General features: G+C 44.7%; 1 protein-coding gene across 1 annotated transcript; it reads left to right on the top strand.

Moving 5' to 3' along the window:
• Nucleotides 1-39,980: 39,980 nt before the first annotated feature.
• On the top strand, nucleotides 39,981-44,935 carry LOC733482 (novel protein similar to fucolectin). Its single transcript, NM_001044426.1, is given in 6 exon segments — nucleotides 39,981-40,012; nucleotides 41,077-41,150; nucleotides 41,472-41,748; nucleotides 43,377-43,510; nucleotides 44,028-44,301; nucleotides 44,650-44,935. Coding segments are annotated over 5 exon segments (900 nt in total). The 5' UTR covers nucleotides 39,981-40,012; nucleotide 41,077; the 3' UTR covers nucleotides 44,792-44,935.
• Nucleotides 44,936-72,089: the final 27,154 nt, after the last annotated feature.

Below are 72,089 nucleotides of genomic sequence, written 5' to 3'. Positions count from 1 at the left end.
ATGGCCACCCCCTTATAGAGAAACATGGGGGAACAGATAGGGACTGGAAAAGCTTTGGGCAAATACTTTTATGGCAAAATTATAAACAGCATGCAAAGATATTCTTATAAAAGATGTAAAAATGGTTTTATGTTTGGTGTCAGAATCTCTTTAAGATAACATATACAGATATCCATTATCCAGAAAGTTCCGAATTACAGAAAGGCCATCTCCCATAGACTCCATTTTAATGAAATAATTCACATTTTTAAAAATAATTTCTTTTTTCTCTGTAATAATAAAACAGTACCTGTACTTGATCCCAACTAAGATATAATTACCCCTTATTGGGGCAGAACAGCCCTATTGGGTTTATTTAATGGTTAAATGATTCCCTTTTCTCTGTAATAATAAAACAGTACCTGTACTTGATCCCAACTAAGATATAATTACCCCTTATTGGGGCAGAACAGCCCTATTGGGTTTATTTAATGGTTAAATGATTCCCTTTTCTCTGTAATAATAAAACAGTACCTGTACTTGATCCCAACTAAGATATAATTACCCCTTATTGGGGCAGAACAGCCCTATTGGGTTTATTTAATGGTTAAATGATTCCCTTTTCTCTGTAATAATAAAACAGTACCTGTACTTGATCCCAACTAAGATATAATTACCCCTTATTGGGGGCAGAACAGCCCTATTGGGTTTATTTCATGGTTAAATGATTCCCTTTTCTCTGTAATAATAAAACAGTACCTGTACTTGATCCCAACTAAGATATAATTACCCCTTATTGGGGCAGAACAGCCCTATTGGGTTTATTCAATATTTGAATGATTTTTAGTAGACTTAGAAGTATGGAGATCCAAATTACAGAAAGATTCCTTATCTGGAAAACCCCAGGTCCCGAGCATTCTGGATAACAGGTCCCATACCTGCACTCTCCCTCTTGGCCTTGTGTTTAGCCTAAGACAATTTCCTGGCCATACTGTTTACCTAAACATAAAACCTTTCACTGATTGGGCCCCCCCGCCTGCCCCTGGAATATTGTGCACTTATTACCCACCCCCCTTTGTTTCGGTTTGTTCCTGATAGTTAGGTTTATATTATAGATTAACCCTAGCAGTACCACTGGGCACGTCCCTGGGTACAGAGTATAATCACAGATATATAACCATATACCATAAACATGATGAGAGTTCTAACAACTAAAATCTCTTTAATCCCGGCTCGTTCTCTCTGCTCAGCTCTCAGGCCTAAAGCAGCGATGGATTTAATATACATGGGGGGCTGTCATGTCACCCCAAGGCCCCTATTGTCCCAGCACCCACCCTAAATAGCAGAAACAAGACAACCCAGTGCCTGCTCTTTTTCATTTTATTCATTTTATTAATGCTTTTTGTGATTTTATTGTTGAAATTTCATCAAAAACGTTGAATTTAGCAAAGCTTTGCAGATTGGAGTGGAAAGATATTTTGACAGGACATGTAAAGCCTATATTTGCCTAAATGTATATCAGTTGGGCACGTCTCCCCCTCCCAAATGGCATTATTTGTACTGTATATATCCCCGTCCGCTTGCCAGCACCATCACATTTTCCCAAAGCAAATAACATCTTTCATCCTGTGGCCATTTTCCCTCTGATACATTTAAATCTGCAAACAGCATACACACACACACACACACACACACAGACCCTTATTCAGCATACATTTAATCAAGAATGCAGGCTTACACAGGCAGAACTGTCTGATAAAAGTTCTGCTTTGTTTGAGCTGAGCTCAGGAGAGTTGGTTGGGAGAAAAAAATTGAAGCAGACACCTAGAGCTGAGCAATGCCATCTATTCACTGGCTGCTAGACTGGGGGGCGTGTTAAGTAATCTGAGCTTAGGACAACTGAGCATGCCCACAAGCCAACAGCCAAAGCAAATTCCTGAGGGAGGGGGCTGAGTGGGTTACAGGAGGAGAAGGAAATCTAAGTGATTAAGGGGATACTGCAGCCTTACTATTAAAAGAGAAGGAAAGGTAAAAACTAAGCAAGCTTTAGCAGAAAGGTCTATATAAATACAGCCATAAGCACTCACAGAAACACTGAGTCCTCTATCAAAAGATTTCTTGTGTCTGTAATTCATGTGCCAGAGACACACAGCTCTCTGCTTTCTCCTCTCTCCTGCTCCCCCCTCCCTCAAGAATGCTAAGAACTCACTCCCCCCCTTAGGATCTCCCCCCTCTGAGCCAATCAGCAGGAAGCTGACTCATATTCTTACTAACTGAGCATGTACAGGGGTCTTGGTCTTGGTGCAGGAGTGAGGCATTATGGGAACTTTCATTACCCAGCTCAGCATTTTTTCTTCCTGTTTGGCTTCTGATTATCTGAACGGGAGAAATATGGGGAGACTATTGAGAGAACTGAAGGTATGCCTGCAGCTTGAGATTAACTCTTTATTAGCCTTTCCTTCTCCTTTAAAGGACATGTCAACTCCAAAAATATTTTTTTTGCCAAATAAAAGAAAAACACAATTCTAGGCAACTTTCCAATATGAATTTATTAAATGTCAGTACTTTAAAAGTTATGTGTTAATGTAATTGCTATTAAAAGCAGCATTTGCTGAACTCCTGGTTGTTACTTTTTAAACAATGTTGCAAAGGTCGGTCTCCCCCAGCGAGTCAGGTCTGTCAGGCTGCTGCCTTGTGTTACAGTGTTTCATATGCCAGAGCCCCCAGGGCAGGGAATAGAAAGGTATGTATGTTTACAGAACAAGCTCATGTAAAAAATAGGGATGCACCAAACCAACTTTTTTGGGTTCGGACGAATCCCAAACCGTATCCTAATTAACATATGTTAAACATGAAATAAACCCAATAGGGCTGTTCTGCCCCAATAAGGGGTAATTATATCTTAGTTGGGATCAATTACAGGTACTGTTTTATTATTACAGAGAAAAGGGAATCATTTAACCATTAAATAAACCCAATAGGGCTGTTCTGCCCCAATAAGGGGTAATTATATCTTAGTTGGGATCAAGTACAGGTACTGTTTTATTATTACAGAGAAAAGGGAATCATTTAACCATGAAATAAACCCAATAGGGCTGTTCTGCCCCAATAAGGGGTAATTATATCTTAGTTGGGATCAAGTACAGGTACTGTTTTAATATTACAGAGAAAAGGGAATCATTTAACCATTAAATAAACCCAATAGGGCTGTTCTGCCCCAATAAGGGGTAATTATATCTTAGTTGGGATCAAGTACAGGTACTGTTTTATTATTACAGAGAAAAGGGAATCATTTAACCATTAAATAAACCCAATAGGGCTGTTCTGCCCCAATAAGGGGTAATTATATCTTAGTTGGGATCAAGTACAGGTACTTTTTTATTATTACAGAGAAAAGGGAATCATTTAACCATGAAATAAACCCAATAGGACTGTTCTGCCCCAATAAGGGGTAATTATATCTTAGTTGGGATCAAGTACAGGTACTTTTTTATTATTACAGAGAAAAGGGAATCATTTTTAAAAATGTGAATTGTTTGATTTAAATGGACTCTATGGGAGATGCCTTTCTGTAATTCAGGACTTCCCAAACCTGACTGTTTTGCCAACCTGATTGTCCCTTCTCAGCCTGTCAGTTACAGCTTTTGATGCTATTTTTTTTTGACAATTAAAAAAAATAGAGTTTTTGGCCGACTATTTCCAACAAAAAGGGAAAAAAATTAGAATAAGTAGTTTTAGTAAATCTACCCCAGTGTATGACATGCTGAACTCACATTTTGATCAATCTGCCCCTAAAAATGCCCCCCCCCCAAGAAATGCCCCTGAAATGAAAGGGCACAAAATGTCCAAAAGCTGTCTGTCCGTACAGGTAGCAGAAGTGCCATATCTTCTGGCAGCGAAAGGGTTAAATCCCCCCCAGAGCCAAATCCTTACTATAAAAACGTAACAGTTGGGGCAGTTTTCCCATTAACATATATTATTACATGTTATTAAAACTTCTACATTTTTTTCTCCGAAGTTACTGTTATTTTCATGACAAGGAATATATGTGCATATGTGGGTATGGGCTGGAAATGAGATACCGGGGGTAGAAGGGTAGGGGGGCTAGAGGGGGGCCTGGGTGGGAGAACCCAGTGAAGAGCAAGTCCTGGAGTAGGGGGGCCATTAAAACTGTGAGTATTGGTTTATATTAGCAATGAATCCATTACCAAAGAGCTTGCACTTATGATCCCGCGCAGGCATTTAATATGTTGCTAAAGAGTTAGTGGGGCTTATTTACTAAAATAGAGCAGTAACCCATAGCAACCAATCAACACTTAGCTTAATGTACAACAATGGCACTTTTTTTTTTTTTTAAAAGGTTTTTATTTTCATTTTCTTTACAAACATAACATAAAAGCACATTCACATATACAGTGTATAATGCCATGACCGTATACAAGTATGCAATAACAAGGACGATTGGATACAGTGGACATTGCCTGATCTAGTTGCAGAGTCAAAGTTAGGGAGGAACTTTATTGCCAGACACCTTGGTGTTATATCCTGAGATTCTCGCTAGAGTGTGCGTCTAACCAGGGAGACCATACATTCTCGAACTTATTTGGGCAGCCCCTAGCCAGATATGTCAGCCTAATAAGTGGGAGTCTAGAGTGGACCAGTTGTACCCATTGGTGGAGGTCGGGGGGGTGGGGGCTCATCCACTTCATTGCAATTACCTTTTTTGCGTAGAAGTATAGTGATCTGAGTAGCGTTCTGGTTTTATTCAGAGGGACTAAGTCTTCTATAAGTCCCAGGAGACATACCTCTGGGGACAAGATACCTGGCAAGGGGATTTGTTCATTTAAGTAGTTAGTTACATCTGTACAATATTTAAATATTGTGGGGCAGGTCCAAATTAGATGGAAGAACCCAGTTTCTGTCATTTGGCATTTCGGGCAAGAGCAAGAGCCATAACCTTTAAGAGCATTGGGTTGATATATGTTCTGTGTATTATTTTAAATTGGACCATCTTGTCCTTGGTGGATATCAGAAAGCTGTATAGATCATCTGTTACTTCTGCCCACTTGTCGGGGGGATATCACCGTCCCATTTACGCTTAGCTGTGTCAAATGGGATCCCAAGACTTGGTAGGAACATTTCGTATATTTCAGACACCAATTTTTTGGGGTTTGGGTCCCAAAGTCTTGTCTCAAAGGGGAGTTCTGCAACCTTAATAACTTGAGAGCCAAATTGCGATATCATTGCATGGCGTAGCTGGAGGTACCTATATATTTCCAAGTTTGCCTGATCTAGTTTCCCTTTTAGTTGGTCAAAGGATGGGAATATTCCTTCTATTAGGAGATCTTGCAGGTGGCGGACTCCCAGTTTAGGCCAATATTGAAAATCGGGGAGAAGTAGTAGGTGTTTGAAGTTGGAGTTCCTCCACAGTGGGGAACGGGGTGATGGCAGATGCATAAGTTTGGGGAATAGGGTCTTAGTGATTGCCCAAATTTTTTGTGGGACTTTAATAACTGGGGGAAGTCCTAGGGTATCTTTAGCCTTTCTATAGGGGGCATTTCTCAGGGCTTCCATAGACTCCGTGCACGAAGCCAGTAGTACTGTGAGGGGATTGTCCATCTCTTGGCTAAACCAACTGTGCAAGAACCATAGTTGTGAGGCATAGTAGTAGTATTGTAGGTGAGGAAGGGCCAACCCCCCATTGTCTTGTGGGGCCATTAATGTACGTCTATTAATCCTGGGAGCTTTGTGCGCCCAGATGAAAGGGAAAAGGATTGAGTCAATGCACTTGAATAGTTGTGGGGGAAGCCATACAGGAGCATGTTGTAGGGCATATAGGAATTTGGGTAAGTATATCATTTTAAATAGATTTACTCTACCCCATATGGACAGAGGGAGACCTTCCCAAAGCCCGCTAATTTCTTTAAATTTGTGTATAATTGGGTCAATGTTTTTTGCAATAAACACAGTGGGGTCTTGTGATATTATGATACCTAGGTATCTGAATTCCGTGACCCATTTCAGTCCCTGTATATCATCTCGCACTTGGGGGCCCTCAAGAGAGAAGAGGGTTGATTTAGTTTTGTTTATTTTCAGACCACTAAATGCTCCAAGACAGTCTGCTAAGTTGATGGCATTGGTAAGGGAGTCCCCGTGGTCCGCAAGGAACAAGAGGACATCATCCGCGTAGAGGGCTATTTTTTCCTCTAGCCTGCCATATTTGAGCCCTTGTATGCTGGAAGTTTGACGGATCAGAAGGGCGTATGGTTCTATTGCGAGGGCAAATAAAAGAGGGGAAAGAGGGCATCCCTGCCTGGTACCGCGTGAAAGGGGGAAGGGTTTGGAGGAGACATTATTAATGCAAATTTGTGCCACTGGGGAGAGGTAGAGGAGCTTTATCCAGGAAATGAAAGTGGGGCCTATACCGAATTTACTTAGTATTTTCCATAAGTATGGCCATTCTACAGAGTCAAAGGCCTTTGTTGCGTCTAGTGATACTACAGTTCTGGAGCCTGTGTTGGAGTGATCAATTTGAAGGTGGGTATAGAGGCACCTTAAATTTATTGCCGTGCTTTTATTAGGCATAAACCCTGTTTGGTCTGGGTGGACGATGGAGGCTATGACTTTATTAAGGCGCTGAGCTAGGATTTTCGCCAGTATTTTTACATCAGTATTTATAAGGGAAATGGGTCTGTATGAGTCACATAGTTCAGGATCTTTTCCTTCTTTAAGGATGAGCACAAGTATTGCGGCATAAAAGGAGGGGGGGAGAGTGCCTATTACTTTGGCTTCTAAGAGGGTGGAGTGGAGTCTAGGGATTAGTTCTTCGCTCATCACGCGGTACCAGGAGGCTGGGAGACCATCTAGGCCCGGGGTTTTCCCAGGGGGGAGGTCACCTATCGCGTCCGCTACCTCACTTAGGGTTATTGGGCTGTCTAGATAGGCAGATTCTGTATTACTGAGCGTGGGGAAGGAAATATCTTGCAAAAGTTGTTCCATATCTGGCTCTGTGCATGCGGTGCGTGAGGTATATAGGTCTTGATAGTATTCCACGAATACCTTAGCTATGTCTAATGGGTCAGTGGCATAGGTACCTTGATTGTTTTTGATTCTTGCAATCATAGTGGTGGGGTTGCTGACTTTGGCCAAGTATGCGAGGGTCTTCCCATTCTTGTCCCCTTGGTCAAAGGCTCGCTGGCTAGCATATAGTATTTTTTTGCGAGTGCAAGCAGTTTGTTTTAGTTCTAGCTCCCTTTGGGCAGATATTAGTAGCTGGTGGTTGTAGTCAGTAGTGTCCTCACTGTATGTTTTCTCGGCTAGGGTGACTGCCGCCTCTGCCTCATTCATTTCAGTTTTGTTTGCCTTTCTGACTGTTGCTATTGTGCTTATGAGAGACCCCCTAGCTACTGCTTTGGATGCTTCCCAGGTTGTGTTGCTCTGACTGGTGCCTGCATTAGTTTCCCAGAATAGTTTATAGTCTGTCTTGCAGGTTTCTGCTACTATACTATTACTAAGCCATAGGGGAGAGAGTCGCCATAGTTGGTGAGTGGGGTGTATTCTAGTGCGTATTTTTAGGTGCAGTGGTGCATGGTCTGATAGGGCTCTGGGAAGGTATGAGGCTTCTGTCACCCACTGAGCCTAGAGCCATGTCTATGAGTGAGAGGGAGCTTTTGCCTATTGAGTGACAGGAATATTGTTTATCAGTTGGGTGCTTGTGTCTCCATATGTCGTGTAGGCCATGGGCCTCCAGCCAGTGTTTGAGGTGACCACTTTGATGCGTTGCTGTAGAGAGTCTATCTACAGCAGGGTCTACTACTGTATTGAAATCGCCCATTAAGACCAAAGGGCATGGTAGGTATGGGGAAGTTTTCTCAAAAACAGTGTCTAGGGTCCCCCTGTCAAAGGGGGGGGGGTATGTAGAGAGAGACTATTACCATTGTTTGGCTATTGAGTTTACAGTGGAGGATTATGTATCTGCCATAGCGATCTGTAGCTAGATTCAGTAGCTCAAAGGGTGTATGTTTGCGGACAAGGATTGATATGCCCCAAGAATAGGTGGAGTATGGTGCGTGGTAGGCAAAATTAACCCACCTTTTTTTAAGCGCCAGGAGTTTCTGTCCTACCAAATGAGTCTCCTGTAAGAGGAGAAGATCAGGTTTATATTTATTGACATAGTCAAACATGAGGGCTCTTTTAAATTTAGAGTTTAGGCCTCGGATGTTCCATGATATAAAACTAGTTTCCCCCATTGTAGTGGTGTTGAGATTCCAGGCCTAGACTGAGACTTCGTAGGTTAGCGAGGCCTAGGGGACTTCCTTGCATAGTGGGGTCGGCAGTAAGGGTCATAGCATGTTGTGCGATAGAATAGTGCTTCGAACATAAACAATAACAGTAACAAATAAACCCATCCCATCCCTCCCTAACCCTCCCTGCCCATCTATCCAACATAGACGGCCTATACCCGAAACAATTAAACTGGGTTGGTGCCAGTAGGTGCTTGTGTCTGGTACTTACTGCACCTCTCGCTCTCTTGCTCTGTGCGTTTGCAGGCACCGTTTGGTCACATATAGGAAAAAGAGAAAGCAGCAGCGGGTTTAAGGTAAAGTCAACAATGTATTGTCTCGCATGGGAAAGGGCTTCCAAGCATTGAGGGGGGTGGGGGCCACCAAAGTTGCTCAGTTAGCTGGTGAGAGAAGGCTAAGGGGCCCGCATCGGATTAGGTAGCACATTGAGCGGTTCATCAGTATGTGGCCCAGGCTTACTTTGTCGAGCAGTCTTTAGTTACATATCAGCAGCGTTTAAGCTGAGGTTGCCTGTACTGGCATGTTGTGGGGGCTATCGAGTTTAACTCAGTTGCTTAGGCAAGGTTATGAGGTTTTGGGTCCCCCTTAATTCCCAGATGAGAAGTCAGGCCGGATTTAAGCAGTGGGTTAGCAATGTCCCTGGAGTATTGCAGTAGGTCAGTGATAGGGAAAGTGTCTTGTGTAGGGGGGTATCAACGTTACCTGAGCGTTGCCTCTAAGAAGCTGAGGTAGAGTTGTAGGCTGGGTGGTGGTTTGCCTGGAGCGTGTATCGAGCCTCTTTGCGATTGGAAGTTGTGCGGAGGAGATAGTACATTGATATAAGTTGTAGGCTTGTTCCCGAAGGCCGAGCTAGTATCCCTTGTCAGCGCCGGTTGGGACTGTTGCGTGGGCTTCCCTGGCGTCTTTGGGTGTCAAGCCACTGGTCTGCGTCGTTAGGAGATAAGAAGAAGCGAGTAGCTCCTTCTGCCACAATGCGTAGTTTAGCTGGATAAAGCATAGAGTATACAATCCCTGCATCGTGGAGCCTTTTTTTGATCCCTTGGAAGGAGGCGCGCTGTTTCTGAACCGCCGGAGAGTAATCCGGGGTATAAGGAGATTGCATTACCATTCCATGTGAGAGGGCCCTTCTGACGAGCTGCGAGTAGTGCTGCATCCCTGTCACGAAAGTTTAGGAAGCGCATGATGAAAGGCCTAGGGTTGGCGCCTGGTGGTAGTGGTCGTGTGGGGATGCGGTGAGCGCGTTCTATGGTCAGTAGCTGTGAAAAAGTATCGGGTCCTAGGTTGTCCCGAAGCCATGTCTCGGCAAATGCCTCTGGGCGGTTGCCTTCAGATTTTTCAGGGAGGCCCAGGATGCGTACATTGTTGCGTCGATTGCGGTTTTCTAGGTCCTCCGCCCTGTTGGTCAGTGTTAGGACCTGCTCTCTTAACCTTACCAAGTCGTTTGGTAGGGGTTGGAGCGTGTCCTTGACCGCAGATATCCTGCGCTCTGCTTCGATTGTGCGCTCCCGTAGGTTCTGGAAGTCGTGACGCAGCAGGGATATGTCCACTTTAATAGTCTCCAACTGCGTGGTCATTGCGGTGTGGTTACCTTTTATGGCTGCCAGCAGCTCAGAGTTAGAGGGTTCCAGCGACTGGGTTGTGCTCAGGCTCGCCTCAGGTACCGGCGAGGGTGGATCTGCATCTGCGGCCTTGTCTGTCTCTTGCGAGGTCTGGAGGTAGCGTTCAAGCCTGTTTTCAGACTTGGATTTGGTCGTGTGCTTCCCCATTGTAGGTTAGGTTCACAGGTGTTAGTGATCCGCCGCCAAACACTGGTGTTGCTGCTATTTAGTCAGGATGTTTGTCTAAGAGCACGGAGCGAAGGCAAAACACGTCTGCTCACTGCGCCATCTTGGCCACGCCCCCAACAATGGCACTTTAATGCTTTACAGCTGTTTGTATGTATAGGAATAAAGCCTACAACCCCAGACCAGTAGAGAATGCTGAGCAACAGGTTTCACCTTTCATTGACACCCACCCCAAGCTAGGATGCCCCGGGGGGCAGTATTACAGTCCTGTTCTGCCTCCTGACATTGGGATTATGATCAGTCAAACAAGTCCGGTCACCTGGTTTGGCCACTTGGCCACTCCCCCCCCAGGAATGGTACATAAGGAGGAGCCAGGTGGGAGGGGAGGCAGGTACTGCAGGGAGAGAAGAAAGAAGCCGGACATTAACCCGACCCACTGACAGGTAGAGATGATCCTATTCCCCTTACAATTCTGTGCTCATATAGTGTATATAGCTGTTTGTATATAGGTACTGGGGTATTTACTGTAATATATATACTGACTGATACTGACCTGCCATGCTCTGGGCACCATACAATTATTCACTGAATAACTTGTATCCTCATCCCCCCAGTGAGTGACATTACACAGGTCGGTGTTGCAGCAGGAAACGGTACCAGTGACTCCGCCAAAACTGCTGCTTCCTGGGGTGCAGCTGGGGGCGCAGTATTTAGTGATGGCTGTTACACCCGCTGTACAATGACAGAGATATCAGGGTTAGTTTCTGCGTCATCAGCAAATCCCCCCGACACCTTCTTGCCTTACCCTACACTCACTCCCGCAGTCACTTGCGATCCCACCCAGACCCCCACCCCCCGGGGGCCTGCACACAGGTGCAAATTTGGCACAAAAAATGTGTCCAGAGGGGGCTGGGGGGCCCGGCTGCCCTGTACCCGGGGGAGGGGGACTGTTTACATTACAGCTCAAAGTCAAGTTACTGGGCCCCTACAGCAAAATGTTCTAATGGCTTCCTGGGTGCTGATTTATAGTTGGCTCTGCAATTCTTGGGGGGCCCATTGGGTCATATAAACTTCTGAAAAGCAGTTGCAGCATTTCTTGGCCCTTTCATACACTCCTGATACCAGCGCTGCCCAACTGCCCCCCCCCCGGGCACTTACAAGCAGAACTAACAGTCTGACAGTAGGCGTCGTATGAACGGCAGGTGGTTGGGGTCAGGCAGTTGGCATTGCTGGTGGCACCCAGACACATGTAGCACTGCAGGGGCACAGCTGTAACATAAAGCAGAATATTCCCACATTAATATACACAGAACAGCTTAAAGCCACAAACCTTTTGGTAAATCTGCACATAACTGCCCCCTAGTTTAGCAAAGATGTCCAGGGGCTCCAATGCTGTTAGTTGGAACCCTAACATAGGTCTCTTATAATTAGATTGTCCGCTCCATTGCTGCAGGGACCGAATAATAAATTAATAAATGTGCGGTTGTATCAGAAAATGGCTTCGGCTTCGGAAGTAGGGAGCCCTTGGGGCCAGTGATGATTATTGTGCATAGAAAGAGCCACAGATTTGGGAGATTACAACAAAGTCATATTTAGAATAACAAATGCCAATCACGGCTTTGTCCAGAACTGAAGTATGAAAACCTCAATACTATAGGGCAGAAATCCAAAAAGTAGGAGAAAAAAGATTCAGCAGATTTACTGCAAACCATTTATTGTGGGTAGTGGTAACACGACATGTTTCAGGTCAATACCCTTTATCAAGTGTACAAAGACCATAACCGTGTGTTCTCATTTAAAGCCAAATTGACCTATGACCCACCAGACACACAGCATCTCAGGAAACTCCTTAAAGTGATAGTACAATAATTGAACATAAGTGAGGGGTCATTGTAGAATATACCTTATGAAAAAAGTGCTACAGTTAAGCAAAGTAATGTTTCATTATACATTAACATTAAAGTGATAGTGCAGCAATTAAGCATATTATAGCTTAAGATAGCATAGCATTAGATAATGCCACAATGTGCATAGGTTTGTTAAAACAATAATATATAAGATGATCAAAACAAATGCAGTGAATAAAGCATACAATCCAAATAATAAGTCCATAAGTGTTGATCCAATGTCCTTAGAAATCCATTAAAAACAGTTCCATAAAAAAGAAGGGAGGTCCAGTTGAACCGAATCCACAAGATTGGGGCCACTGCACATTTACACGTGTCTAACCACACCAGCGATAGGAAACTGCCCGTACAGGGCCTACCCAGGGTAATGTAATCCTTTATATAATGAAATTGCCTAAACATGTTTAAATGCAATATTTTCAAGTCATTTACATATAAATTACTGTTACAAAATGGATAAAATAAACTGCAAGATATGCAACAGTTACTAATGAAATATTCCCTTTAAAGGCCGGCCTTATTATATATCTCTATCTCCTGTAATAGGGGACTCACCCATACCAATTTTTTATAACAGGAGATCCGTGTTTCCCAACGACTAGCTGGTTAACTTTATTCACCTGAAAAAGAGAGTGGGACAATATATAATTGAACCTATAGGAAACAGAGTAAACTGTATTGTTCATTCATACCCCTGGGCCTGACACAGTCTGGGCGCCTTACCCACCAGCCTCTCTCTGTAATAACAGCTTCTTCCAATCCCGCCTCTTACAGGTTTTTGTACCACCTCTAGCACTTTCCATTTTAACTGACAGGCACTGTGCTTATTATCAATAAAGTGCCGTGACACAGATGTATCCGTGTAAGAATCCTTCTTAAAATTCCGAATGTAGTTCTTATGTTCTTTTATACGTGTATTAACCGGCCCATATTGCAATCAGATACAAAACATGGTAGTTTATTCAGCAAGCTCCCTAGGTTTGTGTATAAAAGAGGTTCTTCCCTTAAAGACATTTTATGTCCAACACAATCATTTGGTATAAAGACATTGTTTAAAGGCAAACCTAAGATAGGCAATATGTCTATGAAGATTTTCATTCATCCAGGTCATGGTATATCTAGTATAAATAAATTTAAAGCAACTGGACTTGTTTGGTAATCTTTGAAGACGTTTCACTACTCATCCGAGCAGCTTCTTCAGTTCTTAAGATAGGCACTTTTCCATGTATGGAATGCAATTGCTGCAGTTCCATTATTAAGGGACCTAACATACACCATCCACTAAGTGGGGTGGAAATCTCTTTAAAAGCATATGCCACTTGTAGGGGCAAGTTTGTGATATATGTATTAAAGTGCCCATGCGGAATGCTATATGTGGGAAAAACCTTCCGTCCGGTTAATACACGTATAAAAGAACATAAGAACTACATTCGGAATTTTAAGAAGGATTCTTACACGGATACATCTGTGTCACGGCACTTTATTGATAATAAGCACAGTGCCTGTCAGTTAAAATGGAAAGTGCTAGAGGTGGTACAAAAACCTGTAAGAGGCGGGATTGGAAGAAGCTGTTATTACAGAGAGAGGCTGGTGGGTAAGGCGCCCAGACTGTGTCAGGCCCAGGGGTATGAATGAACAATACAGTTTACTCTGTTTCCTATAGGTTCAATTATATATTGTCCCACTCTCTTTTTCAGGTGAATAAAGTTAACCAGCTAGTCGTTGGGAAACATGGATCTCCTGTTATAAAAAATTGGTATGGGTGAGTCCCCTATTACAGGAGATAGAGATATATAATAAGGCCGGCCTTTAAAGGGAATATTTCATTAGTAACTGTTGCACATCTTGCCGTTTATTTTATCCATTTTGTAACAGTAATTTATATGTAAATGACTTGAAAATATTGCATTTAAACATGTTTAGGCAATTTCATTATATAAAGGATTACATTACCCTGGGTAGGCCCTGTACGGGCAGTTTCCTATTGCTGGTGTGGTTAGACACGTGTAAACGTGCAGTGGCCCCAATCTTGTGGTTTCATTTCAACTGGACCTCCCTTCTTTTTTATGGAACTGTTTTTAATGGATTTCTAAGGACATTGGATCAACACTTATGGACTTATTATTTGGATTGTATGCTTTATTCACTGCATTTGTTTTGATCATTTTATATATTATTGTTTTAACAAATCTATGCACATTGTGGCATTATCTAATGCTATGTATGCTGTGTATGTATGTGTGCGACAGAGGAAAGAGTTCTCTGATCCCCTACAGTCTGTGACATCATCCAGCCCGGCTACAGACTGGAGAGGAACCCGATTGGCTGGATGCCCCAGTGCCCTGTTGGGAGAGAGGAGGCGTGCGTAGGTTTGGAGCCAAAAATCAGGGGCGGGCCCAGCAGGTTATAAAGGGGCCCCTGTTGTTTTGCCTGAGTTGAGACAGAGAGATCCAGTAAGCAGTGACTGTAAGACTGTGCAGCTGTAAAGAGAGATCTGCTACACTGCTGTTAGATGCCTTTACCCCCTGCAGATCCCAGTGAGGGATCCATCTGAGGGAAGGTATAGAGTCTCCTGTGTGTGTCCCTGTGTGAGTCCCCAGTGAGGGATCCATCTGAGGGAAGGTATAGAGTCTCCTGTGTGTGTCCCTGTGTGAGTCCCCAGTGAGGGATCCATCTGAGGGAAGGTATCGAGTCTCCTGTGTGTGTCCCCTGTGTGAGTCCCCAGTGAGGGATCCATCTGAGGGAAGGTATCGAGTCTCCTGTGTGTGCCCCTGTGTGAGTCCCCAGTGAGGGATCCATCTGAGGGAATGTATAGAGTCTCCTGTGTGTGTCCCTGTGTGAGTCCCCAGTGAGGGATCCATCTGAGGGAAGGTATAGAGTCTCCTGTGTGTCCCTGTGTGAGTCCCCAGTGAGGGATCCATCTGAGGGAAGGTATAGAGTCTCCTGTGTGTGTCCCTGTGTGAGTCCCCAGTGAGGGATCCATCTGAGGGAAGGTATAGAGTCTCCTGTGTGTGTCCCTGTGTGAGTCCCCAGTGAGGGATCCATCTGAGGGAAGGTATAGAGTCTCCTGTGTGTGTCCCTGTGTGAGTCCCCAGTGAGGGATCCATCTGAGGGAAGGTATAGAGTCTCCTGTGTGTGTCCCTGTGTGAGTCCCCAGTGAGGGATCCATCTGAGGGAAGGTATAGAGTCTCCTGTGTGTGTCCCTGTGTGAGTCCCCAGTGAGGGATCCATCTGAGGGAAGGTATAGAGTCTCCTGTGTGTGTCCCTGTGTGAGTCCCCAGTGAGGGATCCATCTGAGGGAAGGTATAGAGTCTCCTGTGTGTGTCCCTGTGTGAGGACAGGTGTTTCTCAGGGCCTGCTATGTGGGAGCCACTGCCTATTCCAAAGGGAGAGGTACTTTGGGGCAGGTAGCGCTACCTGGGGAAAGAGCTCTGGGGAAGGGACTGAACTGGGAAAGGGTATTTCCCCCAGGAGGGGAGTGTGGGACTGTTTCCCCAGAGAGACTGAGCCAGTAGTGGTTAAACCCACACAGGTTTCCAAAGCAGGGTTATTACTGTTTGCATGTTAATACTATTTTATTTTCACTCTGTTATATAAAGTTGGTATTTGCTGCAAACTGTGTGTGATTATTTTACACACAGTTGAGAAAAGGCTTGAGAAAGGCTCTTTGCTGAAACGTTGGGGTAATACTCATCTGTGGCAAGTATAGCAAATGTGCAAGTGGTTGAACCCCTGGGTAATAGTGACCATAATGTTATTTCATTTAATGTTTGGTGCAGGAAACAAATTTACACGGGGGCAACAAAGACAATGAATTTTAGGAAGGCAAATTTTAGCTCCTTAAGGGCAGCGCTTCAGGGCATAGATTGGGGCATTATGTTTTCTGATAAAAACACAGAGCAGAAATGGTTGTCATTTAAAATGATATTAAATCATTACTGTTCTCAATTTATTCCATTAATAAGAAAAAGTAGAAGTGTAAGAATCCCCCTATGTGGCTTAACTCTGAGGTAAAGAAGTTAATAGGGAAAAAAAGGAAAGCTTTTAAGAAATATTAGTCAGAGGGGACAGTAGCTGCGTTTAATGAATATAAACACTATAACAAGTGTGTAAAACAGCAATCCGGAAGGCAAAGATAGAAAATGAGGAGCGCATCGCGGCCGAGGCCAAGACTAACCCCAAAAAGTTTTTTAAGTATATTAATAGTAAAAAGATGCAGGTTGAGGGTGTGGCCCCATTGAGTTATACAGGTATAGGACCCATTATCCAGAATGCTCGGGACCAAGGGTATTCCGGATAAGGGGTCTTTCCGTAATTTGGATCTCAATACCTTAAGTCTACTAAAAAATCAATAAAACATTAATTAAACCCAATAGGATTGTTTTGCATCCAATAAGGATTAATTATATCTTAGTTGGAATCAATTACAAGGTTCTGTTTTATTTCTACATAGAAAAAGGAAATCAGTTTTAAAATTCTGAATTATTTGATTAAAATGGAGTCTATGGGAGACGGGCATTCCGTAATTCGGAGCTTTCTGGATAACGGGTTTCCGGATAAGGGGTCCGATACCTGTAGTAACAATATGGTTACAGCGGATACAGAAAAGGCAGATGTGCTTAACCAGTTCTTTTCTTCTGTGTATACAGTAGGGGGAGCCAGTGGGCCAAGTCCCACCCAATAGCTGCACTGTTGCCTAAGCTCCAACTACACAGTGGTTGGCACAGGATATGGTGCTTAAAGGGTTACACACGATAAATGTAAACAAGGCACCGGGGCCAGATGGAATACACCCTCGGGTACTGAGAGAGCTAGGGGCAGAATTGCAGTGGCCCTTGTTTCTGATATTCTCAGACTCTCTTTCATCAGGTATGGTACCTAGGGATTGGAAGAAGGCGAATGTCATTCCCATATTTAAAAAGGGAGTAAGATCTCAGCCTGGCAATTATAGGCCTGTAAGTTTGACATCCGTGGTGGGCAAGTTATTTGAAGGCTTGTTAAGGGATCACATTCAAAATTATGTAGTGGAGAATGGCATTATGAGCAGTAATCAGCATGGCTTTATGAAGGACAGGTCATGTCAGACCAATTTAATTGCTTTTTATGATGAGGTAAGTAAGAAGCTGGACAGTGGGGATTCAGTAGATATAATCTATTTGGATTTTGCCAAAGCATTTGATACCGTTCCCCACAAACGACTGCTTTCTAAGCTAAGGTCTATTGGTCTTAGTGAAGTCGTTTGCACATGGATAGAAAACTGGCTACAGGATCGGGTACAGAGGGGGTTGTTAATGGCACATTCTCTACTTGGAATAAGGTTCTCAGTGGGGTCCCTCAGGGTTCTGTACTGGGTCCACTTTTGTTTAATTTGTTCATAAATGACTTAGGGGAGGGTATTATGAGTAATGTATCAGTGTTTGCAGATGACACAAAACTCTGCAGACCAGTCAGTTCTATCCAGGATGTGACATCCCTGCAGCAGGATCTTGACCAACTGGCAATCTGGGCAGCTAAGTGGCAGATGAGATTTAATGTGGATAAATGTAAGGTCATGCACCTGGGATGTAAAAACATGCAAGCCCCGTATACCCTTAATGGGACTGCACTAGGCAAATCCATAATGGAGAAGGACCTTGGAGTCCTTGTAGATAATAAACTTGGCTGTAGCAAGCAATGCCAGGCAGCAGCTGCAAGGGCAAACAGCATGGGCGTCCGCAGAAAATTTTCCAAGGGGGGGCAAGTAAGCTAGCATCATCCTGCAACAGATAAATATATATATATATATATTTTTTTTTTGCAGGATGATACTAGGGGAGGCTAAATATGGCCCATACACAGACTGACCTACAGCTAATGTGACACTTAGTGGATTCACTGCTGACGTAAAAAGTTAACCTCCCAACTACCTCTTGCCGTTCCCACTGACTCCCAGGGATACTGTACAAAAGTGCGGGTGGGGGTGCTTTTTTTTTTACCCTAAAATGTTTAGTATTAGTAGTAAAAGTATTCATACGCGCACTTCTGTTAGGGGATCTGCAAACATTTGTGTTTGGGATCAGTTAGCTTAAAGGGGTAGTTCGCATTCGAATTCACTTTTATTTTTAATGGTTTTTCAGTTATTTAGCTTTTTGTTCAGCAGCTCTCCATTTGGTATTTCAGCAGCTATCTGGTTGCTAGGGTCTTATTTACCCTAGCAACCAGGTAGTGATTTAAACAAGAGATGGGAATATGAATAGTTAAGGGGCCTACTTGGAAAAATAAGTAATACAAAATTATAATAATAATACAATATTTTTTGGCCCCCATTTGAAATCTGTATAGAGGCAGAAGAGAAAGGCAAATTATTCAAAAAAATTAATTAGGAAGACCAATTGCAAAGTTGCTAGGAATAGGCCATTTTATAACATACTAAAGGTTAACTTAAAAGTGAACCACCCCTTTAGATGTGTTTATGTTAGTTTTATAGCAAGAAAGGCAGTGGGTACTGACTCCCCATTATATACAGTGAGACGCAGTCCGTATTTACAAACCCAGCACATTATATGCCATGAGGAGCAGTGGGTACTGATGGCAGATATTCAGGCCCTGGCACTATAACACTGGCACTGATACACAGCATTGGCCCCACTGTAACTTACTATAAATGAACAAAACAATGACAAAAAAAAAAAATAGTAAGTGCAAAAAACAACAACACATTTATAAACTCACAATGAGCTTTTTCAGAGGGAAAGAGTTAACTTACCCTCCATCTGTTAGGGTAGGGGATAGATTATAAATTGAACAATTTAATGTCAGCTAGTGATTCTTTAGAACTGTATAGTGCCTGTGTATAGTACCTGTGTATAGTGCCTGTGTATAGTGCCTGGGTATAGTGCCTGGGTATAGTACCTGTGTATAGTGCCTGGGTATAGTACCTGGGTATAGTGCCTGGGTATAGTGCCTGTGTATAGTACCTGGGTATAGTGCCTGGGTATAGTGCCTGTGTATAGTGCCTGTGTATAGTGCCTGGGTATAGTGCCTGGGTATAGTACCTGGGTATAGTACCTGGGTATAGTACCTGTGTATAGTGCCTGGGTATAGTACCTGGGTATAGTGCCTGGGTATAGTACCTGGGTATAGTGCCTGTGTATAGTGCCTGGGTATAGTACCTGGGTATAGTACCTGGGTATAGTACCTGTGTATAGTACCTGTGTATAGTACCTGGGTATAGTACCTGGGTATAGTGCCTGGGTATAGTACCTGGGTATAGTACCTGTGTATAGTACCTGGGTATAGTACCTGTGTATAGTACCTGGGTATAGTGCCTGGGTATAGTACCTGGGTATAGTACCTGGGTATAGTGCCTGGGTATAGTACCTGGGTATAGTACCTGTGGGATGAAAACTGCAGCAAAAGTTGAGAGTTGGTTCTCAGGTAAAGTTACAGCTGCAGATTCATCTTTTCAGTCTTTATTTCTGTTTCCAGTTTGCAAAATCTCCCGATCCCTGTGTGCATCTGTGCTCTGATTGGTCAATTTTACTGTCTGTCAAGGAAGCTGTGCTCTGATTGGTGAATCCACAAGAAGAAAGATCCAATCGGAGCACAGCAAAAACGGGCTTGAGGGGAAAGTGCAGAAACGGAGTAAGGTTTTTGTTTTTTTTGCTACTTTTCCAGGGGGGGGCAAGTGCCCCCTCTTGCCCCCTTCTGTGGACGCCCATGGCAAACAGGGTATTGAGCTGTATTAAAAGGGGTATAGATTCACGGGAGGAGGGGGTTATTCTTCCCCTTTACAGAGCGCTGGTAAGGCCCCATAGTAACATAGTAGTAACATAGTAAGTTGGGTTGAAAAAAGACATACGTCCATCAAGTTCAACCATAATGCCTATACCTAACCTGCCTAACTACAAGTTGATCCAGAGGAAGGCAAAAAACCCCATCTGAAGCCTCTCTAATTTGCCTCAGAGGGGAAAAAATTCCTTCCTGACTCCAAGATGGCAATCGGACCAGTCCCTGTATCAACTTGTACTAAGAGCTATCTCCCATAACCGTGTATTCCCTCACTTGCTAAGAATCCATCCAGCCCCTTCTTAAAGCTATATAATGTATCAGCCAGTACGACTGATTCGGGGAGGGAATTCCACAACTTCACAGCTCTCACTGTAAAAAATCCTTTCCGAATATTTAAATGGAACCTCCCTTCTTCTAAACGGAGTGGGTGCCCTCGTGTCCGTTGGAAGGACCTACTGGTAAATAAAACATTAGAGAGGTTATTATATGATCCCCTTATATATTTATACATAGTTATCATGTCACCTCTTAAGCGCCTCTTCTCCAGTGTAAACAGACCCAACTTGGCCAGTCTTTCTTCATAACCGAGACTTTCCATACCCTTTACCAGCTTAGTTGCCCTTCTCTGGACCCTCTCTAGCTCAATAATGTCCCGTTTGAGCACTGGAGACCAAAACTGAACAGCATATTCTAGATGGGGCCTTACCAGTGCTCTGTAAAGGGGAAGAATAACCCCCTCCTCCCGTGAATCTATACCCCTTTTAATACAGCTCAGAACCTTGTTTGCCCTTGCAGCTGCTGCCTGGCATTGCTTGCTACAGCCAAGTTTATTATCTACAAGGACTCCAAGATCCTTCTCCATTATGGATTTGCCTAGTGCAGTCCCATTAAGGTTATACGGGGCTTGCATATTTTTACATCCCAGGTGCATGACCTTACATTTATCCACATTAAATCTCATCTGCCACTTAGCTGCCCAGATTGCCAGTTGGTCAAGATCCTGCTGCAGGGATGTCACATCCTGGATAGAATTGACTGGTCTGCAGAGTTTTGTGTCATCTGCAAACACTGATACATTACTCATAATACCCTCCCCTAAGTCATTTATGAACAAATTAAACAAAAGTGGACCCAGTACAGAACCCTGAGGGACCCCACTGAGAACCTTACTCCAAGTAGAGAATGTGCCATTAACAACCACCCTCTGTACCCGATCCTGTAGCCAGTTTTCTATCCATGTGCAAACGACTTCACTAAGACCAATAGACCTTAGCTTAGAAAGCAGTCGTTTGTGGGGAACGGTATCAAATGCTTTGGCAAAATCCAAATAGATTATATCTACTGCATCCCCACTGTCCAGCTTCTTACTTACCTCATCATAAAAAGCAATTAAATTGGTCTGACATGACCTGTCCTTCATAAAGCCATGCTGATTACTGCTCATAATGCCATTCTCCACTACATAATTTTGAATGTGATCCCTTAACAAGCCTTCAAATAACTTGCCCACCACGGATGTCAAACTTACAGGCCTATAATTGCCAGGCTGAGATCTTATTCCCTTTTTAAATATGGGAGTGACATTCGCCTTCTTCCAATCACTAGGTACCATACCTGATGAAAGAGAGTCTGAGAATATCAGAAACAAGGGCCACTGCAATTCTGCCCCTAGCTCTCTCAGTACCCGAGGGTGTATTCCATCTGGCCCAGGTGCCTTGTTTACATTTATCGTGTGTAACCCTTTAAGCACCATATCCTGTGCCAACCACTGTGTAGTTGGAGCTGAGGCAACAGTGAAGCTATTGGGTGAGACTTGGCCCACTGGCTCCTCTACTGTATACACAGAAGAAAAGAACTGGTTAAGCACATCTGCCTTTTCTGTATCCGCTGTAACCATATTGTTATTATAACTCAATGGGGCCACACCCTCAACCTGCATCTTTTTACTATTAATATACTTAAAAAACTTTTTGGGGTTAGTCTTGGCCTCGGCCGCGATGCGCTCCTCATTTTCTATCTTTGCGTTCCGGATTGCTGTTTTACAACACTTGTTATAGTGTTTATATTCATTAAACGCAGCTACTGTCCCCTCTGACTTATATTTCTTAAAAGCTTTCCTTTTTTTCCCTATTAACTTCTTTACCTCAGAGTTAAGCCACATGGGGTGATTCTTAACACTTCTACTTTTTCTTATTAATGGAATGAATTGAGAACAGTAATGATTTAATATCATTTTAAATGACAACCATTTCTGCTCTGTATTTTTATCAGAAAACATAATGCCCCAATCTATGCCCTGAAGCGCTGCCCTTAAGGAGCTAAAATTTGCCTTCCTAAAATTCAGTGTCTTTGTTGCCCCCGTGTAAATTTGTTTCCTGCACCAAACATCAAATGAAATAACATTATGGTCACTATTACCCAGGGGTTCAACCACTTGCACATTTGCTATACGTTCTGGGTCATTAGAGATCACTAGATCTAGTATAGCATTGTTCCTGGTTGGCTCCTCAACAACCTGTGACATAAAGTTGTCGTGCAGCAAGTTTATAAACTTGTTCCCATTTACTGTCCTGGCAGTACTATTGCCCCAGTCAATATCAGGGTAATTAAAATCCCCCATTATTATCACTTGCCCCAAACTAGCAGCCTTTTCTATTTGCAACAGGAGCTGGGCCTCCTCCTCTTCGCTTACATTAGGGGGTCTATAGCATACCCCTACAATTAGCTTGGTAGATTCTTTACTATCTGTGAGAAGCTCAACCCATAAGGATTCAGCTCCCTCTGTTACCCCCATCACTTCCTCCTTAATATTTGCTTTTAAGTCGTGCTTAATGAACAGACACACTCCTCCTCCTTTCCTATTGCCCCTGTCCCTCCGAAACAATGTATACCCCCCAATATTAACAGCCCAGTCATGAGACTCATTCAACCAAGTTTCAGCAACACCAATCACATCATATTTCCGCTCCAACGCCAGTACCTCCAGCTCTCCCATTTTACCAGTCAGACTCCTTGCATTGGTAAACATACATTTAATACTGGTTCCGGCGTGAGAATGACGTGTAAACAACTTATGGGCCTCCCTGCCATTATCAGTATCCCGAAGCAAGTCTCCTCCCCCAATTTTCCTTACTATGCCCACTACCTCATCTATCCTGTCTACCACAGAATTTCCCGCTGCACCCTCCCCCCCCACTCCTAGTTTAAAATCTCCTCCAACCCTCTAGCCATCTTTTCCCCCAAAGCAGCTGCCCCATCATCATTGAGGTGCAGCCCATCCCTGGCAAAGAGCCTGTAGCCGATTGAGAAATCAGCCCAGTTCTGGAGAAACCCAAAGCCCTCCTCCCTGCACCAATCTCTCAGCCACGCATTAATCTCCCTGAGCTCCCGCTGCCTTCTTAATGTTGCTCGTGGCACAGGTAATATCTCTGAGAAAATTACCTTGGAAGTCCTCGCCCTCAACTTCGCACCTAGCTTTTTAAAATCGTTCTTGAGGACTTCCCCCCCTCCTCTAACTTTGTCATTGGTACCTATGTGTACCAAGACCGCCGGGTCTTCCCCAGCCCCTCCCAACAATCTGTCCACTCGTTCCACCACATGCCGAACCCTAGCACCAGGCAAGCAACACACAGTTCGGCATGTAGGGTCTTTGCGACAAATTACCCTATCCACCTTTCTAATAATTGAATCCCCTACAACTATAACCTGCCTTCCCTTCCTAGCACTACTCCCCCCACCTGTATTAGAGGTGCCGGCTCCCAGGGTGCTCTGAGAGTCAGCCTGCTCCATACACGCCAGCTCAGAGCTGCCTTCCCCAGCATCTTCACCTAACGCGGCAAATCTGTTGGTTTGTACAAGCTTTGAACCAGCCCCCCTACCCTTGTGTCCCCTACTGCCCCTCTTAACTGTTACAAATTTGTCTCCCTCATTAACCTCCACTGTCCCTTCTCCCCCCCCCACTACACCGGCCCCTGCCAGTGGTTGCTCAGTGAGCCTCCTGTTCTCCCCCATGTTTGCAGCTGCCCTCAGTGCTGCCAGTTCCCCCCTTAGATTCTGCACCTCAGATTCCAAGAGGAAAACCCACCTGCATCTCTCACAAGTAAATGCTGCATGGAACTGCTGCTCCAGGACCACATACATGCGACAAGATGCACACTGAGTAACACCAGCAATCATACTGCAACTCATATTGCAACTGGGTACTTACAGTCTCCCGAGTGCAATCCCTTGTATAGTGCCTTTTAAGTTTCAAACGCCTTTTTTGTTTTAAACGCCTGCTATACACTTAAATTTACATGCAACACTTTAGATTACATGCAAAACTCGCTAGCAGCTCCCAAACTCGCTGTGCAGTCAGAAACTTATTGAGGTTCAAACCAAACAGCCAAATGTCTGTTGAGAATTTACCAGATTTACTCCACCCCCTTAATTAGTATGCTCAATCAGCCAGGTAGCACTTACAAGTCACACAGCAGTTAGTTAATTGCACTTACTTTCTCCTTTCAACCAGCACTCCCAGCATGCACAGTAAACCCCAAACGCCTTTTTTGTTTTAAACGCCTGCTATACACTTAAATTTACATGCAACACTTTAGATTACATGCAAAACTCGCTAGCAGCTCCCAAACTCGCTGTGCAGTCAGAAACTTATTGAGGTTCAAAACCCCATCTAGAATATGCTGTTCAGTTTTGGTCTCCAGTGCTCAAACGGGACATTATTGAGTTAGAGAGGGTCCAGAGAAGGGCAACTAAGCTGGTAAAGGGTATGGAAAGTCTCAGTTATGGGGAAAGACTGGCCCAGTTGGGTCTGTTTACACTGGGGAAAGGGCGCTTAAGAGGTGACATGATAACTATGTATAAATATATAAAGGGATCATATAATAACCTTTCTAATGTTTTATTTACCAGTAGGTCCTTCCAACGGACACGAGGGCACCCACTCCGTTTAGAAGAAGGGAGGTTCCATTTAAACATTCGGAAAGGATTTTTTACAGTGAGAGCTGTGAGGTTCTGGCATTCCCTCCCCGAATCAGTCGTGCTGGCTGATACATTATATAACTTTAAGAAGGGGCTGGATGGATTCTTAGCAAGTGAGGGAATACAGGGTTATGGGAGATAGCTCTCATTACAAGTGAGGGAATACAGGGGTAGGGGGGATAGCTCTCAGTACAAGTGGGGGAATACAGGGGTAGGGGGGATAGCTCTCAGTACAAGTGGGGGAATACAGGGGTAGGGGGGATAGCTCTCAGTACAAGTGAGGGAATACAGGGGTATGGGAGATAGCTCTCATTACAAGTGAGGGAATACAGGGTTATGGGAGATAGCTCTCAGTACAAGTGAGGGAATACAGGGGTAGGGGGGATAGCTCTCAGTACAAGTGGGGGAATACAGGGGTAGGGGGGATAGCTCTCAGTACAAGTGAGGGAATACAGGGGTATGGGGGATAGCTCTCAGTACAAGTGAGGGAATACAGGGGTAGGGGAGATAGCTCTCAGTACAAGTGAGGGAATACAGGGGTAGGGGAGATAGCTCTCAGTACAAGTGAGGGAATACAGGGGTAGGGGAGATAGCTCTCAGTACAAGTGAGGGAATACAGGGGTAGGGGGGATAGCTCTCAGTACAAGTGGGGGAATACAGGGGTAGGGGAGATAGCTCTCAGTACAAGTGAGGGAATACAGGGGTAGGGGAGATAGCTCTCAGTACAAGTGAGGGAATACAGGGGTAGGGGAGATAGCTCTCAGTACAAGTGAGGGAATACAGGGGTAGGGGGGATAGCTCTCAGTACAAGTGGGGGAATACAGGGGTAGGGGGGATAGCTCTCAGTACAAGTGAGGGAATACAGGGGTAGGGGAGATAGCTCTCAGTACAAGTGAGGGAATACAGGGGTAGGGGGGATAGCTCTCAGTACAAGTGGGGGAATACAGGGGTAGGGGGGATAGCTCTCAGTACAAGTGAGGGAATACAGGGGTAGGGGAGATAGCTCTCAGTACAAGTGAGGGAATACAGGGGTATGGGGGATAGCTCTCAGTACAAGTGAGGGAATACAGGGGTAGGGGAGATAGCTCTCAGTACAAGTGAGGGAATACAGGGGTAGGGGGGATAGCTCTCAGTACAAGTGAGGGAATACAGGGGTATGGGGGATAGCTCTCAGTACAAGTGAGGGAATACAGGGGTAGGGGGGATAGCTCTCAGTACAAGTGAGGGAATACAGGGGTATGGGGGATAGCTCTCAGTACAAGTGAGGGAATACAGGGGTAGGGGAGATAGCTCTCAGTACAAGTGAGGGAATACAGGGGTAGGGGAGATAGCTCTCAGTACAAGTGAGGGAATACAGGGGTAGGGGGGATAGCTCTTAGTACAAGTTGCCCCAGGGACTGGTCCGATTGCCATCTTGGAGTCAGGAAGGAATTTTTTCCCCTCTGTGGCAAATGAGAGAGGCTTCAGATGGGGTTTTTGCCTTCCTCTGGATCAACTAGTAGTTAGGCAGGTTATATATAGGCATTATGGTTGAACTTGATGGACGTATGTCTTTTTTCAACCCAACTTACTATGTTACTTACTATGTTACTATGTAAGTGTTTCCGCTAACCTGGTGTCTCTTTTTGCCTATGCACATTTTTGTGGTAGGTATTATCTTACAACTTTACGCGTTATTTTCTCTAATTTTATCATTAAAATTGATTGTTGTTAAACCCTCTGTATATTATTATATATTATAAAGGAAACTACTTTTTTAATACTACCTCTGTGCTTGTGTTTTTTGTGTGCAGAGCCATATTCTATTTAAAATTATTACCCTATATGGGGGTACAATTTTTGGTTTTTTTGCACCAAACACCTATATTGTGTAAGCTTATGGTAAATTAGCCCTTCTATTACCACAAGCTACGGTATGGAGGCCAGGTAGATATGTGTTGTATTTTTCAATAAATGGGCGCCGGTGGTTCTTAACCTTGAAACTGTTCATTTACACAGCCACTTAGGAGTAATTACAGCATAGAATAGGCAGGTAGTAGCATCTCACAGAATAGGCAGTTCTCATACCTCCCAACATTTAGAAAGCAGAAGGAGGGACAAAAATGGCTGGCGCGCGTAGCGCGGCAAAATTTTTAGGCCACGCCCACTTTGTGGCCATGCCCCCCCCCAAACAGGCGCATTTTACAAAACCACACCTGAAAAGCATAACATACACAAAGTGCACCAGAAAACAGACACGGTGGCCCCAATCATTTTATGACATATTGTGGCCCTAAGGATTTAATTAAATCCTTACCTTTCTCCAGCTCCTCCCAGCATCCTCCCCAGCATCCTCCCCAACATCCTTCAGCTCCCCCCAGCATCCACCCAACATCCTCCAGCTCCCCTTAGCATCCTCCAGCTCCCCCAGCATCCTCCCAACATCCTCCAGCTCCCCCCAGCATCCTCCAGCTCCCCCAGCATCCACCCAACAACCTCCAGCTCCCCCCAGTGTCCTCCCCAACATCCTTCAGCTGCTCCTTACCTTCCTCCAGCTCCTCCCAGCATCCTCCCCAGCATCCTCCCCAACATCCTTCAGCTCCCCCCAGCATCCACCCAACATCCTCCAGCTCACCCCAGCATCCTCCAGCTCCCCCAGCATCCACCCAACAACCTCCAGCTCCCCCCAGCGTCCTCCCCAACATCCTTCAGCTGCTCCTTACCTTCCTCCAGCTCCTCCCAGCATCCTCCCCAGCATCCTCCCCAACATCCTTCAGCTCCCCCCAGCATCCACCCAACATCCTTCAGTTGTCCCCAACATCCTCCCCAACATCCTTCTGCTCCCCCCAACATCCTCCCCAACATCCTTCTGCTCCCCCCAACATCCTTCAGCTCCCCCCAACATCCTCCCCAACATCCTTCAGCTCCCCCAACATCCTTCAGCTCCCCCCAGCATCCACCCAACATCCTCCAGCTCCCCCCAGCGTCCTCCCCAACATCCTTCAGCTGTCCCCAACATCCTCCCCAACATCCTTCAGCTCCCCCCAACATCCTCCCCAACATCCTTCAGCTCCCCCCAACATCCTCCCCAACATCCTTCAGCTCCCCCAACATCCTTCAGCTCCCCCCAGCATCCACCCAACATCCTCCAGCTGTCCCCAACATCCTCCCCAACATCCTTCAGCTCCCCCAACATCCTTCAGCTCCCCCCAACATCCTCCCCAACATCCTTCAGCTCCCCCCAACATCCTCCCCAACATCCTTCAGCTACCCCAACATCCTTCAGCTCCCCCCAACATCCTCCCCAACATCCTCCAGCTCCCCCCAACATCCTCCCCAACATCCTTCAGCTCCCCCCAACATCCTTCAGCTCCCCCAACATCCTTCAGCTCCCCCCAACATCCTCCCCAACATCCTTCAGCTCCCCCCAACATCCTTCAGCTCCCCCCAACATCCTTCAGCTCCCCCCAGCATCCACCCAACATCCTCCAGCTCCCCCCAGCGTCCTCCCCAACATCCTTCAGCTGTCCCCAACATCCTCCCCAAAATCCTTCAGCTCCCCCAACATCCTTCAGCTCCCCCCAACATCCTCCCCAACATCCTTCAGCTCCCCCCAACATCCTCCCCAACATCCTTCAGCTCCCCCCAACATCCTCCCCAACATCCTTCAACTCCCCCAACATCCTCCCCAACATCCTTCAGCTCCCCCCAACATCCTCCCCAACATCCTTCAACTCCCCCCAACATCCTCCCCAACATCCTTCAGCTCCCCCCAACATCCTTCAACTCCCCCCAACATCCTCCTCAACATCCTTCAACTCCCCCCAACATCCTCCCCAACATCCTTCAACTCCCCCCAACATCCTCCCCAACATCCTTTAGCTCCCCCCAACATCCTCCCCAACATCCTTCAACTCCCCCCAACATCCTCCCCAACATCCTTTAGCTCCCCCCAACATCCTTCAACTCCCCCCAACATCCTTCAGCTCCCCCCAACATCCTCCGCAACATCCTTCAGCTCCCCCCAACATCCTTCAGCTCCCCCCAACATCCTCCAGCTGCCCCTTACCTTCCTCCAGTGTCCTCCCCAGCGTCCCCCTGCTTTCTGTGGCTCCCCCTGCTCCTACCAGCACCCGCCTGCGCCCCCGGCTCTTCTTCTCATGCTCGTGACGTCACACGCACGTCTTGTTAGCGCCACAGCTTCTGCACTGTGAATGCCTTAGAACTGAACTGAGCGGCGCAGAAGCTGCGGCGCTAAGGGGAGACATGCGTGTGACGTCACAGGAGCAGAGAACTTAAGAAAGCGGGACAAATCGGCACCTATCCGGGACAGCGGGACAGGGTGGCAAAATCGGGACTGTCCCGTGTAAAGCGGGACAGTTGGGAGGTATGAGTACTTACAAGGAATAGTCACAATAACCCTTTAGCTGCAGGGCACAATGGGCTAACTCCCAGCTTTCAGGTATATGCTTCCAGTGGAACCTGGGTGATCACTATCTAACCCTAGGTCTGTACACTGTTACCCTACTCTGGGCAGTATTATACCCCTAGTGTGACCTATAACAGGAGCTGCCTATTCTTTCTGCTTGCTCATGCAGAGGCTTCACAAAATGGCCTCCAGCCTCATGGCTGCTCAGCCTTTTATACCACAGTGCCATCTTATGGCCAAACTGTGGAACTGCACAAAAGGTCATGCTATGACCCAGGAACAAGGGACTTCCCATTATATTAAGGACCCTTCATAGCTGTCCTGGGGAACCACAGAGTTAGAAAAAGTACAATTTACCAGTTCCCTACAATTGTATTTTTGACTGTGAAGTGAGTGCCCTCCATTTATCTATATTTATTATATGGCACTGTGCTAAAATCCCAGTTCCCAGTACCTTTTATCCACATAAAGGAACCAAATCTCCTACCTAAGCAAGTAATACAGGTCAAAATCAGTGAGTGTGCCAAGAAAGGGTTACAACAGAAAGATTATAAGGTTATAACAGAAGATTTGGTCCCCCTTGCAATAGTGAAGGATAGTAGGAACTGGGATTTTAGTGCAGTGCGCCACCTAGTGGACACTGAGGAGCACAACTGAAGGTGATTTCCACTAGGAAATAATAACACACAGTTTGCAGCAAATATCAAATTTATATAATGGTGTGAAGGTAAAATAATTATAACATGCAAACAGTAATAACCCTGCTTTGGGAAACCTGTGGGGGTTTAGCCACTACTGGCTCAGTCTCTCTGGGGACTCAGTCCCACACTCCCTTCTGGAGGAAATACCCTTTCCCAGTTCAGTCCCTTCCCCAGAGCTCTTTCCCCAGGTAGCGCTACCTGCCCCAAAGTACCTCTCCCTTTGGAATGGCAGTTGCTCCCATGTAGCCCCGAGAAACACCTGTCCTCCCAGGGGCCACACACAGGAGACTCTATACCTTCCCTCAGATGGATCCCTCACTGGGGACTCACACAGGGACACACACAGGAGACTCTATACCTTCCCTCAGATGGATCCCTCACTGGGGACTCACACAGGGACACACACAGGAGACTCTATACCTTCCCTCAGATGGATCCCTCACTGGGGACTCACACAGGGACACACAGGAGACTCTATACCTTCCCTCAGATGGATCCCTCACTGGGGACTCACACAGGGGCACACACAGGAGACTCTATCCCTTCCCTCAGATGGATCCCTCACTGGGGACTCACACAGGGACACACACAGGAGACTCTATACCTTCCCTCAGATGGATCACTCACTGGGGACTCACACAGGGACACACACAGGAGACTCTATACCTTCCCTCAGATGGATCACTCACTGGGGACTCACACAGGGGACACACACAGGAGACTCGATACCTTCCCTCAGATGGATCCCTCACTGGGGACTCACACAGGGACACACACAGGAGACTCTATACCTTCCCTCAGATGGATCCCTCACTGGGGACTCACACAGGGACACACACAGGAGACTCTATACCTTCCCTCAGATGGATCCCTCACTGGGGACTCACACAGGGACACACACAGGAGACTCTATACCTTCCCTCAGATGGATCCCTCACTGGGGACTCGCACAGGGGACACACACAGGAGACCCTATACCTTCCCTCAGATGGATCCCTCACTGGGGACTCACACAGGGACACACACAGGAGACCCTATACCTTCCCTCAGATGGATCCCTCACTGGGGACTCACACAGGGACACACACAGGAGACTCTATACCTTCCCTCAGATGGATCCCTCACTGGGGACTCACACAGGGACACACACAGGAGACTCTATACCTTCCCTCAGATGGATCCCTCACTGGGGACTCACACAGGGACACACACAGGAGACTCTATACCTTCTCTCAGATGGATCCCTCACTGGGGACTCACACAGGGACACACACAGGAGACTCTATACCTTCCCTCAGATGGATCCCTCACTGGGGACTCACACAGGGACACACACAGGAGACTCTATACCTTCCCTCAGATGGATCCCTCACTGGGGACTCACACAGGGACACACACAGGAGACTCTATACCTTCCCTCAGATGGATCCCTCACTGGGGACTCACACAGGGACACACACAGGAGACTCTATACCTTCCCTCAGATGGATCCCTCACTGGGGACTCACACAGGGACACACACAGGAGACTCTATACCTTCCCTCAGATGGATCCCTCACTGGGGACTCACACAGGGGCACACACAGGAGACCCTATACCTTCCCTCAGATGGATCCCTCACTGGGATCCCAGGTAGTAGAGGCATCTAACAGCAGTGTAGCAGATCTCTCTTTACAGCTGGCACAGTCTTATAGTCACTGCTTACTGGATCTCTCTGTTTCAACTCTGGCAAAACACCTTCTCCCAACAGTGCACTGGGGCATCCAGCCAATTGGGTTCTCCCAAGTCTGTAGCCACTGGCAAAATCCCATCACTGACAGCAGGAGGGCCCCGGCTAATCCAACTACTGGCAGCACTGTAGGGCCCCATTAAAGAAATACTGACACCAGAATTGAAACCCTTTTTTACATCTATCATAACATTGTCTTTTTATGCTGTTTATAATTTTGCCATAAATGTATTTGCCAAATTCTTTTACATTACAAATCCAATACCCATCTTCTGCTATGAGGGGGTGGCCATATTGGTGCAGCAGGGGTCCGTTGGCATTAGATACTGTAACAGGTTGGCAAAACAGTAAGGTTTGGGAAGTTCTGAATTACAGAAAGGCATCTCCCATAGAGTCCATTTTAATCAAACAATTCACATTTTTAAAAGATGATTCCCTTTTCTCTGTAATAATAAAACAGTACCTGTACTTGATCCCAACTAAGATATAATTACCCCTTATTGGGGGCAGAACAGTCCTATTGGGTTTATTTAATGGTTAAATGATTCCCTTTTCTCTGTAATAATAAAACAGTACCTGTACTTGATCCCAACTAAGATATAATTACCCCTTATTGGGGGCAGAACAGTCCTATTGGGTTTATTTAATGGTTAAATGATTCCCTTTTCTCTGTAATAATAAAACAGTACCTGTACTTGATCCCAACTAAGATATAATTACCCCTTATTGGGGCAGAACAGCCCTATTGGGTTTATTTCATGGTTAAATGATTCCCTTTTCTCTGTAATAATAAAAAAGTACCTGTACTTGATCCCAACTAAGATATAATTACCCCTTATTGGGGGCAGAATAGCCCTATTGGGTTTATTTAATGGTTAAATGATTCCCTTTTCTCTGTAATAATAAAACAGTACCTGTACTTGATCCCAACTAAGATATAATTACCCCTTATTGGGGGCAGAACAGCCCTATTGGGTTTATTTAATGGTTAAATGATTCCCTTTTCTCTGTAATAATAAAACAGTACCTGTACTTGATCCCAACTAAGATATAATTACCCCTTATTGGGGCAGAACAGCCCTATTGGGTTTATTTAATGGTTAAATGATTCCCTTTTCTCTGTAATAATAAAACAGTACCTGTACTTGATCCCAACTAAAATATAATTACCCCTTATTGGGGCAGAACAGCCCTATTGGGTTTATTTCATGGTTAAATGATTCCCTTTTCTCTGTAATAATAAAAAAGTACCTGTACTTGATCCCAACTAAGATATAATTACCCCTTATTGGGGCAGAAAAGTCCTATTGGGTTTATTTCATGGTTAAATGATTCCCTTTTCTCTGTAATAATAAAACAGTACCTGTACTTGATCCCAACTAAGATATAATTACCCCTTATTGGGGGCAGAACAGTCCTATTGGGTTTATTTAATGGTTAAATGATCCCCTTTTCTCTGTAATAATAAAACAGTACCTGTACTTGATCCCAACTAAGATATAATTACCCCTTATTGGGGCAAAAAAGCCCTATTGGGTTTATTTCATGGTTAAATGATTCCCTTTTCTCTGTAATAATAAAACAGTACCTGTACTTGATCCCAACTAAGATATAATTACCCCTTATTGGGGGCAGAACAGTCCTATTGGGTTTATTTAATGGTTAAATGATCCCCTTTTCTCTGTAATAATAAAACAGTACCTGTACTTGATCCCAACTAAGATATAATTACCCCTTATTGGGGGCAGAACAGCCCTATTGGGTTTATTTAATGGTTAAATGATTCCCTTTTCCCTGTAATAATAAAACAGTACCTGTACTTGATCCCAACTAAGATATAATTACCCCTTATTGGGGGCAGAACAGCCCTATTGGGTTTATTTAATGGTTAAATGATTCCCTTTTCTCTGTAATAATAAAACAGTACCTGTACTTGATCCCAACTAAGATATAATTACCCCTTATTGGGGCAGAACAGCCCTATTGGGTTTATTTAATGGTTAAATGATTCCCTTTTCTCTGTAATAATAAAACAGTACCTGTACTTGATCCCAACTAAGATATAATTACCCCTTATTGGGGGCAGAACAGCCCTATTGGGTTTATTTAATGGTTAAATGATTCCCTTTTCTCTGTAATAATACTATATAGCAGGTCTCTTTAGTCTTTGAATTTTGTCATGGCTCTTTTGGCTTTAGCTTGCCGCCTTTCTCATTCTTTCACCGGACTGTTACATTTGCCAAAGTATTTCAATTTTTTTCAACCAAATCACCACCCCAAATCAGTCCTTTGAAGGGAGTGTGCCTGTGTATGCTGGGGGTGGGGTGCATTTACTAAAGTTCAGATTTTTTGCTCCAAAGCCACAACTTTTTTGAGATTTACTTTGAGGTCCCTTCCCTGGAAGATCTTTCTTTGCTTTCGAAACCTTTTTGAATTTTTTATGCTGTTTTTATTTTTGTGTGTGTCATGTTAGGTCCAGCAGTAAAGGGTTAAGTTTTCAATTTAGAAGTCTGCTTGGAATCCACACTTGAAGGAAACCCCTCACGGTAGGGGGTAATTCACAAATACCCCCTAAATGACACTGAAGTCGGGCTGGCTGGCGAGGTGTGAAGAGCCAGAATTAAGGCTCTGGCACACGGGGAGATTAGTCGCCCACAACAAATCTCCCTGTTCGCGGGTGACTAATCTCCCCGAATTGCCATCCCACCGGCGAAAATGTAAGTCGCCGGTGGGATGGCACACGCTGTGCAGGCAATTTCGGCAAATCGCCGAAGTTGCGTCGCGAGGCATTTTCGGCGATTTGCCAAAATCGTGCCACCGCGTGTGCCATCCCACTGGTGACTTACATTTTTGCCGGTGGGATGGCAACTGATGGCAACTCGGGGAGATTAGTCGCCCGTGAACAGGGATATTTGTTGCGGCCGACTAATCTCCCCGTGTGCCAGAGCCCTTAATCAACAAGGGTAACCAAATTATCCTACCTGTGCTACAGTGGGGGTCTGTCTCTTCTTAGCAGCTTCTTAGCTAATATTTCTCTGGGCCCATAAAATAAATACCTTTTACTAAAGATAAAAACCATTGCGCCCAGTCATTAGCTTGTAGCTAGGGCCCCCCCAGACTCCAAACACTCCCGTGTTATGATGATCCATTGTGGGATTATCTCATATTCTGATAAAACCAGAATAATATGCATTAGGCCTGGGGTGTTTGGGGTCTATGAAAAGAGAATTCCATTTCCCACATAATGCACATGGTTCTATAATTCTGGTGAATACCCATAAGTATTTAAGGCTAGCTGGAAAATAAAAATGTCAGCAGGACAGCCAGTTGCCAAATCTTGACCCGCCCTCACCTTTCTCATTGGATGGGGGCGTGAACTTTGTAAACTGGGGGTGTGAACCTTGTGAACTGTATATCAATGGCCCAGACAACTGGGAAGATATATGCCTTTGGGGACCGAGCTGCTCGGGAGGTATATGTCGCTATTTCTCCGTCCCCCCGGAAACAGAAATTACATAGGATCATTTTATTGGTGATGTATGTAGGTTTCTGCATTTTTATCCCTTTTTATTTTATAACTGTTTTGCAACATGTATGTCTTTTTGTAACATTCACTGCTTTTATATAACATATGCACTGTCCACTTTGGATTATTAAATATAAAATTTAATAAGTTTTTCTTTGTGCTCTATTGAACCTTTATGCCTTAAGGCTGATGCCACACACCGCATATCTTCTAATTTTCTCAGCGGCTGAAAAACGCCTGATATCATCATCCATAGAAATAACTTGAAAAGACTCGAAGCAAACCGCACAATGCGGAAATACGCTAGAAAACGCCTTAGCATGGATTTTTCAAGCGTTGGCCGAAATACGCCAGTATTTGCACAGCAAGCTATTCCTATGTATACACAAAGGCAGTTGCCAGACCTAGCGGAAATACGCGACGTTTTTTGCTATTTTGCACTATTAGCACCATGGGAAACGGGATTTGCTACGTCACCAGTACTAGGCTGAAAAACGCCATAGTCAGGGGCTGTGTGGCTTGTGCAGCATTTTTAGGCTGAGAAAAAATGCAGCGTAAAAACGCCACGTGTGGCATCAGCCTTAGAAGAGTGTGTATGTAAATGTGTTTTAACCCCTTGCTAGTTATAAGGAAAGTGTGTCTGCGTAACCTTTTGTTTGCTGGCGGGAAAGTTGTGTGTTGTCTGTAGACTAACTTGCATTGTCTGCGAGAGTGCTTAGCTAGGAAGTCTGGAGCGATTTGCCTCTGTGAAGTGTCAGTGTGCAATAGAACCATTAGACTTGGGTGCTTGCGGTGGTGGCAGTTTGTTAAGTTTAGGCGGGTTGGGGCTGTTTGGGGTTTGATTGCATGAGTTAGCAAAAAACGGTGTAGATGATGTGTTAACCCTTAAAGCTGCCTGCCTGGTCACGTACGTCTGTGGCGGCATTTGTGACAGTGTGACAATTTAATAAGTCGATTTCCCCACAACCTTTTCCCTCACGTGCTTTTTTTTTTTCAGTTCGGATAAATGTAAGACATCTGTGAAAATGAGTTTATATCATTTTTTAAGAAGGACAAAAAAAAAAAAAAGAGAATAATGAGAGTTTTATTCTATAACAATTAGTAAGATTGAGAAAGAAAACCTAAGATGTATCTCACTGAAAGGTCCTGAAAATACCATACAATAATCAAACACATTATTCAGTGAGAAACACAACCATTTATTGGCTCAGAATTGAAATACAAATTTCAAAAAACAAAAAAACAAGACATACTATACCAAATGGAAGGTACATCCCATGCTACCTGGCACCCTCTCTCCTTCCTAACGCGTTTCGCACATTAAGTGCTTCATCAGAGGAAGTATGGTGTGCCCATGTCACTTCCCCTTTTATACCCAAAACTTTAATTTGCACATTTTCCAGGGTTACCAATAAAGCCCTGTAATCAGCATATATTATACCAATAAAGCCCTATAACCAGCATATATTATACTCTATATCTATACCTCTTGGAATTACAATTAGAGCCCTGTAACTAACACATACTATTTCAAATATACATCTCACAGGGCCCCCAAGGACAACCACCCTGTACCAAGCACAAATAGTGCAATTTAGTCAATCAAAAAAATCACAAAGCCTAGTTAATATAATTAAATGTGAAAAATATAAATCATATCTTAATCTAAACTAATACATCATAAATACAAACATCTTAAAAGTTCGGAGCCTAAAAGATCAATGCACATCATATTTAAATATAGCAGCCACAATCACAGGTCTTATCAGTGTTACCAATAAGGTTTCCTAAATTAGGTTTAGTGTTACCAATAAATTTTGTTGAATTGGTTTCCCTGCGATCCAAAAATGTCAGAACATAAACGACAATTATGTCTAATACAAAATGTATATATTTATAAATATCATCTAGACATCTCTGAGTCGCAATAAACACAATTCCACATCCTTAAAGTGACAGTGCATAATATATTAAAAAATCTTATAAGACTACTCCATTATATTTTAAAACAATAATACTGTTAACATAGGGGTTAATATAGGGATGTTGACCCAGACCAGTCAAATACTGATATTTAATGCGATTCTTATTCAGTTCCATATATCAAGCAAACCAAAATCTATTTCCAAGATGAGACAAGAAATGGTTTCAGTTCAAATTTTGTATTCATTCCTCTTGGTATTACAGTATCTAATGTATATATCCAATATATTTTAGTAAAGCTGCCCCTGTGTATGACACGCTGAACTCGCATTTTGATCTGCCCCTGAAATGAAAGAGCACAAAATGTTCAAAAGCTGTCTGTCCGTACAGGTAGCAGAAGTGCCAACTCTACTGGCAATGAAAGGGTTAAACTTATACATTTTTTTTACACTGCCAGTAAATGTATCACAATGCGATTGTACAGGAAACGCCAGTAAATTCCTCTGAGAAAATGCTCAAAGCAAATGGTAAATAAAGGGCAAATCAAATACGTTTCACTGGAGAAGTAAAAATGGAAAAGCTTGCATCTTATGTATTTAATAAATATCTAACTGGAAAAAATTGGAACGGAATTAAATGTTTTAATGTAACATTGATAGATGAGCCCCAGTGTTCGAGTGAAACCCCCCTATTATTCCCAGTATCTCAGGGGGTCACTTTCCTTCCTTGAACTTCAATTACAGCTCTTCCCATTGGGTTGTGCTGCTGAGGGATAAGGAATATATGTGCATATGTGGGTATGGGCTGGAAATGAGATACCGGGGGTAGAAGGGTAGGGGGGCTAGAGGGGGGCCTGGGTGGGAGAACCCAGTGAAGAGCAAGTCCTGGAGTAGGGGGGCCATTAAAATTGTGAGTATTGGTTTATATTAGCAATGAATCCATTACCAAAGAGCTTGCACTTATGATCCCGCGCAGGCATTTAATATGTTGCTAAAGAGTTAGTGGGGCTTATATACTACAATAGAGCAGTAACCCATAGCAACCAATCAACACTTAGCTTTAGTTAGTCTGCATCAGGTAGGAAAATGGAAGCAAATGTATCATTAGTTGCCATGGGTTACTCCTCTGGGCCACTTTTGCCCAGTCTTCCTAAAAGACAAATGACACAGACGTGTGCCGGTTATTGGAGGGCACCCCTGGCACTACCGCTTCCTTCAACACAGTTGTAATTTCCCACTGCAGACTTGTGCCCAGTGAATAATGCACTATTACCATATTAAAGGGAAACTACACCCCCAGAATGAATACTGAACCAACAGAAAGTAAGGGATCTAAATAAGCGATACAGGTAAATCTTCTCCCTTGAGCCGCCATTTTGTGATGGGCTGTGTACTTCCTTAGAGATCAGCTGACAGGAAGTGATGCAGCTCTAACTGTAACAGGAAGTAGTGTGGGAGTAAAAGGCAGAACTCTGCCCATTCATTGGCTGATGGGGCCTAGCATGTATGTGTGCCTGGGCTTGTTTGTGTGCACTGTGACTCCTATGATCCCAGGGGGCGGGGCTTAGTACTTAGAATGGCAGTTTCCTATTTAGGATTACCCAATGGCACATACTAGTAAAAGTATATTTATATGAAAATGGTTTATTTAGATGAAGCAGGGTTTTACATATGAGCTGTTAATGCAATATATTTTTATAAAGACCTACATTGTTTTGGGGCACCGAAAATGACCCATTCCCCACATTCCCTCCCGCAAATTTAGGGCGTTATTTTGTCTGATGCATGAAAAGCTGCACCTGCAATTCAGTTTGTTTTTCTGCATTGGGGGCAATTATAGTGAATGCAACTAAGCTACTATGATGGGGCAAAACACTGCATTGTGGGTAAAAAAACATGGAAAACTGCCTCTGTAAATTGTACATTCATAAATAAGCGCTAATATATAAAGGGCAATGGAAATTGTTTGTATGTATTACATATACACTGTGCATAAATCACATACAGTTTGTACCCAGGTACTGCTTATTACCCTGCAAAGGGGTAGTCCCCAAGCAATATCCCCACATATAATCACTGTAATATATACCCCATCTATAGATAATACATACCCCAGTCTATAGATAATAAATACCCCAGTCTATAGATAATACATGCCCCAGTCTATAGATAATAAGTACCCCAGTCTATAGATAATAAATACCCCAATCTATAGGTAATAAGTACCCCAGTCTATAGATAATAAGTACCCCAGTCTATAGATAATAAATACCCCTGTCTATAGATAATACATACCCCAGTCTATAGATAATAAGTACCCCAGTCTATAGATAATACATACCCCAGTCTATAGATAATAAGTACCCCAGTCTATAGATAATAAATACCCCAATCTATAGGTAATAAGTATCCCTGTCTACAAATCAATCTAATATACTCACCTGCAGTGTAAATGGCTCCAAATGCACACGTGTATTGCCCCCATAAGTAATTCAGTGCACACAGTGACACACACAGATGTAGTACAACTATATACTTGTATAAATGGTCTGGGGGGAAATCCTATCACTTTGATTCAAAATGACAATTATGGAATACATTCCTACAGGACAACCTAAGGGCAAAACCAGTGTAACTGTCACATAGGTCTACTTATCCTGCAAAACAGGAATCTGAAATTGCACTTAAATGTAATTATAGGTGTTTGTATGTATAGGAATAAAACCTACATTCCCAGACCAGTGCAGAATGCTGAGCAACAGGTTTCCCCTTTCTTTGGCACCCAAAGCTATGATGGCGCGGGGGGCAGTATTACAGCTGTCAGTGAAGATCATTATCACAGTCCTGTTCTGCCTCCTGACATTGGGATTCCAATCAAACAGGCCCAGTCACCTGGTTTGGCCACTCCCCCCAGGAATGGTACATAAGGAGGAGCCAGGTGGGAGGGGAGGCAGGTACTGCAGGGGGAGAAGAAAGAAGCCGGACATTAACCCGACCCACTGACAGGTAGAGATGATCCTATTCACCTTACAATTCTGTGCTCATATAGTGTATATAGCTGTTTGTATATAGGTACTGGGGTATTTACTGTAATGTATATACTGACTGATACTGACCTGCCATGTTCTGGGCACCATACAATTATTCACTGAATAACTTGTATCCTCATCCCCCAGTGAGTGATATTTATGTGGGAATTATGGGCGCCGCATGTGAATATTGTCAAAATTATGTTTCATCCCTTGAGTCAATGCCCTTTTTATACAAGACAGCACTTTATTTGCTTTAGTAGCCACAGAATGACACTGCCTGGAATTAGACAACTTGTTATCCACAAAAAACCCCAGATCCTTCTCCATTAAGGATACCCCCAACAAACTACCAGTAGATAGCTCTCATTTATATTATTTCTACCAAACTGCATAAAACTGAACCTTCTTTGCCAGTTTGCTGCTCGGTTGCCAGTTGGAAAATAGGGTTTGAGTAGAGGGGAAAGAATTAGGGAGTAGAAAGAAAAATGGAGACAGATGAGAAATACTGAAAGGGGGAGAGAGATGAGTATGAGGGGTAGTAAAGCAAACAGTTAAAAATAATACAAAAGGAGGAGAGGAAAGGGAGGCTGAAAGGGAAATGAGAAGGAGGAGAGATGGGCAGAAAGGTAAGTGGACCCTGTGTATAAGGTGCCCCTTTAGGTCCCACTTCACTACTAATCCCAAAGGGCTGGCAGAATACTGAGCAAGACTCACTGAGTAAGACCATTACAACCTCCATAATCATAAAATCTAGAGGACAATTTTGAAGCCAGTGACTTGTCACCCATTTACACTGTTATCTGTTCTGTACATGTGTGTGATACCAGGGGGCACTAACTGTAACCCCCAGCTTCTGTAGCCAGTGAGTAAGGAGGAGCTGTTTGTTACAGCAGGGGGTGCCCACAATGTACAGAAAATTATAACTCAACTCAAAGGCTCATAAACAAGGAATCAACATGCTGTCTCTCTACCTATCATTGTCTCTCTACCTATCATTGTCTCTCTAATTATCAGTGTATCTTCTCTCTTCTCCATTAGGATGAAGTGCTTTGTGGTCCTGCTGGTTTGCATCTCCATTGGGTGGGTCCATTCCTGCAAAATCAGGCAGGAAGGTAAGAAAATATTCTTGATTTAATATTAATTTTGATTTTTTACTTACAAAACTCCTTATGGAACTCCTTACACCCAGATATATCCCTGTGCCCTAATGTGCGTATAATAAAATAATACTGGGTCCTTATTGAACCGAGAATGAACCAACTGTTGCCCAATGTGCAGGGTTCCCATTATAAATATTTCTAATCCTTAATTAGCTCCACCCCCTACAGCGCTTATGAGGCCGCTGTAGCGTCAGTAATAATATAACAGCCGGTGACTGTGCGTGCCTGGCATTGTTCTAGAAGGAAAGTCACTAATAGTATTTTATTTTTTAGAAATTTCTCTAATAAAGGGAGCAACTGCCACACAAAGCTCCACTTATAGACCTGATTACGCGGCTGAAAAAGCCATTGATGGTATCAGTGATTACAACATGATGAGACACCCTTGTGCCCAAACTAGGAGAGAATATTCCCCTTGGTGGCAGTTGGACCTGAAATATAATTACAGGGTTGATTCAGTGGTCATAGTGAACCGGAGGGACTGCTGCTTTCATACACTGTTGGGAGCTCAGATTCGCATTGGAAATTCCCCAGATAATAACAACCCAGTGTAAGTACCAAACACCTACATTATACAGTATATAGGGATCCTACCCCCCCTTAACTGCCCCTTCCCCAGTGTAACCAATCCCAACTGGGCCAGCCTTTCCCCATAACTGAGCCCATTCCCTTTATCAGCTTAGTCGCTTTTCCCTGTACTTTCTCTATTTCATTACTGCCCCCCCTTATATATTTATATATAGTGACCCCCCCTTAACTGCCCCTTCCCCAGTGTAACCAATCCCAACTGGGCCAGCCTTTCCCCATAACTGAGCCCATTCCCTTTATCAGCTTAGTCGCTCTTCTCTGTACTTTCTCTATTTCATTACTGCCCCCCCTTATATATTTATATATATAGCGATCCTACCCCCCCTTAACTGCCCCTTCCCCAGTGTAACCAATCCCAACTGGGCCAGCCTTTCCCCATAACTGAGCCCATTCCCTTTATCAGCTTAGTCGCTCTTCTCTGTACTTTCTCTATTTCATTACTGCCCCCCCCTTAAATATTTATATATAGTGACCCCCCCCCTTAACTGCCCCCCCCCCCCCCCCAGTGTAACCAATCCCAACTGGGCCAGCCTTTCCCCATAACTGAGCCCATTCCCTTTATCAGCTTAGACGCTCTTCTCTGTACTTTCTCTATTTCATTACTGCCCCCCCCTTAAATATTTATATATAGTGACCCCCCCTTAACTGCCCCTTCCCCAGTGTAACCAATCCCAACTGGGCCAGCCTTTCCCCATAACTGAGCCCATTCCCTTTATCAGCTTAGTCGCTCTTCTCTGTACTTTCTCTATTTCATTACTGCCCCCCCTTATATATTTATATATAGTGCCCCCCCCCTTAACTGCCCCTTCCCCAGTGTAACCAATCCCAACTGGGCCAGCCTTTCCCCATAACTGAGCCCATTCCCTTTATCAGCTTAGTCGCTCTTCCCTGTACTTTCTCTATTTCATTACTGCCCCCCTTATATATTTATATATAGTGACCCCCCCTTAACTGCCCCTTCCCCAGTGTAACCAATCCCAACTGGGCCAGCCTTTCCCCATAACTGAGCCCATTCCCTTTATCAGCTTAGTCGCTCTTCTCTGTACTTTCTCTATTTCATTACTGCCCCCCTTATATATTTATATATAGTGACCCCCCTTAACTGCCCCTTCCCCAGTGTAACCAATCCCAACCGGGCCAGCCTTTCCCCATAACTGAGCCCATTCCCTTTATCAGCTTAGACGCTCTTCTCTGTACTTTCTCTATTTCATTACTGCCCCCCCCTTAAATATTTATATATAGTGACCCCCCCTTAACTGCCCCTTCCCCAGTGTAACCAATCCCAACTGGGCCAGCCTTTCCCCATAACTGAGCCCATTCCCTTTATCAGCTTAGACGCTCTTCTCTGTACTATGGATCTATTTTTACTAGTGATGAGCGAATCTGTCCTGTTTCGCAGAAAAATTTGCAAATCTTTGAAATCTTTGAGAAAAATTTTGATGCAGGCGACAATTTTTTGTTGTGGGGTAAATTTTTCTGGACGTTTTGCAAAAATATCTGCCAGTGGTAAAAGGCAGAAAATTTCACCCATCGCTAGTTTTTACCATTTTCTCCACAATATCACAAAATAACCCCATTACTGACCCCCAGGTGCGGCATCATTACCGACGTCTTCAGACCCATCAATCTGTGCTGTAATGGGATGGAGGGTCGCTATGTGAGTGTGGTTATCCCTGGGCGGGAGGAAGAGCTCACACTCTGTGAAGTGAAGGTTTATGGTGAAGGTAAGTGCCGCTGGGAGCCCAAGGATATGTTATGGGCATTCGGCCTCAACAAACACTTTTCCTACACTGGGTCACCTAAAGGGGAAATATGACCAAAACAAAAAGTAAATATAATCTTCATCTAATGGAAATACATAATTTCTCCCTAAGCAATGTCTGTACATACAGGCCTTGTGTTTGGCTCATTTTCTTTTTTCAAAGACAGCTCCAACCCATCCTCTAGCCAAAATGAGCTGGAGGGCCCCTGCCTCCCTGGTTCTGATGCCTAGAATTCAAATAATAACACAGTAGCCATAATTCCCAGACAAATCAGTCCTGTATCAACCAATCACTGCATTGGCTCCAGCACCACTGTCCCCTTGTAGAGAAGCCATCTTTTATATTAGCTTCTCCATCTGTGTTGAGAAGAACCAGAAGGTTCCTACAGATGAAACTCCAATGTTTATAGTAATGTATCCCACTGATCTGCACATCAATAAGGAACTGCTTGTAATGAGTAATGACATTTTGTTGGCAGATAATATTGCAAGATTGGGAGAAGCCACACAGAGCTCAACCTACAGACCCGAGTACAACGCTGTCACCGCTATCGATGGTGATAGGAACCCAGATATGATGGCGGGCTCATGTTCCCTCACCGGTAATGACAACCCGGCTTGGTGGCAGCTGGACCTGAAGAAGAGGTACAGGGTGGGGAGAGTGGTGATATTGAACAGAGAGGACTGCTGCAGCGAGCGCCTGTTGAGAGCCGAGGTCCGCGTTGGAGATTCAGCCGATAATAACAACCCAGTGTGAGTCCCATACTCATCCTTCATCTTCCTTCCATTCTTACCTTTACTTACTCCTTCAGTTTGTGCCCAAGTGAATTCATTGTACAGGAGCCAACTCTGTGCCTGGGGTGTAACTGCACCACAAGGATCAGCAATAAAACTCATATACACACTGTATCAAGCACTGTATCTCCTTAGTACTCAGCCTGGGGGTTAGGCAGCCAACCATTATACAGTAAGGGTTAGAGCCAGCCTGACACCCCAACCATTGGCTGGGAAACATGATAAGTATTGGCTGACTTGCCTCACTGTTCTTCCTCCCCAGGTCCAGTTGCCAATTAACCCTTCTGTTATTCTCTTTTCTCTCAGATGCGGCACCATAACCGACCTCTCCAAAGAAACCATCACTGTGTCCTGTGATGGGAAGGAGGGTCAGTATGTCTCTGTGGTTATTCCCGGGCGGGAAGAATATCTCCAGCTCTGCGAAGTGGAGGTCTATGAGCAAGAATAGAAACCTGTTGTACCAAACTGTGAAAATTCCGACGCATCAGTAGTGGAAGACGTAGGCAGTTTATTCAATTAGAGGCTGAAGAAGACTTTGGCTTATTAACCTGAATGAATCTGCTGTGAAGCAATAAATACAAATGCTGGTTCAGATTGTGTGATTTGTGTGATTGTGATACAGACAATTCTAGTTGGTTAGTTGTTTTTCAATTGGAGCAGCCTAGGTCAGTAAACACATTTCCCAGTAAGGAGGTTCTGTACTGATCCAGAACTGTGCCTCTCTCTGTTCTGCCTCATTCCCATATTTCTTTTTCGTCCCTTCCATGTCAGTACGCATGGGCAGTATTGCCCCCCCAGCTAGGAGGTAGGACCTATATACCAAAGCCAATCAAAATTAATCCTTACCTATAAGACCATGTGACTTCCTCCTCACCACTGTTATTTTTTGTCCTACTGAACAGGAGGTAGGATCTCCCTCCTCACCATTTTGTGATTTCACAGTTTTGATTTGCTTTTGTTTTTGTCATTTTATTTATTTTTTACCTCTGTGTATACATAGAGGGATGAATCCCAGGTAATGGAGAAGATTTTACCTGATGCCCCAATAAGTAAAGTAAGCAAACTGTCACCTATTGGGAAGAAATGCAGGTGTGGGCATACCCATGGTCCTAGCCTTGTGCTAAAATAGCCCCCTGCTCTATTCCCATGTATGCACAGTATGCAAACAGCTGCTTAGTGAGAAGGGATACAGGGGGGGTATTTCCACATTCCTGTGATCAATTGAGTCTCCTTTTTCCTATGGTGTTTTGAGCCTTTGAAGACTGATATCGGACTAAAGGGCCATGGGTATGGATATGGGCTAGTGATAACTAAGCCTGAATCTGGTGAGTATGAACCTTCAGTCTCCACTGTGTGTATGAAATGCTCAGTGCGCTGAGAAGCCTGCATACTAACGAGCTAATTATGTCCCTCAGCTGAAGGCTGTCTGGGTTCCTGTGGGAGTTGCCATGCTGCTGACACTCACTGCTATTAAGGTGTAAGTGCTTCTTTAGGGCACTTTGTTATTGATATCTTTAACATTTTTACTGTAAGCCTGAGTCCTCTGTGAAGACACAGCAGGTATGGGTGCAGGTATGGGTGCAGGTATGGGTGCTCATTTACACCAGGTGCTTCCAAGACTGTTCTGGGAGTTGCACTGCTGTAGCAGTATGGTATCTCCTTTTCTTGCAGGGAGTCTGCACCTTTTAACCAGTCTTTCTCCAGGGTTCTGACTGGAGTTTGCCTTTACCTACAAGCCAGTGTTATCTTGTTAGGTGCTTGTATGCTTCTTGGGCTCCTTGCTATTGCTATTTCAGATATGTAGAATTCCTTGTGAGTCGAATCTACTGCAGACACAGCAGGTATAGCAGCTCTTATTTCATCAGGGGCTTCCTGGTTTAACTGGGGTTTCTGCTGTGGCAGTGTTGTACCTTTTTTCCTGCTTATTTTATTTCTGCAGGCCCTGGTTTGGTCTTTGGCTTAAAAGGCAGTTTTTTCCTACCAGATATGAAGAGAGTTGTAGTTCAACAACTCCTTTTTCTTTCTGGTGTGTTTACAGGTATTTATTTCTGTAAAAAATCATCATCTGTCTACTGCCTCTGACCCCTGGCATCAGACTTTCTGCTATAGCCTTGGCTTGCTTGGCTGCTGGTCCTTGTCATGGACTTTGCCTTGTGTGTCTGTTGGCCCTGATTATGGTCTTTGGCTTGCTTGGCTGTTGGTTCTGTCTATGGCTTTTGCCTCCCTTGGCTGTGGTTCCTGGTTATGGCCTTTGGCTTGCTTTGCTACTGCCTCTCACCCCTGGCAGCAAAATTTTTGCTATAGGCTTGCCTGCTGGTCCTTGTTTTGGACTCTTTGCTTGGTCGCTGGCCCTGGTTCTGGCCTTGGCTCACTTGGCTGCTACCTGTGCTCTGGCTTTTAGCTCGCTTAGCCGCTGGTTCTGGTCTTCTGGTTTGCTTGGCCATTTTTCCCAGTTCTGTCCTTTGGCTTGCTCGGCAGTGGGATCTGATTTTGGCCTTTGGCTTGCTTGCCCATTGGTTCCAGTTTTGACCTTTGTCTCGCTTGGCCATTAGTTTTGGTCTTTGACTTGCTCGTTCATTGGTTTTGGCCTTTGGCTCTGGTTTCAGCCTTTTGGCTTGATTGGCTGTTGGCTCTGTTTTTGGCCTTGGTCTCCGGTTTGACCCTTGGTTTGCTTGGCCATTGGCTCGGGTTTTGGCCTTTGGCTTGCTTGGCTGTTGGCTCTGGTTCTGGCCTTTGGCTTGCTTGGCTGTTGGCTCTGGTTCTGGCCTTTGGCTTGCTTGACCGTTGGCTCTGGTTCTGGCCTTTGGCTTGCTTGGCCATTGGCTCTCGTTCTGACCTTTGGCTTGCTTGGAGATTGACTCCAGTTTTGGCCTTTGGTCCTGGTTTTTGGCTCATTTGACCCCAGTTTTAGCCTTGGTTTGCTTGGCAACTAGCCCTGTTTTCTGTCCTTTGGCTCTCAGGGAGACTAGCCCTGGTTATGAACTTAGGCTCATAGGATGCTGGCAATTGTACATGAGGCTGCCAGTTTTGTTGTGGTCCTTGGCGCAAGTGGCTGCTGGCCTTGGTTTTAGTCATTGGCGTATATGGATGCCAGTCATGCTGTGGTCCTTGGTGCAGGCATGTGATTGTCTGCCTTTGATATGGTCTTTGGTTCATGTCATGGTGTGCCTTGGCGCTTGTGGCTGTCTACCTTAGCCGCTTTCTTGGCATGTGTGGGTGCTTGTTTTTCACCTTGTATTCCACTCCTTACTAGCAGTGGCTAGTTTGGGGACAGGTTTCTTTGCAGTTACAGTATCTGAACAGTGCATCAGTGGTTGCAGGTTTTAAGTTCTCTTGAGAGTCATGTATTGCAAGCACAGCGCTAGCTTATTGCTATTGCTTGTGTGCTAGCTGTCTTTCACTCTGGTGTCTTGCATGCAGGGATGGCAGCTGGCATGTCCACCAGTGCTTTGCTTGGCATGTTCACCGGTCCTTTGCTGGCAGGGTGCTTGGTTTGCCCACTGGTTGTTTAGCATGCATAGTATATGGCTCTTCTCTGACTTTCATGCAGGGTGGTTAGCTGGTGTATTGAGTATGGGCTGGCTGTGCACCAGTCATCCCATGCATGATTTCCAATTGATTAGTCATGGTAAACTGGTTAGCTGATCTTCCATCTGCAGGTTGTGTACAGTTCCTAAACCTGGCCCTAACATTGCTGGTTCGGTAGCCTCTCAAAGTTGGTAGCTACAGTGAGTGGTAGGAAGTTGGGTTTCAGCCTGTCATGCTCTGTTATAGGCTGGAGTCCCTAGCTTGTTTGTGCCATAGGGGGGCTTGATGGCTAGTGGGCCCTTTCGCTGTTGGTCAGTTTCACTGTTCGTTGCTTCAGATCTGTGCTTGGATTATCTTTTGCTGATCTCTGGTGGTTGTTGAGTTTGACGGCTGTCAACACCAATTTAAGCTGATACCGGTATGCTTTGGAGCTAGATGCTTGTGGATCACAATTATTTCTCTAGGACCCCAGGTTAGTGCAAAGGATCGGGGGCATAGAGGCAGCTCTAGTGGATAATGCATCAGAGTTGTGGTTAACTGGCCTGTGTGTTGCTAGGCTGGTAACAGCAAGCTGCCCAGTGCCAGAGTATGTTTATGGCAACCATAGTGTGGAAATCCCTGAGAGGATTCTTGTAGCAGGGAATGGTCAGTTTTTTCTTGTGATGCTTGATTTTTGTTTTTAGCATCAGTTGATATTATATAAAACTACAATACCCAGCATGCAATTGGACAGTATAGACAGAGGCTCCCATTTCTATTCTATTCAGGCTCAACCTGTCTGTTCTACCCCCTGCTCCCTGCTCTATAGGGTATGTGATTGTACTGTTACTTTCTACTGGGATGTGGGGCAGTTCTACCCCCTGCTCTATAGGGTATGTGATTGTACTGTTACTTTCTACTGGGATGTGGGGCAGTTCTACCCCCTGCTCTATAGGGTATGTGATTGTACTGTTACTTTCTACTGGGATGTGGGGCAGTTCTACCCCCTGCTCCCTGCTCTATAGGGTATGTGATTGTACCGTTACTTTCTACTGGGATGTGGGGGGGCTGCCATTTATTACTTTCTGCAGTTGATCCTTAAGAGGTATAAGGTATCTTAGTATCTCATTAACTTTCCTTCTTTTTTTTGTATCAAACTCTATATTTACACAAATTATATTTATTCATATAAATGTGACCTCAGATTTCCTGGGGTCACACAGGCCAATAAGGCTTTGCCCCTCCGGCCCAAGTCAGTGGTGTATGGGGCTCTCAGGAATAACTGACTGATATGGGGGCAACATTTTTCTGGATATCTATTGGGCACGATGGGCTCTGTAAATCTACACTGTGATAAAAATGTTGGCCCCTGGATGAACGAGGCATAAGGCTTGTATAATTGGACAAACATCAACTCATTTGGTGACCTTGCCAAATGGGTGAATCTATAATGGGCCCCCATCCCATCTATGACCCACTAATTAAAAAAAAAAAAAAAAAAAAAAACACGGGCTATTCCCATGGTTGGGATGGGGGCATCAGACACACAAAGGGCAGCAGGGTTTTTATACCAAAGGACAGTTCCACAAACAACTAAAAAAGGGATTGAGAATGAATTTCATGTTGGTTTGGAAAGTGTGAAGTCACTGAATGAAAACTGATTGGCTGTTGTTGTTGGCTCCACCCAGTTTTTCTAACCTTGGACCACAATTATATAGTAAAAACCACTGTGCAAAGTTTGGGGACCCTGGTTTTACTAGTGTCTGAATGGCAGCAACTTAAATTTCATAGGCTCCATAAGCCCATGAAACGCGTGAGGCTTTGTGAGATGAGTGTATAATAAAGGGTTTTTTCCTGTTTTAATTTTTGTAATGGATTTGGATTCCCAGAGTTTCCTCTTTTGGTTTTGATGTTTTTTCTTGAGCTGCGGGTTTGGGATTTGGAGCAACTGGATTATCCTGTTTACTTTGGTGAGTTTTCTACAGCTTATAAATGACAGTCTGTTAGCCATGTGTATTTTTGTATACCGAAAGTCAATGAGCGACATCTGATTGGTGATCAGTGGCTCCGCCTACTTTTTCTAACCTGGAACTGCAGGTACCCAGTGACTAACTTCAAAGTTGGGGTTAATAATTAAAGAACGGCAGCAGTTTAAATTTGAACCAATAAAAGTCAATAGGTGAATTGTGATTGGTGGTTGGTGGCTCCGCCCACTTTTTATAACCTTGAGTCGAAGTCACCCAGTGACCAACACTGGGCACCCTGGCATAAATAATGTGAGAATGGCAACCAATGAAATTCAATGGATGAAATCTGATTGGCTGATAGTGGCCCAACCCACTTTTCCTATTTTTAAACAGCAGTCCCCCAGGGACCAACTCTGCAATTTTTACTCAGTCATAAAAATTGTGGGACTGACAGCATTTTACACTTCACCATTGAAAGAAAATAGGTAAAATGTGATTGGCTGTTGGTGGCTCCGCCCACTTTTTCTAATTTTGAATGGCAAATACCCAGTGACTACACTAGAACTGATATTTAAATAATGGCATAATTTTAAATATAAACCAATGAAATGTAATAGGTGGAAATGGATTGGCTTGTGGTGGCTCTGCCCACTTTCCCTAACCTTTAACCTTAGTCCCCCAGTGACCAGCTGTGAAAGGTCTGGGGACACTGGCATTAAACATGTGAGAATGGCAGCAGCTAAAATGTCTCCACTGAAAGTAGTACGCAGGGAGGAGCACCCCCTATACAAGTCCAAATGCCCTCGGTGCAGGTCAAAAACAAAAATATAATAGAAAGAGTGACGCACACACAGGGACTTGGTACAAAAGAAAAAGTTTTTTTTATTCAAAAAATTCCAACGCCCATATCCATATCCCAACACCCACAATAAATACCCTCACCACATAAAATGGCGAAAAAAAATGGCCATAGTAACCATGGCAACCAGTGTAAACAAACCCCACACCCACCAGAGCAGGATAAATACAAGTGTCAACATATACAGGCAAATGTTTTGCCTATTACTGTAGGTTTACACACATCTTGAAACGCAAGGATCACTTTAACCCCCCAATAGGTTCAAACCTAAGAGCAACTACATCCCACCCAACATGTCAGCCTCAATTACCACTTACTGATGAATGACTGTAAATTATTAGCCAGACATTCAGGTAAAAAACAATCTTCTTACAGTAATTTGTCTAAAGCTGAATGGGAGGCTGAATGGGAGCCCCACCCTATCAGACAGGCTGATAAGGGCGGGGCTATTGTCCTTTTAGACAAGCAGTACTACCATACTGAATTATTGGGGCAACTGTCTGACACATCTACATTTAGGGATCCCCAGAATTGGGCCCCTTAGGTGGGTTCCCATTTAGACAGGCACTAGAGGGTGGCCTCATGGGATTTGGACACCTAAAGGTGGTGCTAGATGTTTATGTGCAAAAAGGGAGTTTCCCTGTTATTCAGCAGCAGCCACTAGATGGCAGTGTGTTAAAAGTATAAAAGGGGATGACACCCATTTTGTGTAGGTCTTTGTCCAGAGGCAGTCCCAGGACTGAGGTGTGCAACAGGCCTGGGTAGTAGGTAGCAAGTTTCTATAATAGCTCCCTCTAGGAGTGACATGTAGGAAGATAAGCTAGAAAGGGCAGACATTGCCCCTCCAGGAGTGATAAAGGGGTTAAGACCCCCCAGCAATCCATCAGCTTGAGATCAGGGCCCACAGTGTCTAGGTAGGTGGATCAAGCCACCATAGAGGGAGATTCCTAATCTGAGGGTGCTCAGGCGTGAGTACTGGGGTGAGTCCTTGTGGTGGTTCAGCCTGGCGTGAGTACCAGGGAGAGCCCTAAGCGAGGGTCTCTCGGTGAGAGTACCGGGGGGAGCACCTAGATAAGCTCACTTGGTGGGAGTACCGGGGGGAGCACCTAGATAGGATCACTTGGCGGGAGTACTGTGGGTTACCCAACAGGAGAGAGGTTCTCTAAGAGGGAAGTAAGGAGACGGTGCCCTGATGAATGTACTTCACTCCTGGAGAGGTCCTGCCCTGAATAAAGATACTCATCTGGTTCACTATAACCATCTGTATCAGGCTCCTTCATATACAAGGGATTACCTACTGGCCGGTAAGCAAATACCCCAAGGGAGGGACAAGGTGCTGGGAGTTCCTGACCAGAGAGTACAGTACAGTATCAAGTTCCCAGGGAGGGGAGTTACAGTTTAATCTGTCCCTACCCTGGGTGGAGGCACGCCAGTAATACCTGTTCCCCCAAGTAAGCGGGGGCTCAGGGCTCCTGTTAGCACCAAAAGTATCAGCAGTAGCAGCACTGCAAACATAAAGTGGGCTACACACATATTGCAGTTTACCCAAAGACCCCACGATAGAATTTAAATCTAAACTTGAGGCTGTACTTCACATGGGCTTAGACCTATAGTCACCTGGTTATGTGCCCCTCACACTCCCCATTTCCATCACACTAATTGTTTACATAGTAACTTTCTGTTGAGGGTACAATACCTTTATAATTTTCATGGTCCCTCTGTTTGACTCTAGTTGCCCCATACACGTTTGTGCGGTGGGGATATGATACATGTACCCTCTGCTAGTATGATTTGCATTCCTTTGATTCTTACTGGATACTGTACGTAAGGTCTCTGTATCCCTTTTGTTATTAGTTACCTTACTTTGTGAGGTTTTGGCTTAACCCTAAAAAACCTATTGTTATATATAACAAATTCATGTTACCAGTCACACTCTCTCTCTCTCTCTCTCTCTCTCTCTCTCTCTCTCTCTCTCTCTCTCTCTCTCTCTCTCTCTCTCTCTCTCTCTCTCTCTCTCTCTCTCTCTCTCTCTCTCTCTCTCTCTCTCTCTCTCTCTCTCTATATCTATATCTATATCTATATCTATATCTATATCTATATCTATATCTATATCTATATCTATATATATGCTGTACATATATGTGAGTTTTCCCCCCTCAAGATCCTTAATGGACGTGTTGTGCTTGCACGGATCATTCTGAGACGTAGTTGCATGTCATTTTTATTTTTATTTTTATCTTTACTTTTCATTTTTATTTTTCGTTTTCATTCTTCTTTATTTTCCTTTTTCTGGAGACACGCATAATATGGGTATCGATAAGTCTACCTGTAACCCCAAATCTAGGACCATATTACATGACAGGCTCACACCAGGTGGCTATTGTGCCATCCACTTCTGCTGAACTGTATCAGTGTCTGTAATCTACAGTATATTCTAAAGGTCCCCATACACAGGCTGATTTTAGCTGCCGATATGGGTCCCTTAGACAGATTCGGCAGCTAATCGGCCCGTGTGTGGGCACTACCGACGGGCCTGCCCGACCTATATCTGGCCTGAAATCAGGGACCGCATCGGCTCGTTGATGCCAAATGATCGAATTACCCTGGATTCTCCCGATATCACCCACCCGTAGGTGGGGGTATTGGGAGAAGATCCGATCACTCGCCAAACGAGCGGATCTTATGGTGTATGGGGACCTTAATGGAGTAAACCAGGGGACATGCCGATTGTCACTGTTTATGGGCCATAAACCTGCCACCGCACGGATTCTGTAGAAGCGGGAGGGGCTGGTGTTACCACTTTATATACATTAGATCAGGAGGTTCGGCACACTTGAGCAAAAGGTGAAATTCCTTATGGGTTCATTTGTGGGTCCTTATTGTTCTTATGAATATCCCTTGAGAGTTGCTGAGGGCCTTTTCAATTGGCCTTATATGTCCAGGTCCTTTTTTGAATGCGGTTTCTTAACATATGCAATAATATATGTGCTCCTATACAGATCCCGCACTGATCTGGTGTCATGTGACACAATGTCTGTTTGTTAATGCAGAAGTGTTAATAAAGTTGAGACTTCCTGAAGGAAGAGAAGCATGGTGTCTGTGTGCAGTTTCTCCTCTGTCTAAAAGACGGCTGAATGCTCAGATATCACATACCGGTTATCCTGTCTCTTAATTAGAATGGCAACAGGTTTGCAATAACTAGAATAGGACATGTGAGAGTTGTTGTTGCGCTTGGCGAGCTCTCCACCACTCCGTGTAGCCCGTTGGCATCACTTACGACACAGGACCCTTGCACTCCTCACTGCCTGCTGGCCGAACCTAGATATTTGCGTTGGTTGCCTATTGGGCGCGTCTAACCTACGCTCCTGGTGCCAGCTTGGGTGCATTGTATACATGGTAACTAGGCAACAGTGCGCCCCATGCTCCCTACAATCCGGCACACTAACGCACCCGACCAGCTTCCACAACCTTACCTGACATTTGATTTTAAACTTAATCCTGTTTTCTTGCCTGTATATGTTGACACTTGAATTTATCCTGCTCTGGTGGGTGTGGGGGTTTGTTTACACTGGTTGCCATGGTTACTGTGGCCATGTTTTGCACCATTTTATGTGGTGGGGTATTTATTGTGGGTGTTGTAATATGGTTTCATCGATCTCCAGCTTTAACTCCTGCGCTTGACAAAGTCCATGGAGTTCTGAATGTGGAGTACTGTGTTTCCAATCAAGGGGGCTAAGATGTTGGCAACGTATTTAGCGATGTTATAAGCCATATAGGCCTTCTTTGTGTATTTTTGGGAGTCCATATAGGCATGGAGTGGCTTCATCCGGGTAAAGGCGACGGTACAAAGCTGGACTGATGACCTTTTCCTTCTCAAGGTGCTGCAAGCAGTCTATAACCTTCTTCTTGTAGTTTCTTGTTGGATCCCTCTTGAGTTGTTCATATGTGTCTGAATCGTTAAACAGTGGGACACTTTGGCCTGAGAGTCTGATGTACTCAGTACCACTATACACCTTCCTTTATCCGCTGGCAGGATAGTGACACTTGAGTCTTTGGCAAGTGATGTTGGAGCCCTCCTCTCCTGCAAACGTAGGTTGGAAGGGGGAGCTTTAGCATTAGCTAGGGCTGCTGGTACTATTAACCAGATGTCTTCAGCCTCATCCACTGGTATCTTATTGTTGTGGATGGATGATTCTGTGGCTGTAATGAAGGCTACCACTGGGACATACCGTGGGGCCACCGCAAAGTTTAGTCCCTTGGCTGAGACATCATTCTCTGGTTCTGTGAGTTCCCTGTCTGATAAATTCTGTAGCCACAGATCCATGTCTTGTTCTCATTTTCTTTCCTCCCTGTTGATTTGTCTGTTCGCTGGGTGTTGTTGGTACGGGATAATAAACTGGTGAACACAATGAGATTAATTTCCTCTTGAAAAGGTGTGAAGTAGAAAACAATGAGGGGATTCTCTCCTGCTCCCCCCATTATTCCTTATGTCTTTCCCTCCTGCTTCCCCCATTATTCATATGTCTTTCCCTCCTGCTCCCCCCATTATTCCTTATGTCTTTCTCTCCTGCTCCCCCCATTATTCCTTATGTCTATCTCCTGCTCCCCCCATTATTCCTTATGTCTATCTCCTGCTCCCCCTATTATTCCTTATGTCTTTCCCTCGTGCTCCCCCCATTATTCCTTATGTCTCTCTCTCCTGTTCCGACCATTATTCCTTGTCTTTCCCTCCTGCTCCCCCCATTATTCCTTATGTCTTTCCCTCCTGCTCCCCCCATTATTCCTTGTTTTTCTCTCCTGCTCCCCCCATTATTCCTTGTTTTTCTCTCCTGCTCCCCCCATTATTCCTTATGTCTTTCTCTCCTGCTCCCCCCATTATTCCTTATGTTTTTCCCTCCTGCTCCCCCTATTATTCCTTATGTCTTTCTCTCCTGCTCCCCCCATTATTCCTTATGTCTTTCTCTTCTGCTCCCCCATTATTCCTTATGTCTTTCCCTCCTGCTCCCCCCATTATTCCTTATGTCTTTCCCTCCTGCTCCCCCCATTATTCCTTATGTTTTTCTCTCCTGCTCCCCCCATTATTCCTTATGTCTTTCTCTCCTGCTCCCCCCATTATTCCTTATGTCTTTCTCTTCTGCTCCCCCCCCACTATTCCTTATGTCTTTCTCTCCTGCACCCCCCATTATTCCTTATGTCTTACTCTCCTGCTCCCCCCATTATTCCTTATGTCTTTCCCTCCTGCTCCCCCCATTATTCCTTATGTCTCTCTCCTGCTCCCCCCATTATTCCTTATATCTTTCCCTCCTGCTCCCCCCATTATTCCTTATGTCTTTCTCTCCTGCTCCCCCATTATTCCTTATATCTTTCCCTCCTGCTCCCCCCATTATTCCTTATGTCTTTCTCTCCTGCTCCCCCCATTATTCCTTATGTCTTTCTCTTCTGCTCCCCCCCCACTATTCCTTATGTCTTTCTCTCCTGCTCCCCCATTATTCCTTATGTCTTACTCTCCTGCTCCCCCCATTATTCCTTATGTTTTTCCCTCCTGCTCCCCCCATTATTCCTTATGTTTTTCTCTCCTGCTCCCCCCATTATTCCTTATGTCTTTCTCTCCTGCTCCCCCCATTATTCCTTATGTCTTTCTCTTCTGCTCCCCCCCCCCACTATTCCTTATGTCTTACTCTCCTGCTCCCCCCATTATTCCTTATGTCTTTCTCTCCTGCTCCCCCCATTAATCCTTATGTCGTTGTCTCCTGCTCCCCCCATTATTCCTTATGTCGTTGTCTCCTGCTCCCCCATTATTCCTTATGTCGTTGTCTCCTGCTCCCCCATTATTCCTTATGTCTTTCCCTCCTGCTCCCCCCATTATGCCTAATGCCTATTTGTTAGGAGGTTTAATTTTCTTTTACTTTACCTTCCCCTTTATTCTCATTCATTCTTGTACACCCAATGCTAAACTCCCACATATTGTGCTGCCCTCAGATTGTAGATCAGGAAACAAAACTGTCACAGTTTTTACTCCCTATTGTTTATTAATATCAGCGGGATACACAGGGCAATAATGCTCATATCTGCCCGCAGCTTGGGGGGGTCACAGGGCGGAGCCTCTCAGCAGGACTAAAAGGGACCCGAGGGGCAGCCCCAGCGCAGGGTAACTGTATTTTACCCCAGTGGCGCCGCTGATGTTGCACAGGTCGGTTTTGCAGCAGGAAATGGTACCAGAGGCCCTGGCAATACTGCTGCTTCCTGGGGTGCAGCTGGGGGTGCAGGATTTAGTGATGGTTGTTACACCCGCTGTACAATGACAGAGATATAAGGGTTAGTTTGTGCCTCATCAGCAAATTCCCCCCCTTCTTGCCTTACCCTACACGCACTTCCACACTCACTGGCACTGTACCAGCTTCTTGCCTTACCCTACACTCACTCCCGCACTCACTGGCACTGTACCAGCTTCTTGCCTTACCCTACACGCACTCCCGCACTCACTGGCACTGTACCAGCTTCTTGCCTTACCCTACACGCACTCCCGCACTCACTGGCACTGTACCAGCTTCTTGCCTTACCCTACACGCACTCCCGCACTCACTGGCACTGTACCAGCTTCTTGCCTTACCCTACACGCACTCCCGCACTCACTGGCACTGTACCAGCTTCTTGCCTTACCCTACATGCACTCACTGGCACTGTACCAGCTTCTTGCCTTACCCTACACGCACTCCCGCACTCACTGGCACTGTACCAGCTTCTTGCCTTACCCTACACACACTCCCGCACTCACTGGCACTGTACCAGCTTCTTGCCTTACCCTACACGCACTCCCGCACTCACTGGCACTGTACCAGCTTCTTGCCTTACCCTACACGCACTCCCGCACTCACTGGCACTGTACCAGCTTCTTGCCTTACCCTACACGCACTCCCGCACTCACTGGCACTGTACCAGCTTCTTGCCTTACCCTACACGCACTCCCGCACTCACTGGCACTGTACCAGCTTCTTGCCTTACCCTACACACACTCCCGCACTCACTGGCACTGTACCAGCTTCTTGCCTTACCCTACACGCACTCCCGCACTCACTGGCACTGTACCAGCTTCTTGCCTTACAATAAACATTATCTCACAAGATTACAGCTCTTATGCAACATTACAGCTGCCCCTGAGGCACAACTCGGTTGCCCCCCTTGCACCCCATCAAAAACATCCCTGGATGGCAGGAGAGTCTTCATTATTACTAAGAAACTCTATAAGGATTTTTCTTTTAATAGCAACCATCAGATCTCTGTAAATTATAGGGGCGGGGCTTTATAACAGCCCTGGGTTATATGGTTTTGGTACAAGTTGCCTTTTATTTTTAATTTTTAGATTTAGAGTTCAGATTAGATTTTTCTCCATCTTGCCCTGCTGTCTCCACCTTGCCCTGCTGTCTCCCTCTGGCCCTGCTGTCTCCCTCTGGCCCTGCTGTCTCCCTCTGGCCCTGCTGTCTCCCTCTGGCCCTGCTGTCTCCCTCTGGCCCTGCTGTCTCCCTCTGGCCCTGCTGTCTCCCTCTGGCCCTGCTGTCTCCATCTGGCCCTACTGTCTCCCCCCCACCCCTATCTTGTCCGGCTGTTGCAGCCCCATTAGTACTGGGTGACTGGGTGCAAGACATTTGCTGCAAACCAAATTGGCACATAAGAAGGCTGATAAGCAAATAATTAGATTAAAATCAATAAATATGGGCTGATGGGATATTAGAATTGGCCTTCCTGCAGTTTTCCCAGCAATGGGTTTGGCTCAGGGTTTTTGAGGAAACTGATTGTCCCCAAACCATTTGCTTGGTTCTCAGTTAGTGGTGGAACTGCTGGGGCCCAATTGCCCCCCCCCGGGGCACTTACAAGAAGAACTAACAACAGTCTCACAGTAGGCGTCATATGAACGGCAGGTGGTTAGGGTCAGGCATTCGGCGTTGGTGGGGGCACTCGTACATGTGTAGCACTTCAGGGGCACAGCTGCAAATAAAGGAGAATATTCCCACATTAATATACACAGAAAAGCTTAAAGCAACAAACCTTTTGGTAAATCTGCCCCCCAGCTCAGCAACGATGTCCAGGGCTTCCTATCCTGTTAGTTGGAACCCTAAAATAGATCTCTTATGATTAGATTGTCAGCTCCATTGCTGCAGGGACTGAATAACAAATTATTAAATATGTGGTTGTATCAGAAATGGCTTCGACTTCGGAAGTAGGGAGCCCTTGGGGCCAATGATGATTATTGTGCATAGAAAGAGCCACAGATTTGGGAGATTACAACAAAGTCATATTTAGAATAACAAATGCCAATCACGGCTCTGTCCGGAATGAAAACCTGTGCCATATACTATAGGGCATTTATTGTGCAGAAATGGTTAATGTGTAGGGGCTGGGGGGGCAGATACAAACTTTAAATCTCAGAAGTAATATAATTAGTTTATAGTTTGTATTATAAGGGTTATGTTTCATTTTATAAGAATGTACAATATACAGTATATAAATATAGTGGTAGAATGGCCCAACAAATGAGAGAAAAGGTGAGTTTTCCCTTCAAGTTCTCCATAGTGGGAGATGTAATCTTTAAGAGAGAGGATGATAAACCGAGAAGGGTTGCTCTGTTTAAAAGGTTGTGCTATCTGGCCCTGGAAGCTATAGGGTTCTGGAAGGAACAAACGGATCAGGCGATCCATTCCAGTAGTCCAGCTCACCTATTGGAGCTTACTTTCCACAGGAAGGCTGTCCTGTGGAAAAGGTATTTAATGGTATAGAAAGGTGTGAGACAGTCTCTTTGAGTGGGGCAGAGAGCAGGAAGGATACCTCTCAGTGTTAGGGCTCCCAGAGGGGCTGGGGGGCTGCCTGCCACTGCCAGAAGCAGAGGGAGCCCAGACTTGAGAAAGCTGCCAAGAGACTGAGGATCTAAGGAGCTGAAAGGAAAGCCAGGAGGCTGAGCTAATCCCCCAGAAGTGTGTGAGTACAGGGGTGACCCCAACATTTGTATTTTCTTACTGGTAGTCCACAAGGGCCCAGGTTAGTGAGGGGACTAATCTAATGTGTGAAGGTAGTGCCCAGAGGGCAGGATTTATTTTTATGATTTGTTTTGTATGCTGAAATGGGCCCCCCTGTGTAAATAAACTGCATTAAAGCCAAGAAAGTGTCTGTCCTGGATCCCGCTAGTTTACATATGGTGCTTGGATGTGGGCAAACGCAAAAGTTTGCTTAAAAAGAGAAGTTTGCTAGGAAAAGCAAAGGTTTGAAGATTTAAAGTGACAGACACCCTCTTAAAGGCAAGGTTTAAAGCTGACCAACAACAGTGAAGTTGTTTAAAGTACACCTACTGTGTGTTGCAGTTGCTGTGGGACTGTGTGATGTAAATTTGGGCTAAAACAAATGTTTAAAATCCTATGAGAGGTGTGTGGAGTCATTGCTTGTGATTCAGAAGTTTGCTGAGAGTCTGCTAACAGGTGCAGGACAATTAATGTGGCTAATTGAGTCAGCCTGTTTATCCAATGCTCAGAGTGCAAAATGGGCAAGCAAAGCAGAAAAGGTTCTGTGAAAGCAAAGTGTTTGCTGAAAATGTGTCTTGAACAAGAGAAAAGTTTGGGATACCAAAATTATGCTGAGTGTTTACTGCAAAAAGATGTGAATTTTGTGATTAAACATGAAACTGCTGGTGGTGGTAAACAGAAATGGGGCATAGACTGTGCAAGTAAAATATCTCCGTGTCAAGCTGAAAATTGTGCAGTTAAAGTGTGTATTTCACAGGCCAAAGGAGTTAACACAAAAGCAAACTTCCAGGTGCAGCAATGGTTAAATAAATTGAAGACTGACAATGAGAGTCAGAAGCTGCAGTGCCTTGCTGAATTGGTTCAGTGGTTAAAAGAAAGGACTGTAACATGTTTAAAAAGGTTTTCCAGTACAGGGTGTTGTAGTTGCACTGGTTAAACTGCTGGAAATGAACCATAACTTTGATATTAAGAACTTTACCTGCCAAGCATTAAAAAGTATTTTGGAAGTATTTCCTCTCTCTTCTGAAGTGGTAGTTGATGCAGTTCCCATACTACTGGAAGAGGTACAGCGTGCAAGAAACCTTGATGTGGTGGAACAAGCTTTTGCTGTACTTGAGATTGTCTCATACACATGGCAGGGCCATATTACTGACTGGTGAACTGGGTGATTGTTTCTATGACCTAGAATGCTTCAGCATCCGAGCAAAGAGAAATGCTTTAGCCATGGCTGCCAAATGTTGCCAGCAAATTCAGCCCAGTGAGTTTCATTTGATTGCTAAAGCTTTGCCAGAATTATCACAAAGGTTAACCCATCAGGACAAGGAGTCAGTGGAAAGTATACTCCTGTGAATCCTCCTGCTACTGAACTTCATGGACACAACCTTAGACTGTTAACAGAGAACCCCTAATTCCTTCAGATTTTAGGAACATTTTAATAAATGCTCCAGATCCTAAAAAAATCCTGGTTGCCTGCCTTATCTATCTTGTATGTATGTGTCAGGGTCAATGCATGTAGAAATGGAAAGATTATGGACTGATAGTCTATGGCAGTTGCCTTAGCCTGTAAACAAAAGGTTTCAGAGAATATTAGAGGACATATGGCACAATTAAAGTTATAAACTTGGTTTTAGTTAATTTCTGAATGGCCTAGCCTCACTGCTATTTTTATAAGAAAGATAAGAAAGTGTTAGAGAAAGAAGCAGCATGTTTGAGAGTACAAAGAAAGAGAAACGGGACACTGACAATGCCTATTGGAGGAAAGGGGGAATAGAGATTGAGGTTATTATGTTAATAAGCCACAAAACTGCATTCAATATTTTTGTTCCCAAAACCAATACTATCTTCCCTTTAATAGGAATTCCCATTTCAGTGTGGGTAGATTCCAAACGTAACTAGTTGACTGTACACCATACAAAGCTACTATACACCCGCATTCTCAGCCTATTTTCTCAAACAGTATCCTATCAGTAAATGGTATTTGTCCCCTTGTTAACTCCTTCCTACAGCAAGGCATTTCACGCCTGATTGTTCTCCCCTTACAACACACCAGTCAACCCAGTGCCTAAAAAAAAAAAAAAAAGGGGTGTGAATATTGTTTAATCCAAGACTTAAGGGCCATTAACACTTTAATTACACTTATTGTGTTCATTATTCCTGATGTGACAGTTCTACTTACATCTATACCCTGTGATGTGTTTGTATTCACAGTTATGATTTAAAGTAATGTTTTTTCCTCGGTCCCAGTTGACCTTGAGACACAGTTACTATTGGCTTTTATTTTTGATGGGGCCTAATTTACCTAGACCCATCATCCCTAAGGTTATTGGATTTCATCAGTGGCCATTCCCTGATACTCCAATATTCCTTGAAGTCATGGACTCCTAGCCATGGTTCCGTCCTGCTTCAGTACATCAATGACCTACTGTTGTGTAGCCCTAATCAGGCTGCTAATGTTGCTCACATGGTTAGTCCTTTACAACACCTTGCACTTGAAGGTCACAAAATTGCTAAACACAAAACTCCGATGGGGGCTGAGTCTGTTGAATACTAATACAATATTCTTGGGCAGTGCACAAAGAAAGATCAATATGCGTTAATTATATGGTCACCAGCTATGCAAAATGTGTTTTATCAGCTTAATAAATCTCTGGTTCAAGCCCCTGCTTTAGGACTACCAAATTATTGTAAACCATTTCTTTTGTATGTTAAGGACACCTGTAAAACCATGACTGCAGTCTGTGCTCAGGAGTCTGGAGGCAATTTGCGTCCGGTAGCCCATTTTTCCAAAGTAATGCTTGTTCCGGTACAGGGGATGCCGGCGTGTCTCAAAGCTTTAGCAGCTAGTGCTATGGCTGTAGAAATGTCAGTCAGTCATGATTGGTCACAATACTATCTTGCATACTTCACATCAAGTCACACATTTGCTATAAAACATTACCACCCAACATAAGACTTCCCAATGCCTTAGTGGAGACATCTTACTTGACACGTAAAATTTTAATTATTGAATATGCTTCTACAACACAAGGTCCCGCAGCAGTTTTCAATGCATTATTACATTTTTCTAATCCTGATAGCAATCCATTGTTACAAGCTCTGTGTGTTACTGAAATTCATAATAGTACTACACCAAGAGGGGATTTACAAGATTCAACTTAGAGAATACTATTAACATTTTTGTTGAGGGTTCTTGTTCCAGGACCTCAGATCACGAGTACCAGGCAGACTACGCAGTTGTGTAACTCCCTGATATAGTCATTTAGTCAGGTCCATTAACTATTAACTCCTTGGGTTAGAAGTCCGCTTATTATTCCCAGTGATTTAGAACTAATCAAATAAGAATTTGTACATAACTTTATCATTACTTTGAATGGCAACTATGATGATGTCTCTTTGTCTTTTCCCTTATCCACACAGGAACCTACATATACCTCCCGCCCTGAAGACTCTGTTTTGTTCAACAGCTGCATAGTTATCGAAAAGGGGGATTTCTGTTTGGACCGAAAACCACAGTTATTGCCATCACACCAACCTCCATTCTAACAGACTCCAGTGACCAGTGGATTCACGCTTCGAGTGTGAAACTTGCCCGAGTTGCTACCACCACCAGTACCTTCTAACGATTATAACACTACCAAAGATGACCTCTTCTTGCCTGATAACACCGCCCCAAGACATCAGGACAGACAGAATGCCCAGGATGACCAGGAGGATGATCAGAGAAAAACTCAAGAACCGATAACTACCTGTAATGAACAGGAAATAGACAAAATATGCACTTTGGTGCAGCCTCTTATTTTCCTTTTGATATTTATCCCATTGTGAATATTACTTAACTGCATCTACTCTTCTTCATTTGCAGAAACTTTTCAGTCTGTTATAAGCCTCCCATTAATGAAATTTTTTCTATTTCTACAACCAATTTATCTATAGTATCTAGGGTTAAACGTGAAGCTTAATCCCCTCACCTTATTAGTTTCTTTGTTTAAAGGTTTTAATGGGATTAGGATAATGCAATGAGGTTGGTTCAATGCTATTACTATTCACACTTAAAGATAATATTACTTGCTATACTGTACTATATGGAATATGTCTGCAACTTTCTCTGTCTATAAGGTTCCAGATCTGTTAAAAGGTTGTTTTATGTTTTCTAACACCACCTGTGACTGTTCCATATCTAATATCACTGCATTCCAATCTATTATTCTTAACTTTTCTGTTTGATTTAACCTTTTTTGAATAACATTGTGTCTACTACTTATACCTGGACTTATGTCACTAATTTTTCTCTTCCTGTAGACCTTGCGTTAGTTTTTATTAATAATACTCCAATCACTAACCACACATAGTTTATTATTAACATTAAGCGTGTCCATCTTGATACACCTTAACACAGTTATTCTATTATACCAACACTCGGTACTTGTGTCAATGTCACTACTATACTAAGATCTCACTATAATTGTTTCTATTCCAGTAGTTCCCATTTGCTATCTTTCTTCCCGTACTAAACGTGGGACAGGTACCACGCTAGAGGTTCTTAATGGTGTTGATATGAAAGTTTTACGTAACAAGTTATTTACAGATGCTTCCCACCTTAAAACTACATTCCATATTAATGCTCAATGGGCCCTACTGTTGTTGAATCACAAGTTACTCCATTAACATTAGATAAGCAAATGATCCAATACCTAGGTAATCTAACATATAACCCTTTTAGAACTTGAAAATATGCTTAAAATTCCTAATATGTTTGATATTGTATGTAGTAGTAAGGTTGATATTTTGTTGTAGCAAATACAGTATCAGGGGATGATAGACGACTACCAATGAGAAGAGGTTTATCTATTGGGCCCCTGAATAAGAAATATACATTCTTCTTCTAGTCAGCGGTACTCTGTGCTTCAATTTTCTAAGCAATCGCATCTAAAGAAACTAGATAATCATATGTATAGTTGATCATTTCATGATCTAAGAGGGGATTGAAGGGTTAATATGATTATGAACTTAGTGCTAAAAATCTGTATACATGTTTTTTTTTTCTTTTTATCTCTGTCCTTCTTAAATAATCTTAGCCATCCTGTTATTGGACAAGCTGTTTTTGTTTTTCTTTTTGCCAATACCATCAAGGTTAAAATGCTCAAGGCTGAATACCAAGTAAACCACAGCTGAACCTTACTTTTTACACAAAGATTTGAATGTATGTCATTAGAATGTTTATCTGACTATTCTGTAATGATTACAGTTGTCCCACAGTATGTTTGCCTAGCTACAGACTTTCCTGTCGGTGTTTATGCTGTTGATTCTTCTCTACCTTTTAGTGGCTGCTTTGCCAATGTCACTCTGCTACGATGTTTCAATTGTATTTACTATTTTTCTCCCATTTCCTACTGTTCACAAGTCATTCATGTATTTCCCATCTGCTTTACCTTAGATCAGTATCAGATCCCTACTTCAATGTACTGTTCCTTAATCACTGATAATACTAATGCTATAGCCGCTTGTCACATGACCAATAACTGTATGACACAGCTATTAAAACAGTAGCAACTTAGAACAAGTTAATATCCCTAGGATCTCAAATACAGGACAATTTACAGCATTATTGGTATGATATATTCTCAGGTTGGGCACACATTGGCTATTCTATTGTTCAAAGCTTCTTCTATCTGCTTATCATTGTTGTAGCTATATTTGTTTTGCTTATTTTTTGTTCAACTTGTATTTGTCATGTACCTTTTGCAAACACATACAAAAGATGATTTCCATTTCTCAACTAGAACAACTCAAATATATTCCTGCTATAGATTCCTCACTACCTTTCAGTGGTTGCCTCACTAACGTCACCCTTTTACGTTGGTATAATTATACCTATTATTTTTCTCCTATCCCCACTGTCCATCGTTCCTTTGTGTATTTCCCGCCTACCTTGCCTGTAGGTGAATATCAGATTCCCAATACTGTATATCAATCACTTATTATCCATAACACTAACATGATTGCTGCTTATCGTAAGCATGATACCCAATTGCATGACACTGCTATTAAGACTGTTGCTACCAAGAACAAATTGCTCTCTCTGGGCTCTAAATACAAGATGAGCTGCAACCCCATTGGTATGATGCCTTCACTGGCTGGTCTCCTACAGGTTCTGCTGTTATTTTTGCTGTTATTACTGTGTTTGTTTTACTTGTATTATTCAATTTATCTCTCATGTACTTTTCGTAAACATATTAAAAAAAAAATTATTTCACATGCTCAGTCTGAACAACTTAAGCTTATTTATGCTTCACATATGTAGTCACTTCTGTGACTAAAAGGGGGATTGATAGGGTTTAAATTGCTAAATGCTGAATTTACACAATTTTGTTTTCAATCACGAAGGCCTGTGTATGTATTACTTCAGTTGTTATGATTATCCTCACTATCTTGTCTTTGTCCAAGTTGCTCCGGCCCTGATTATCTCAGCTAATATTCAAGGCTAAGAGATCATAATAAAGCTTCAGCAGCTACTTAAATAATTTCTGTATTTCTACTAATAATTGCAAGGCATATGTACCCACCCATGATATGTAAGCATAATGGGATGTGTTTTTCTATCTACTATATAATTAATATCAAAACAAAATAAAGTTGAACTTGTTTGCAATACACATACTGGTTGTATCGTTTGTACAAGTTCCCTGATCAGCGCACATGCGCAGACGATATCAGATGTTTCGCCGATGCACAGATTAAATCGAACCGGTTCGTGACTGCTTAGATACAGTGCAGAGAAGCACAGACAGAGTTAAAGAGATTAACCCTTACAAAACCCTACTATAGTTTATAGAAATACCCCACTGTGTAGCCCCGGGGGCAGCCGTTCCTGCACTGGTACAGCTGGGGTGTTTGCTACAGAAACCCTACTATAGTTTATATAAATACCCCGCTGTGTAGCCCCGGGGGGCAGCCATTCCTGCACTGGTACAGCTGGGGTGTTTGCTACAGAAACCCTACTATAGTTTATATAAATACCCCGCTGTGTAGCCCTGGGGGCAGCCGTTCCTGCACTGGTACAGCTGGGGTGTTTGCTACAGAAACCCTACTATAGTTTATATAAATACCCCGCTGTGTAGCCCCGGGGGCAGTCATTCCTGCACCGGTACAGCTGGGGTGTTTGCTACAGAAACCCTACTATAGTTTATATAAATACCCCGCTGTGTAGCCCCGGGGGCAGTCATTCCTGCACCGGTACAGCTGGGGTGTTTGCTACAGAAACCCTACTATAGTTTATATAAATACCCCGCTGTGTAGCCCCGGGGGCAGCCATTCCTGCACTGGTACAGCTGGGGTGTTTGCTACAGAAACCCTACTATAGTTTATATAATAAGCTGCTGTGTAGCCCCGGGAGCAGCCATTCAAGCTGGAGAAAAGGCACAGGTTACATAGCAGACAATAGATAAGACACCATTGTATTCTACAGGGTTTATCTGTTAGCTGCTATATAACCTGTGCCTTTTCTTCTTTTGAATGGCTGCCCCCATTGCTACACAGCAGGGTTTATATAAACTCTAGTAATGTTTCTGAAGCAAACACACAACTTTTACCAGTGCAGGGCAGCAGTACATTATAGTTTAATTTCTTTAAAATATATAAATTTTTTGGTGTTACTGTTCCTTTTAAGGACCCTTCATAGCTGTCCTAGGGAACCACAGAGTTAGAAAAAGTACAATTTACCACTTCCCTACAATTGTATGTTTGACTGTGAAGTGAGTGCCCTCCATTTATCTATATTTATTTAATGGCAGTGCGCTAAAATCCCAGTTCCCAGTGCCTTTTATCCACATAGAATCAAATCTCCTACCTAAGCAAGTAATACAGGTCAAAATCCGTGAGTGTGCCAAGAAAGGGTTACACTTGTATAACAGAAGATTTGGTCCCCCTTGCAATAGTGAAGGATAGTAGGAACTGGGATTTTAGTACAGTGCGCCACCTAGTGGACAATGAGGAGCACACCTCAAGAGGATTTCCACTAGGAAATAATCACACACAGTTTGCAGCAAATATCAAATTTATATAATGGTGTGAAGGTAAAATAATTATAACAGTAATAACCCTGCTTTGGAAACCTGTGGGGGTTTAGCCACTACTGGCTCAGTCTCTAGGGGGACTCAGTCCCACACTTCCCTCCTGGAGGAAATACCCTTTCCCAGTTCAGTCCCTTCCCCAGGGCTCTTTCCCCAGGTAGCACTACCTGCCCCAAAGTACCTCTCCCTTTGGAATAGGCAGTTGCTCTCACGTAGCCCTGAGAAACACCTATCCTCCCAGGGGCCACACACAGGAGACTCTATACCTTCCTCAGATGGATCCCACACACAGGGACACACACAGGAGACTCTATACCAGTGATCCCCAACCAGTGGCTCAGGGGCAACATGTTGCTCACCAACCCCTTGGATGTTGCTCTCAGTGCCCCCAAACCAGGTAGTTATTTTTGAATCCCTGACTTGGGGGCAAGTTTTGGTTGAATAAAAACAAGATTTCCTACCAAATAAACCCCCTGTAAGCTGATAGTGTGCATAGAGGCCCCTAATAGCCAATCTTAGCCCTTATTTGGCTCCTCCATGAACTTTTATGGTGCTTGTGTTGCTCTCCAAGTCTTTTTACATTTGACTGTGGCTCACGAGTAAGAAAGGTTGGGGATCCCTGCTCTATACCTTCCCTCAGATGGATCCCTCACTGGGGACTCACACAGGGGACACACACAGGAGACTCTATACCTTCCCTCAGATGGATCCCTCACTGGGGACTCACACAGGGGACACACACAGGAGACTCTATACCTTCCCTCAGATGGATCCCTCACTGGGGACTCACACAGGGACACACACAGGAGACTCTATACCTTCCCTCAGATGGATCCCTCAATGGGGACTCACACAGGGACACACACAGGAGACTCTATACCTTCCCTCAGATGGATCCCTCACTGGGGACTCACACAGGGGACACACACAGGAGACTCTATACCTTCCCTCAGATGGATCCCTCACTGGGGACTCACACAGGGACACACACAGGAGACTCTATACCTTCCCTCAGATGGATCACTCACTGGGGACTCACACAGGGACACACACAGGAGACTCTATACCTTCCCTCAGATGGATCCCTCACTGGGGACTCACACAGGAGACTCTATACCTTCCCTCAGATGGATCCCTCACTGGGGACTCACACAGGGACACACACAGGAGACTCTATACCTTCCCTCAGATGGATCCCTCACTGGGGACTCACACAGGGACACACACAGGAGACTCTATACCTTCCCTCAGATGGATCCCTCACTGGGGACTCACACAGGGGACACACACAGGAGACTCTATACCTTCCCTCAGATGGATCCCTCACTGGGGACTCACACAGGGACACACACAGGAGACTCTATACCTTCCCTCAGATGGATCACTCACTGGGGACTCACACAGGGACACACACAGGAGACTCTATACCTTCCCTCAGATGGATCCCTCACTGGGGACTCACACAGGAGACTCTATACCTTCCCTCAGATGGATCCCTCACTGGGGACTCACACAGGGACACACACAGGAGACTCTATACCTTCCCTCAGATGGATCCCTCACTGGGGACTCACACAGGGACACACACAGGAGACTCTATACCTTCCCTCAGATGGATCCCTCACTGGGGACTCACACAGGGGACACACACAGGAGACTCTATACCTTCCCTCAGATGGATCCCTCACTGGGGACTCACACAGGGACACACACAGGAGACTCTATACCTTCCCTCAGATGGATCCCTCACTGGGGACTCACACAGGGACACACACAGGAGACTCTATACCTTCCCTCAGATGGATCCCTCACTGGGGACTCACACAGGGGGACACACAGGAGACTCTATACCTTCCCTCAGATGGATCCCTCACTGGGGACTCACACAGGGACACACACAGCAGACTCTATACCTTCCCTCAGATGGATCCCTCACTGGGATCTGCAGGGGATAAAGGCATCTGACTGCAGTGTAGCAGATCTCTCTGTCTCAACTCAGGCAAAACAACAGGGGCCCCTTTATGAACTGCTGGGCCCGCCCCTGATTTTTGTCTCCAAACCTAGGCACACCTCCTCTTTCTCAACAGGGCACTGGGGCATCCAGCCAATCGGGTTTCTCCCCAGTCTGTAGCTGGGCAGGATGATGTCACAGACTGAGAAACAGGGCACAGAGTTCTCTGATCCCCTACACAAGTATACAGCCCAAAATGAGTGAGTGTGCCAAGAAAGGGTTACATATATATGATTTCTAGTTAATGAAACCATACGTGAGTAAGGCAAGGCCTGCACCCACTGGGAGCTGTTACATGTCAGTGCCCTGATGTACATATATTACTGGGCTAATGTTCTATATTAAACACAGATAGGGTTACCTGAGATCAAGTTGAAGTTGCACAGGTCGGTGTTGCAGCAGGAAGTGGTACTGGTAAGTCCGCCAATACTGGCACTTCCTGGGGTGCAGCTGGGGGTGCAGGATTTATCAATGGTTGTTTTCAATGCTGTACAATGACAGAGATATCAGTGTTAGTTTCTGCCTCATCAGCAAATCCCCCCTGACTCCTTCTTGCCTTACCCTACACACACTCCCACACTCACTGGCACTGTACCAGCTTCTTGCCTTACCCTACACACACTCCCGCACTCACTGGAACTGTACCAGCTTCTTGCCTTACCCTACACGCACTCCCACACTCACTGGCACTGTACCAGCTTCTTGCCTTACCATACACACACTCCCGCACTCACTGGCACTGTACCAGCTTCTTGCCTTACCATACACACACTCCCGCACTCACTGGCACTGTACCAGCTTCTTGCCTTACCCTACACTCACTCCCGCACTCACTGGCACTGTACCAGCTTCTTGCCTTACCCTACACGCACTCCCGCACTCACTGGCACTGTACCAGCTTCTTGCCTTACCCTACACGCACTCCCGCACTCACTGGCACTGTACCAGCTTCTTGCCTTACCATACACGCACTCCCACACTCACTGGCACTGTACCAGCTTCTTGCCTTACCATACACACACTTCCACACTTACTGGCACTGTACCAGCTTCTTGCCTTACCCTACACACACTCCCGCACTCACTGGCACTGTACCAGCTTCTTGCCTTACCCTACACGCACTCCCGCACTCACTGGCACTGTACCAGCTTCTTGCCTTACCCTACACGCACTCCCGCACTCACTGGCACTGTACCAGCTTCTTGCCTTACCCTACACGCACTCCCGCACTCACTGGCACTGTACCAGCTTCTTGCCTTACCCTACACGCACTCCTGCACTCACTGGCACTGTACCAGCTTCTTGCCTTACCCTACACGCACTCCCACACTCACTGGCACTGTACCAGCTTCTTACCTTACCCTACATGCACTCCCGCACTCACTGGCACTGTACCAGCTTCTTGCCTTACCCTACACACACTCCCGCACTCACTGGCACTGTACCAGCTTCTTGCCTTACCCTACATGCACTCCCGCACTCACTGGCACTGTACCAGCTTCTTGCCTTACCCTACACGCACTCCCGCACTCACTGGCACTGTACCAGCTTCTTGCCTTACCCTACACGCACTCCCGCACTCACTGGCACTGTACCAGCTTCTTGCCTTACCCTACACTCACTCCCGCACTCACTGGCACTGTACCAGCTTCTTGCCTTACCCTACACACACTCCCGCACTCACTGGCACTGTACCAGCTTCTTGCCTTACCCTACACTCACTCCCGCACTCACTGGCACTGTACCAGCTTCTTGCCTTACCCTACACGCACTCCCGCACTCACTGGCACTGTACCAGCTTCTTGCCTTACCATACACGCACTCCCGCACTCACTGGCACTGTACCAGCTTCTTGCCTTACCCTACACACACTCCCGCACTCACTGGCACTGTACCAGCTACTTGCCTTACCCTACACACACTCCCGCACTCACTGGCACTGTACCAGCTTCTTGCCTTACCATACACGCACTCCCGCACTCACTGGCACTGTACCAGCTTCTTGCCTTACCATACACGCACTCCCGCACTCACTGGCACTGTACCAGCTTCTTGCCTTACCCTACACACACTCCCGCACTCACTGGCACTGTACCAGCTTCTTGCCTTACCATACACGCACTCCCGCACTCACTGGCACTGTACCAGCTTCTTGCCTTACCCTACACGCACTCCCGCACTCACTGGCACTGTACCAGCTTCTTGCCTTACCCAACACACACTTCCGCACTCACTGGCACTGTACCAGCTTCTTGCCTTACCCTACACGCACTCCCGCACTCACTGGCACTGTACCAGCTTCTTGCCTTACCCTACATGCACTCC

This window comes from Xenopus tropicalis, chromosome 6 (genome assembly GCF_000004195.4).
Source record: "Xenopus tropicalis strain Nigerian chromosome 6, UCB_Xtro_10.0, whole genome shotgun sequence".
Lineage (NCBI taxonomy): Eukaryota > Metazoa > Chordata > Amphibia > Anura > Pipidae > Xenopus > Xenopus tropicalis.
This window is presented reverse-complemented; position numbering and strand designations above follow the sequence as displayed.